This window comes from Podarcis erhardii, assembly GCF_964252035.2.
Source record: "Podarcis erhardii genome assembly, chromosome: 2".
Taxonomy (NCBI): domain Eukaryota; kingdom Metazoa; phylum Chordata; class Lepidosauria; order Squamata; family Lacertidae; genus Podarcis; species Podarcis erhardii.
In genome coordinates, this window is record NC_138498.1 from 84,825,752 (window position 1) to 84,897,840 (window position 72,089).

At 45.3% G+C, this 72,089-nt stretch overlaps 1 protein-coding gene across 1 annotated transcript; it reads left to right on the forward strand.

Annotated features, from left to right (window-relative positions):
• Positions 1 to 7,162: 7,162 nt before the first annotated feature.
• On the forward strand, positions 7,163 to 32,297 carry IP6K2 (inositol hexakisphosphate kinase 2). The gene is made up of 6 exons (XM_081851017.1): positions 7,163 to 7,317; positions 23,501 to 23,796; positions 25,886 to 26,108; positions 26,895 to 27,070; positions 29,182 to 29,357; positions 31,513 to 32,297. The coding sequence occupies exons 2-6, from the start codon at positions 23,595 to 23,597 to the stop codon at positions 32,008 to 32,010; spliced, it is 1,275 nt and encodes a 424-aa protein (XP_081707143.1). The 5' UTR covers positions 7,163 to 7,317; positions 23,501 to 23,594; the 3' UTR covers positions 32,011 to 32,297.
• Positions 32,298 to 72,089: the final 39,792 nt, after the last annotated feature.

The following is a 72,089-nucleotide window of genomic DNA, read 5'->3' on the forward strand; positions in this document are numbered from 1 at the left end:
GGGTGAGTGGCAGCGGCGGAATTCAGCTGATCTAAAACTCTGATGTAAAAAAGTCTGAAAAACTTTGACATTAAAAGCTTCAGCATAATGCATTATATAAATAGTTCAGACTAGAAAAAATGGAGTAGTGACTAAGACCATTGCTGTATTTAAACACTTTCATTTTTCTGGGGGGAAAGACTTTAAGATAACTTCCAGATTTGATCCTCCTTTGCTTGTACAGATTTTGTGGGGAGGTTATGTGATATTGACCATTTACTGAACATTCTTTCTGATTTGTTTGTGAGAAGGCTGCATCAAACAATTGTTATCCCACAATTTCCACTGCATATTCCTGTTGTTTACCTTATTAAAAAACAACCAATTTTGGGGGGGTGGGGAAGCAGGTTTGCTGCATAACAGCAAAGATATCTTTATTGTCATCGTAATCGTAATCGTAATCGTAATCACATACTGACAAATTCAGGTCATGCAATTAAAGTTGGCTTGATGCTGTTATTAAATCTCACAAAAAACAAAAAAAATAGTGACAGCCTGGAAGTGTCTCAACAAAAGGCAGAAGGGTCACCAGGAAAATACAGAATGACAATAGCTGGATGATGGTATTGTGTGGACGCTCCATAAAAAGTACGGTATCTGAAAGGGGGCAGAAGAATTCCACACTAATCACCCACATGGAAGCTCTTTGTGCTACTAATTCAAAGTCCTAGGTGTATGCACCTTTGAAATGCACAAGATGGATAAGAATAACGATTTTGATTTCAGCAGCTTTGGCCACTTAAAATGAACACTTTCCTTAAATAAGCAAACCCTTTAGGCAAAAGGCTAGATTTGCAGATGAGCTTATGCAAGCTGTATGAAGGTCAAGTGTAATGGGAAATTAATGATCAGTGTAATGAATTAAAGTACATGGTTATTCTTGTTACATAAGAATTAAGGAAGTTATTAGTAATTACCTCGAGTAATCACTGTCATTCTTAAACAAACTTTAACCCTTGCCCAACCTTTTAACAACTCAGTCATCAGTTGAACTAGGTAGGGGTGCTTAAAGGGGGTAAGGAGAGGGATGACATTTTGGGTCAAATCTAGCGTTGCTCTTCTGCAAGCAGAAATGCTTCTTCCATTTGTGGAAGGAAACACAATCCAGTGGAGACTCCAGATGGATAATTTTTCACCAGTTCCCTCCACGGACCCTGCACCATCTTCCCCCTGATTTTCAAGGGGCACAGGAGGCATCCACAAAACAAATGGCTTCTCTACCCCTTTCCTCCAGAGGGAACATCCCACAAGTGAGTGGAGTTTATAAGTGTGGTTATTTTTGTTGAGGCTAACTGTCAGGGCCAACCCAACCAGAAGCCAGACTGAGAGAGCTGCCTCAGGTGACAGAAACCAAGGAGCAGCTCTGTGGGCTGTTTTGCAAAATCTCACTGGAACCCCAAAAACCACAGCCTTGCAACCCCAGTGAAGCTTCAGGAGAGGCAGCAAGGGGTGTGTAGGTGGGTGGAACGCGTGCAGTGCAGCACCTTTACATTTTGCCTCAGGCGGCCAAACAAGACAGGCTGTTACTGTCTATGGTCACCATTTTTAAAAAACAAGAACTGCTTTTCTTACTGTGGAAACAATCTCTTTTGTTATATGGAAGATCCTTCTTGCTCAGTGTTATGTACTGAGTTGAATAGGATCCAAACTGCAGCAGTCTGATTGGTCCTAGAACAATAGGCTCCAAAAGGCAGCAGTCTGATTGGTCCTAGAACAATGCAGCAGTATGATTGGTTAGCAGGAACCACCCAATCATGCTCCAGATAGAAGTGAATCCACAACCTGATTGGCCTACAGTAGAATCCTGGAATTAGCCAATCATGTGCAGCCCATTGTGTAAATAATGTATATAAAGCAGATACTTTGAGGGGACATTCATTCATTCCTCCTCACCACTATGAGCTGAATAAAGAGCATGAAATCACTTTGCGACTCTGAGTATATTTCACTGGCGACGAGGATGGGATCCCGCTGAGCTGACTGCCACACACAGCACCGCAGCACCGCCACCTGCCGCACCGCTGCCTCGCACCGTGTATCCAGGCTTCAGCTCCGGGACACAAGGAACTCAGAATGGCAACTGACAGCAGCTTCTCGCCATTCAACCCAGCATCTGGAGACTGGGAAGCGTACGCCTCCCGTTTCACCTTCCTCCTAGAAGCCAAAGGGGTCACCGATGAAGAAGACGCCAAGAAGAGGGCAATATTCTTCAGCGTCTGCGGAGAGGAGACATTTGAAATCGCCCGGGCTCTCCTTGCGCCTGAAGACGTCGCTACTGTTCCATACAAAACAATAATGGAACAGCTGAAGGGGCACTTTTCGCCACAGCCCTCAGTGGTGGCTCGTCGAAATGCCTTCTACGCAAAGCGGCAAGCCCCTGGGGAAACCATAACTGGGTTTGTGACCTCTCTCCGCCAAGCTGCCCGGTTCTGCAACTTCTCAGAGCTGGAGAACATGCTTCGTGACCGCCTCGTCGGTGGCCTGAAGGATGAGAAGCTGCAACGACGCCTCTACGCTAAGAAGAACCTAACGTTCCAGGTCGCTCTGGAGGAGGCCCTGGCAACGGAAGCTGCTGAGAGGTCGACGCAAGAGGCACGGCTGAGCCAGCCGTCCCAACCGAGGGTCCACCACGAAGACCTCACCAACGACTCGGGATCCGACAGGGAGGAGGTGCACCGAGTACAGCAGCGCACTCAAGCAGCCCACATACCACAGCTGCCTCGACGAGAAGGAGGGAACTGCGCAAGCTGTGGAGAAAGTCACGAGAGGAGGACCTGCCGTTTCCGCAACGCAGAGTGCAGGCAGTGCAGAAAATTGGGACACATCGCCCGGGTGTGTCGGGCTCGGCCCACCCGAAGCCAGGCATCAGATGACCAATCCAAGAGCCCCAGGTCCCGGGGCCCAACGCACCAAGGCAACTCGACGGAGCTCACAGACTTCCAGGTATACCAGTTGCCCCACCCCAACGTAGAGAAAATTTATGTAGAGGTACAGATAGAGGGGGCCCCATGCCGCATGGAGCTTGACACGGGTTCAACTCTATCCATAATCTCGGCAAGGACCTTAAGGAAACTGTGTCCTACTGGGGGTCCCAAACTCAGGCCGGCCCCATTCACCCTCCGGGACTTCCAGAAACGTAAGGTCCCCACAATGGGGGTGGGGACCTTCAGGGTGCAATACCGAGGGCGGACGCGGCAACTGGACTTGCTTGTGGTCAAGGGCCCCTACATTAGCTTACTGGGGTTGGCATGGTTTGGACCACTGGGACTAGCCATCACCGGGGTGAACCACATGAGCTTACAAGTGGACGTGGACGCCATATGCAAGGAGTTTCCGGGGGTTTTCGATGGGAAATTGGGACAGTATACGGGCCCCCCCATTGCTCTACAGCTTGACCCCGCAGTACGACCAGTCAGGCTCAAGGCCCGCCGGGTCCCATTCGCCCTGAAACCCCGTATAGACGAGGAATTGGACCGACTCGTGGAGCAAGGAGTGCTGGAGCCGGTGCCTAATGCCCCCTGGGAAACCCCAATCGTCACACCCGTCAAGCCTAATGGTTCGGTCCGCATCTGCGCAGACTACAAATGTACCATAAACAAGGCCCTCATGGCCCATGCATACCCAGTGCCAGTGGTCAGCCATGTCCTTGCCACCCTGGCTGGGTCGAAAATTTTTGGCAAGCTGGACTTGGCCCAAGCATATCAACAGCTGCCAGTAGATGAGGCCACAGCAGAGGCACAGACGATTGTGACGCACAGAGGAGCGTTCAGGGTAAAGCGGCTGCAATTCGGGGTCAGCGTGGCACCAGGCATATTCCAGAATCTAATGGACTCTCTCCTTAAAGGGATTCCTGGTGTCACCCCCTTCTTTGATGATGTGTTGATTGCCGGGCCCACACCAGAGGAGTTTGAGGACCGCCTCCGCACTGTTCTGCACCATTTCCAGATGGCGGGTCTCAAGGTGAAGCGGGAAAAATGTCTACTAGGAGTGCCTCAAGTGGACTTTCTGGGATTTATGGTGGATGCAGAAGGGGTTCACCCGACTGGGGACAAGGTACGGGCCATTTGTGATGCCCCAGCGCCCAAGAACAAGACTGAACTTCAGGCCTTCTTGGGATTATTGAACTTTTACCATTCCTTCCTTCCCCACAAGGCGGCGGTAGCGGAGCCCCTACACAGACTCCTGGACAAGCGGGCCCCTTGGGTGTGGGGCCAGCGCCAGGAGGCCGCATTCCAGGCAGTCAAGGACTTGCTTGTCTCAAACTCGGTCTTGGCACACTTCGACGAGAGGCTGCCGGTGGTGCTAGCATGCGACGCCTCGCCCTATGGCATCGGCGCTGTCCTGGGACACCAACTCCCGGATGGAAGAGAGGTACCGGTAGCATACTTTTCCCAGACACTCAACGAAACCGAGCGGAACTACTCGCAAATCGACAAGGAGGGTCTGGCAATCGTGAAGGGAGTAAAAAAATTCCACGATTTCTTGTACGGGCGGCCCTTCACCGTGGTGACTGACCACAAGCCGTTGCTTGGCTTGTTTGCCCCCGAAAAGCAGACCCCCCAAGTGCTGTCTCCTCGCGTCCTCAGGTGGTCAATTTTCCTTGCCAGCTACCAGTATGCACTGATTCACCGCCCTGGAAAGGCGATGGGCCATGCAGACGCCCTCAGCAGGCTACCACTACCGGAAACAGGCCCCGACCCAGCACCTGCACAAGAGGTTATGAGCCTGGAGCTGCTTCCTGACCGCCCCATTCAGGCACAAGAAGTTGCACACCATTCCAAGAAAGATAGGGTCATCTCCCGGGTCCTGGACTGGGTGTGGAGGGGATGGCCCAGCCGCAGCCCCGGGCCAGAATTCGCCGGCTACACAACCCGCAAACATGAACTGTCAGCCCACAAGGGGTGCCTGTTATGGGGAAGCAGGGTCGTTGTTCCCCAGCCCCTCCGCAAAAGGGTCCTCACAGCCCTACACGAGACACACCCAGGGGTAGTAAGAATGAAGGCCCTTGCCAGGAGTTATGTGTGGTGGCCGGGGATCGACGGAGAGATAGAGGCCTGGGTCAAACACTGCCAGGCCTGCCAGGAATCCCGCCCAGATCCCCCAAGGGCCCCAGTCCAGTCCTGGGAGTCCGCCCGAGCACCATGGTCACGCCTGCATGTGGACTTCGCTGGCCCCTTTCAGGGGAAAACATTCTTCATAGTGGTGGACTCCTACACCAAATGGCTGGAAGTCGCACTGGTACCGTCCACTTCTACGTCCGCAGCCATCCGGGTACTACGCAGGCTGTTTGCAACCCACGGGCTCCCTGACACTCTCGTCTCAGACAACGGGACTGCATTTACATCAGGAGAATTTCAAACCTTCACAGTGCAGAACGCCATCCGCCACATCCGTTCGGCGCCATTCCACCCTGCCACCAATGGCCAAGCAGAACGCATGGTGCGGACCACCAAGGACACCCTTCGCCGCATGACGCAAGGGGATTGGGAGTACCGCCTTGCCACATTCCTTCTAGCACAGCACAGCACCCCCAGCTCAACGACTGGCCGGAGCCCCGCTGAACTACTAATGGGTCGGCGCCTTGCAATCAGATTGGACCGCCTTCACCCCGATAGAGCTCAGGATGAGGTAGTGGTGGGGGAAGGCAGGAACCCCCGGACCTTCGAGGCCCAGGACCCAGTGTACGCAAAGAATTTTGGGGCAGGCCCTGCATGGGTACCTGCCACAGTCACCAGGGTCACGGGCCCCGTGTCGTACGAGGTGCTAACAGATGGGGGGCAATGCTGGCGCCGCCACTGCGACCAGATACGGCGACGATTCCCGGGAGAAAACCAGGAGGAGGAGGACAGGTCAGAGGAGTCCCAAGGGAACAGTGGGGCAGTGAGGCCCATAGAGCAGCAGGGGCAAGCAGGAGAGGCAGAATCAGTAAATACAGAGAGGACCCGCGAGGCCGAAAGGACACCGGAACCAGAACCACGACTGAGCGAGCCGGTTGCGCCAGACCAAACAGCCCCATCCTTGGAACACGAGCCAGAACCTGAACCCCGGACCAGGGAACACCCCAGGCCGCAACGCACACGTAGGCCACCGGTGTACCTTGAGGACTATGAATGCGACCTTCCGGGCAGGACTGGAACTTAGAGGGGAGGGGTGTTATGTACTGAGTTGAATAGGATCCAAACTGCAGCAGTCTGATTGGTCCTAGAACAATAGGCTCCAAAAGGCAGCAGTCTGATTGGTCCTAGAACAATGCAGCAGTATGATTGGTTAGCAGGAACCACCCAATCATGCTCCAGATAGAAGTGAATCCACAACCTGATTGGCCTACAGTAGAATCCTGGAATTAGCCAATCATGTGCAGCCCATTGTGTAAATAATGTATATAAAGCAGATACTTTGAGGGGACATTCATTCATTCCTCCTCACCACTATGAGCTGAATAAAGAGCATGAAATCACTTTGCGACTCTGAGTATATTTCACTCAGGGACCCTCGGCCTTTACTTCTGTGTAAAGATACTGAGGTCTGTGCTGCACAGACGGTGTGATTTCTAACCAGCAACAAAGGCATGGGGGGGGGGGGACGGGACCAAAACCGGCCCAGGGGAGTCCATGATAGAGCAAGCGACCGCCACACAGAGTACGGTTTGCTGCTGCTCCTCCCGTGTTACTGAGGGAAGACTAAAGACCCACCACAAGCTTGGTGTGGAGAAAGTCCTTTAACGCACGACAACCAGGACGACCGTCGCCCAAAGCTGGGCAGGTTGCCGGATGAAAACCGCGCGGGCGAAAGGCGCGTGCTAAGTTCTGTGACGCCTTGATGTTCTGGAGCGGCTCGGGAAGCGCTCAAGGGACCCAAGCAAAGCTGGCACATAAGCTGAGCTTAACCGCCTATTTATAAGGAAGAGCTCCCCGCCACCCGCTGCCTTTTAGTGGTCTCTGCCCACATTTGGCTCCCCGCTCGCTGCCCAGTCCGTGCTCTTCCTCCCTCCCCATCCTTGTCCCCATCCTAACTGCTCCTCGCCCCCCCTCCCCACTAGTCCCCATCGTCACGCGGCGCACGATGCCTTGCCGCCCGCCTCGGCTCCCCTAGCAACAGAGCCTGGCTCCCTTAACTCCCCCAATCAGCGGAGGCTTGCTCCGTCAGAGCCAATGGAGATGCACGGGGCGGAGCCTACCCTCTGCCAGCGGGGGAAGGGCCGCCCCGCTCGGCGCCGCCATTTTGGCCTCTGAGAAACAAAAGAGTCGAAGCCGCTGCTGGCGAGGAGCTCTTTGGCAGGTAACCGCATCTCTCGGTTTTTTATTACTGTATTATTATTATTATTATCATCATCATCACCACCAACATTACCGTTCCCACCCTTGGGTGTCTCAAGGTGTGAGGAGGAACCGAGGAGTCTCATCCCGTCTCGGGATAGGAGCCCAAAGGTCCCTTCCATGCCGGCTTGAGCAGAGCCGGTGGCAGGGCCACCATCTTCCGCCCCTTCTCCCTGCGGGTGGAGCCGGTTGCCACATCCGCACCCCGGCACCACGTTGCTTTCTCCCGTCGTCCTCAGGCAGCCCGCCTGAGGTATTCGGCTCCCTCGGCTCCTGTAGCCGTTGAAACCCCAAAAGCGCCGCCGTGGCAGCGTCATTGGAGGCAGCAGACTTAGAGGGAGGCTTGCTGTTTCCAAGGGATGCTTCTAGGAGAGGGGTAGGATGAGGAAACGAAGCCTTTAATGTGCCCCCTACCTCCCCCCCCCCAACCCCACACGTCCCAGTACCAGCCAGGTATCAGTGAATATGGTGTGGGTCTCCCCCCCCCCTCGTTTGTCTCTCTGCAATCCCCCTCCCCACTTTCTACCAGGCAGGAATTGGTTTGCCGCTCGGTATATCTGAGCCCCGCTCTCTCGCGCTCTGTGTTGCGTTTGGCTTGTGATGTGGGCCCGCATCACCGGGCATCCAAACTGAAAATGGTCGGGCGGGGGTGGGGAGGAGGAGAAAATTGCTGCGAACATTTCATCCCCCCCCCTTTATTGCGTTTTTATTATACATGCACTTTTATGTTGGGTTTGTTTTAACACTTGAATCGTCATCCTTCTCTCCTTGGGTGAGATTTCGCTTTCCTTTATCTTTCCCTTATCGGAAGGTGTACGCAGGGTTAGAAAACCTTTCGCGTAGGGCCAGGAGGTCATAAAATGGTGAGGTACTTTGAACTTCTGGGTGGGTGTGGTTTAAAGCTTTTATTGTGATGGGAAATGCATGACTCATTGTTACTCTGCAATTTTGAAATAAGCTGGATGACTAACCAGGTACTTGTATATGCCCTCCTGATTTTTTTCTTTCTCCACATGTTACACCTGCCTGGCGTATTTGTATGAGATTTGTATCATGAATTTGGAACATCTTGAACTTACATTGTAGTAACCTATTACTGTAGTTATTTAACTGAATGTCTAATTGACTTCTTCCCAGGCAGTACACGTGTGTGTTGAAAGACCTTTTATTGCCCTGAAAAAATATTAGCATCAGCCCTGAGGTACTGTGGTTGTTTTGACATGCACATGACACCATCATGGTGTTCTGTATTTCTGATGTAATTTTTTTGTGTTTGGGCCTGATTTTATAGCACACCATGCCCTACAGACTTGCTGTGGTTGGCATATTATTAACATGGCAAAAAATAAGTCAGTATCTACCCAGATAACTTCCTCTTAACAGCTCTTAACATTTTATTAGAATGCTTTTTCAGAGCAAATTGCTCAAAAGTGTGCAGAAATGTAGGTAAAAGAAAACAAGCACATGGAAGAAGTTCAGTGATTACTAGCAGTCATGTTGAAAGTTAGTTGAAATGTTATGTGAACAAAGTTGTAACCAGAAGGCAACCAGTGAAGTAGCTTGCCAGGAGACTGCAGGAAGCTTTGGAGATTCCGGAATGTTGATAGAAATGCATATGGTGGTCCATGGCCTCTTGAGGGGATGTGGATTATTATCTGTACCACATCAACCTTAATAGCTTTCAAATGCATCCCAGTTTACAGTTTACAGCCTGGTACAGAATTATCCAAATTATACAGAATACATGAAGATGGCTACCATATCTTAATCATTGACAAAAGATGTCAGCCTTCTCACCAGATGGTTATAGTGAAAACAGCTTAAGTCACCAGTGAGTACTTCAAGGCTCCATTGTGCAGTGAGCAGGAGTGGTTATTTCCCATCAGTTATGAGTGATCCTTCAGTTTCTAGAAAACAGACTGTCAACCATCATTACATTGGCCGTGTCACCATATTTTCCACATTCTTCTGATATGTGATAAGGTATGATATAGAAGACAAGCTGGACATAAATTGGCTTATTTAGGATAGGGGTATTTAACCTGTAGCCTTCCAGATGTTGTACTACAACTCCTGCCATCCCTTACCATTGACTGTGCGGCCTGGGGCTGATGGAAGCTGAAGTTCCAACATCTGGAGGACCACAGGTTCTCAGTCCCTGATTTAGGATTTATAAATGAAATTAACGGAGATATATTGCACGTAGTCAGTTTATAATAAATGCTTTTGACATCTTAGTTAACTGGATTGTTTTGGTTGTTTACACCCCCTTTGCCAGTAAGGGGCAGTACTCTGTTGCTTGAGGTGAAGTATTTGCATAATCCAAATTTACTTATGTGAGTTCCCCACAGTCATTGGGGATGTTTGGCATGTGAGAGCCAAGATTTTATAGCTGTCTGCCAGTCACTTCACAGCCACCAGTGATCCTTCCCTTGCATGTTTAAGGGAGTAAAGGTGGAGACCTTGTTGATGGATGGGGTGAAACTACAAGACGTCCCACCATCTTCTAACCGTTGACTTCAATAGGAAGCAAAAAGTAGTAGTTTCTACAAATAGGGATATTATTAAAAATGGGATTTGGGCAGTGTTAGGAAACTCAGATATATAAGCTAATCGCTAAATGGTGCCTTAAACCTAGGTTACTGTTGTCAAAATGGAATGTCTAGATGTCTTTTTCCTCAATGTGGTTTTTTATTACAATTTTTATTCATTTCATTTCTATACTGCTTTATATTTTAAAGAGAAAATCTCAAAATGGTTAACAACACATTAAAACATCAAATAATACAATCCAGAACAAAACAAATTCAAGCTTCAATGAAAATATTTCAGACTGTTTCCCCCATATTTATTTACCTACTTAATTTATATAGCTTCCCCATAGTAGAAGTACTCTAGGAAGCCAGTGTGGTGTAGTGGTTAGAGTGTAGGACTAGGGCTTGGGAGATCAGGGTTCAAATCCCCACTCAGTCATAAAGCTTCCTGGATGATCTTGGGCCAGTCATAGCCTCCTAACCTATCTCACAAAGTGTTTGTGGGTATTAACTGAGGAGGGAGTAAACTACGTACACCTTGGAGGAAAAGGTGGGATATAAATGCAACAAATAAGCTTTTCTGCTTACCTTCTTAAGAAAGCTGGAGGGGCCAGCCAGATGGAGATGCCAGTTGTGAGCCTGGTATCCAGAGATTTATATGTAGTTGCAACTGGACCTACATCTGTCACAAAACGCACCTGGCTGATTTTGAACACTGATGGCCAATGAAGGGATCCCTCATCCCCCTCACACAGCATAGAGCCCATTGGAGATGGTGGTGATGACACAGATGGCTGTATGACCCCCTTGCATTTTCATAATCCATTTAGCTGAATTACTTGGATTGGAGAGACTAATGCCTCTGCTATCCATTGCAACAAGCTTGCTAAATACTTTATAAATAAAATGATGCATATCTGTTTTGACTAGGATGCCATATTTCAAGTATAGATAACTTTAGCACCCCTTTACAGTTGTACCTCGGAAGTCGAACGGAATCTGTTCCGGAAGTCTGTTCAACTTCCAAAATGTTCGGAAACCAAAGCATGGCTTCTGATTGGCTGCAGGAAGCTCCTGCAGCCAATCGGAAGCTGTGGAAGCCCCGTCAGATGTTTGGCTTCCAAAAGAGGGTTTGAAAATTGGAACACTCACAAGGTACTACTACATTTATTTGGAATGGGCAAGGTAGTAGTATATATGTCTGTATAAAAAGTTTTACAGAATCTAAAGTGAGATGAAGTAGAGCCTGTCCAATCTCCCCAGGAGGGTATTTTGGAACTGGCACCATCAGTGAGAAGGCCCTGCACCTGATACCCACCAGCCATATTTCCAATGAAGATGAACTGGAGAGTAGAGCCCCTGAAACCATTCTTAAGGAATGAGCGCATTCATGTAGATGGAAGTGGTCCAATTCCACTGAGGGTTTTAAAGACTAAAAGCAACACTTTAATTTGAGGCCAGAAAAAAATGTAGTTGATATCAATGTGTTATGTCCTACACACTAACTAACATTCTGGCAAATACACTTTGTACCAATTGCACTTTTAAAACTTTGAAAGCAGCCACACATAGACAACATTGCACCAGCTCAGATGATTACTGTGATTTATGGATGTGACTAGTGCATGAGTAACGAGTCAAATCCATGCTTTCGAAGTAAGACCACAACTAGACAAAACTGATAAAAGGCACTCTTGCCTGCTTACATAGTCTGATTAGTTCCAGGAGTACTCCAAGACTGCATACTTAGTCCTTCAGATGGAGTTCTGTCATTGCCTGGATTAAGGATCATTTTGTTTGCTCCCATCCATGCCAAGACTGACTCCAGATACCAAGTTGGAGTTTTCACAACTTCTCTCTGGTTAGAGGATGGAACGAGAGATAGAGCTGCGTGTCATCAGCATACCAATTGTACTACATTTCAGAATTCCAGATTATGTCTTCCAGTGGTGCCATTTGTAGAATAAACAATGCTGAATCAGAAAGCACTGAAGTTGTTACTGTAGTGGACCTGCTGAAGTAGGATGTATGTAGCATGATGGATGGAATTATACATGCTGTGAAAGGTGAGGTACATAGCCTAGGATCCTGGGAGCAGCCCAACTTCTGGATGCCCAACTGATATTTATTAGTTAATATTCAGCATGCCATCTCCCATCCCTTTTGGAAACCAAAGGCATTTTGATCAGTGTAAGTGCTTTGGTAATAGGAACGTTAAGCTGGGTCAGACAATTTATCAGTTGAGGCCAGTATTGCCTACTACTTTGACTGGCAGTGGTGCCCTACTTGCTACTTGATTTGTTTTTACACTAATGATATCAGTTTGAATATGGCACCCTTTTCATCAAAAGTATGTGCCCTGAGCTACAGTTACTCCCTCGATAAGGATTGTTTACTATATGAGACTGTCCTTGAATGGGCATTTATATCATGGCTACTACACTCTACATTTGTATTCATCTTAAAACACACCATATATATTATTTCAGTAATCCTAACAACTACAGCTCTCTTACGATTGATCAGTATTATTAGTTCCATATTTCACATGTACAATGGAGGCTTGTCTAAGGCATCCAAGTGACTTTCTAGTTGCATGATTTGAATGTAAAACTAACTTTTAATAGCACTGCCTACTTTGGCCTCTGACCCTACCCCACTAGTTTGTCCAGAAGGGAATGTGGCTCTCAGACTGAAAAGAGTTCCCCACACTTGCAATGATCAATTTTTCCATGTTTGTGTTTAGTAAAGAAAGCTAAAAACTTTGAAATGAAACTGCCAAGTTTGCATTAAATTGTATTTTCAGTTGGCATCCATTAATTCTTATTAATGAACTTTTTTCTGTGGAAAAATAAAGCATTGGTGCCCCACATAACTTCTAAGTACTCCTTGTTCTACAGCCCCATCCCAAGAAGTAGGAAATTCAAGAGCTTGTATTTGATGTTGGTAGGAAGACCTGGCAGTTCTATGGCTGGTCACAAATTACAGCAGTAGCAACTTTTTGAGATACGAGACCTTGAGCTTATGTGTTACGCCCATTCAAAAGCATCCAGAGTAGTTTTAAAAGATGATGCACACACATTCCATTCCAGCAGGCTGCAACAGTGAGAGATAATGGGAAGCAGGGCCAGTCCATCAGTTATGCCTGAAAAACCCAGCTCCACCAGACCTACCGTACTCTCCTTTAACTGGCAGCAGCCATTCCAACAGCAAGAGAAAAGACGCTGTGCCTTTCTGCCAGCTCTGCTGAAAGGACCAGCTTCATCAAGCTTCTCCTGTCCCTAAACTCTTTTTCCAGCTAGTCAATATAAGAACTACATACCACGGAGAATTGTGGCTTTGGTTCCAGACCACCACAATAAAGTAAATATCACAATAAAGCAAGACACACAATGCTTTTTGTTTCCCAGCGCATAAAAAAAGTTATGCTTACATTATACAGTGGTACCTCGGGTTACATATGATTCAGGTTACATATGCTTCAGGTTACAGACTCCACTAACCCAGAAATATAACCTCGGGTTAAGAACTTTACCTCAGGATGAGAACAGAAATCGCGTGGCGGCAGCAGGAGGCCCCATTAGCTAAAGTGGTGCTTCAGGTTAAGAACAGTTTCAGGTTAAGAACGGACCTCTGGAATGAATTAAGTACTTAACCTGAGGTACCACTGTACTGTAGTCTATTAAGCCAGGCCCCCCTGGCTGCAGGGCGGGAGGGGGAAAACCTACACACATAGGATCTCCTCTACAGATGTTCCCCCTCAGTATGCATATGGCAAAGGGTGGGTGGCATGATGGCAGAGGTAATAAGTTTCTCACATGTCAAATTCATGAGGGAATCACCCAACTAGGGCTGTGAAGATAGGCTGGAGCACAAAATAAAGTTATATTAGAGTCCTTTGCTGTTCTCTTTATAAGGGGGTCTGACTGTGTCATTATTTTTTTCAGGCAAATTAGAACTTTTTTCTTAAGCAGATGGCTCTCTTTCCATTAGTTGCAAATCTCTATACAGTAGGCCTGCCACTTACATGAGGGTTTGGTTCCAGGGGTCCATATGCAAAGGCAAAATCACATAAAGCCAGCAACCCCTAGAACTACCCTCCTGTGTGACCATCCCTGCCTGTCTGGATCGGACCTTGCCCTCTGCCTTGCTAACCGGGCACTGGGATGCTTCAGGAGCCTTCCTGCCACCTTCCTAGAGACTGGAGGGCTCAAAAAGCTATTTTCATAACTGGTTTCTCCTGCTCCCCATTTACGGTATTTTTCTGTGTATAAGACAACTTTTTTTGCTGATTTTTTTCCAGTCAAGAATTGGCGGTCATCTTATACACAGAATGTGAATGTGGGGCAGGGCTGGAAAGCTTGACTGCTTTCAGGCTACACTGTGGGGAAAGGGGCTTTGCTCATGCTCAGAGGCACTATTTCCCCCTCAGCCAGGAGTGAGCCTGGTGCATGGAGTTCAAGCTTCACGTATTCTGTACACGCCTCGTCGCCCTGTCTGGAAGACTCTACTCTGCCTGCCTTCCTAATCTTTCAGCTGACCTTCCAAAGTTCCAAAGTTTGGTGATTTAAGCTGTGCGGCTGCCAATCCGCACTGAAGGTGTTATTCTGGGGAGGGAGGGGGTGGCTTCTCTGGCTCCAGTGCCCACCTGCTTCACCTTGCCCTGTCCACGGAGATGCAGTTGGCTGTGAGCACTCCTGGATTGCTCCCAGCTCTGGTGGCTCAGAATCCAGGACCTGGATGCTGCTGCTTTGTCTTCACGCAGAGTAGGATCAGGCAGGTTGCAGCTTAGGCTGCAAAGCGCGGGAGGGCAACAGAGGGGCCCCCTCTCTTGCCCACCTGTTTTGATCCTGGGCGCTTTCTGCCTGGGCTTGAAGGCAATCTCCCAAAAAAAGCTCTCCCTGGCACTCTAAATGAAAAAAAAACTTGCCCGTTTTTTTGTTTTAAATACTGATTTCTTAATTTTGGGTTAAAAAAATAGAGATCTTCTTACACATAGGGGCATCTTATACATGGAAAAATACAGTACGGTCAAACCTCGGTTTCCGAACGTCTCGGCTGCCGAACGTCTCAGAAGCCAAACGCCGAAAACCCGGAAGTGAATGCTTCTGTTTTCAAACGCATCTCGGTAGTCGGATCGCTTCTGAGGCACTTTTTTCAATTTTCCCCATTGAACTTGCTGACAGCCCTTTGATCCTTGGTTTTCGAATGTTTTGGAAGTTGAACGGACTTTCAGAATGGATTACGTTCAAAAACTGAGGTTCCGCTGTATTTATTTTTCGGTTGCGTGCCTCAGGTCCCAATCACGTATGTATATTATGTGTTGTTTGCGGTCCCATTGTATAGTATTTAAATCAGTAGCAAACTGCTGTGACTAGTAGAAGCAATCACTAGAAGTTAACAGGAAATGAGTCACAGTAGGCCTGTAAATGAGTAAAACTGTAAGGTGCCATATATTGGAACAATTTCAAGAGGTGTAAGTAAGAATAAGGGTGTGGTCCTACCATTGAAAAAATATATTATAAAATCACACAGAATAGCTATATTCTGGTGAAATGCCTGGCTTTCTAACGTCATTCTAACAAGGGTATTGAAAACAATAGCTACCTTAATCATTACCTTGTTTTTTCAGATTTGCCAGTTCTGTCCGATTACTTTTTGTACCAGTCTTGATTTTTAATAAAAAAATTAGTTTACTTGTGACAACTGTTTAATATGTATCTACAAGTATCTATTCAGGATGGATTTAACTATGCCTACCTAGACTTGTCCATACTTCTTTCATGCTTTCTTTTCCCCTTCCCCTAGGTGTACATGGGAGTTATTTTCTCCTTGCTAAGCATGACCTGGGATGTAGTAGAAATAGGCTGGGCAACAGCACATGTATTTCTATCCCCACTCCCCTGTGGCTGTTTGCCACTTTGGACCTTGCCCCTGTTAGATGGATAAAACAGAAGATTAATTTCAATATGTATTGATTGCAACAGGGATGATGGGCCATCAGTTAGATTCACAAACAATACAGTGGTAAGTGGTACCTCGGGTTACATATGCTTCAGGTAACATATGCTTCAGGTTACAGACTCCACTAACCCAGAATTAGTACCTCGGGTTAAGAACTTTGCTTCAGGATGAGAACAGAAATCGTGCAGCGGCAGCATAGCGGAAGCAGGAGGCCCCATTAGCTAAAGTGCTTCAGGTTAAGAACAGTTTCAGGTTAAGAACAGACCTCCAGAATGAATTAAATACTTAACCCAAGGTACCACTGTAATGCTAACTGAATGCATTCTGTTGTTGTTATCACATATACAGTGGTACCTTGGTTCTTGAACTTAATCCGTCCCAGGAGTCCGTTCGACTCCCAAAACAGTTCAGAAACCAAGGCATGGCTTCCAATTGGCTGCAGGAGCTTCTTGCACTCAAGCGGAAGCTGTGTCGGACATTTGGCTTCCAAAAAACTTTCGCAAATCGGAACACTTCTGGGTTTGCTGCGTTCGGGAGCCGATTTGTTTGACAACTAAGCTGTTCAGGAACCAAGGTACCACTGTATTACATTCTTCCTAATGCAAGTAGATGTACACTCATTATGGAAACTCATAATAGAACGAATCTGGACATTGCAGACAGAACCAACCAACACACACCAAGCAAGCATCTTTCCAAAACCTTAAGGCTACATTTTGTTCGAATGATTTTTTTTTTTTTTGGGGGGTGTCCAATAGGGTGAGTGTTTGTTGGGTTGGGGGATCCTCATATTTCAAAAGAGTGTCCAAGCTGTGTTATTTACCGGTAATCAAATTACAGACAATTTTAACCAAGTCATTTTGTGTCTTGGTATTTTGTATAGTTTGTGATAGAAGAGGAAAGCAAATTTTTGAAGAAATATTTTGCTAGATAAATTGAAATTGATTAGATGCTACTAAATAAAGCCTAGTATGGTATGTTTTAAAATGTATAATTTATTAAGTGACAAACTAATGACAATCAGTTCAAATACGGAGTCCACACCCTACTCCTGCATTGTTTCAAAATCCAATAACCTTTAAAGAGGAGAAGTGAAAGAGAACATGGGAACAGTGGAAAAAAACTTACCCTGCAATGGAAAATTTTAATCTTTCATGCAAGATGCAGAGATGCTAAACTGGATCTTCTACAGATTATTATTATTTTTTGTCAGCTACACAATGTACATTGGCTTGCAATGCAATTAAGAAATCAGCTATATCATAGAGGAGCTTTTACTTTATTTTACCCTGATCTTGTACAACAGGTGCATGGGAAATCTGCAGCCCTTCAAATAGTTGTTGGACTATAACTCCCATCAACCCTGACAATTAGCCATGCTGACTGAAGGTTGTAATCCAACAATATCTGGAAGGCCAGAGCTCCCCCCTCCCCCGCTGTATCGTTGTTCATTTAACGGCTCTGTGCATACATGGATTCGTTAAAGCTGCATCATAACCCTAACCAATGTCACAGAATTGTGACATTACCTGTGTATGTCAGAAATGTGAAATACTATTTATCTGTTCTCACATTTTCACAAAATTCATCTGAGATTGTCTTGTCAGAATTCACGTTTCTTGGCATTTACCAAAAATGGTCAGTTCTTGTAATATGTACATGTAAGGTTTATAAATTAGATAGTTGAGGAGGCAGTGCCCTCTTGCCTTTAATGTGATCTTGCAGTTTTCTAGACTGATACACTGCACTTTAAAGGTTTCACCTTGCATTTACTTAACTATGTTGTTTGCATGTCCTTTGCTGACTGCAGGTGTCCTGTGAGAGTACAATGGAAATAAAAGCTGAGCAGTGTAATCATGATATGGTCATAGATCTCCTGAAATTACTTTTAAAAGTTTTAACAAGGAAAATATTTGACTGCTTTTGTCGGTGTTATTTTTAATAATTCATCTTTCTTTATATAAGAGGGGGTTGTTTTGTAATTAAAATGATAGTGTATTAAAGCTTATGTGCCATATGGTTGTTGAAGAAGTTAAGGAGCTGATTTCTCCCCCTCCCTTGCCCCAATTATGATTCCAGCAATCAGCATGACGAAGTCCTTCCTCTTTTTGCCCCTCTCCATTTGTACAGCTAATGATTCGTGAAGCCTAATTATTATTAACCCCAGTGTAGGTTTTAGTTCTACCATACTTTCAGAGGCAATCATCTCTATCTACTGTGACTTTTATTTTGATTAATATTATGCAAAAAATAGACTTACATTTCTGCTGATCTTGTTCTTTTGAATTGCAAGCCACCAAACAGCATTCATCCGTACTGTGACATTTTATTTCAGATGTATGTGTTCTAGACTGATAATAAAACTTTCACCATTTTCCATGGTTAAGATGTGATGCTTAATTTTAGATTTAACTTCCATCAAGGAGATTTAAGGATCACATGCTTTTAAATAGTTGAAATAGTCTCTACACGTCCTGCTTCAAAAATAAGCTTTTTTGGCAAATATGTAATAAACAGTTCTATTTTCTCTTGACCTCTTTTTGTTCTTTGCACTGTTCCATCATTGTGTTCTTGCTTTACTTGTTTGTATTTTCTCTCTTTAGAGAAACTTTGCTTCCATCCCTGCTGCTGATGCTGATTTCTTATGGAGTTCTGCTTTATTAACCTCTTGAAAAATTTCCGTTCATACATAATGCTGCTGGTACTGACGTAATGAATGCAGTAATAGGACTTGAAGTAGGATTTCCATCCAGTTATGAAAGCCAGTGTTGGAAGTCTGTTGGTATTTAGCATAGATTTTGATCTCTAAAACTAGAAAAACTAAACTTTCTGAAACAAAATATATCTAGATAATGTGGGCTCCCTGTTAAGTCAGTACTTACTTTTTGATCCTTGTGAAGCTAGGAATGGGGACATTGAAATGTTCTTCTGTTCTTGGTATCCCGTGAAGGTGACTAGAGATGTCTTCTGGGGACTGGGGCGGCTGTGAGGCTATTCACTTCTACTGCCCTGATCCTTTGGACAAAAGGATAGATAAAAGTATTATGGATGGATTTCTCGCCTCTCCCAAAGCAGGTTTATGTGTGGAATGGTAATTCTAGCAATTGTGAGTGTAAAGCCGGAGGATTATTCCTGGTTCATATGAAATGAAAGGGAATGATTTGGGAATAAACTGCATTCTCAGCTTCTCAGGAGGAACTTCCATTTGTAGAGAAAAACCAGAACATATTAGTCTAGTAGGGCAAGAAAATCATTGTAAGAAGTAGCTGGAAAATATTTATTGTAGGTGTCCCAAGTACCAGGGAACTTTCTGATCCTCAACATCCAGTCTCTTCCTTGATGAGTAGGTAGTCTGTTCATTTAAGCAAAATAATTGAGTGAGGGAGGGGAGATAGGCAATTTGGTATTGTGAAGAGTCTGCCAACAAAGAGAGGGATGGAAGGAGACTGATGTGAAGGAGTTTCACTCACGTGGCTTGCTCATTGGGAAAGCAAGAGTTTTGCAAATTTTAAACTTTAAAAATTTCCACCTCAATTCAGATTCCCTTTACTCTTTTTAAAGTAGTGACTATTAATGGCTCCATTCATATCAACACCCAATGTTTATTCTAGGTTTTGTATTTCAAGGATGCATTTAGTTAAATGCTGAATGCTCGAGACTGTGCATAGCCAGTATTTTGGATAATTTTTTAGATAGTTTAATACATACTTGAATTTTTTTTCATTAAGGGCATAACTTGTAGTTAGGCAGAAATGAGAGAGCAGTAATAATGAAAATGAAGTAGAGTTAGCCATTTTGAAAAAAAGAAGACTTTTAGAAAGGCTATTGCCAAAACAAAAGTATTTGTTGTATTTCAGTAATTGAACTCCATGTTCCCAGGCACATGGGTCATTTTCTACATCTCAATATTTAAGTAGGATATTATGTTCTTGGGGAAGATTGTTAATAATTAAAATACTTTATGTTTTATACTCAGAAGATTTAGCAGGAGTTAAAACGCTTTTCCTTTAGAGTTATATAAATGGTATTATGAGGGAAAAGATATAAAATCCTGTTTGGGGTGGAAGTGTGAAGAATAAAGATGCCGTTGTTACCTTGATCTAAAGCAGGAATGGATCATTGGAAAGCTGTACATAACAAAACTTTGCCTAGGGACATCTAATAGCTTAGGATTGCCTTGAACTGCATTCAGACAGGTTTTTTAAATGTCAAGTTTGCTGCAAGCCCCACAGGGACTGTTTTTAATCCCTCTTAGCTTACACATGGACTTCTGACCAGCAAGATCAGTATAGGTAACACAGTGTCTAGATTGAAAATGTGCAGTAAATAAAACCATGAACCATGAAAACTTAGTGAAGTGGTTAAACACACAAGTTATGCATTGTGAAGCCTGTGATTTAGATCTCTGCTTCACCATATGCTCACTATGAGGTATCATGCTCTGGTATGGGAACAATAATGTAATCACAAGTAAAATTCCAGGGAAGGGAGGCAAAGACTACTTCAGGGCCTGCTCCAGCTGCTTTTCCCCTCTCCCTCTCAGATGTGTGTGATCTACTGTCATCTACCCAATGGGAAGGATTCAAGGAAGAGAGGTGATGTTGATGGTGATGTCTGCTCTCCCAGAGAAGACTATTCCAAAGAGTAGATGCCAGAGAGGGCCAGCTCCACTTCTAGATCTTTACAGCATGTGAAAAGGTGTAGAGCCCATGCCAGATATTATGTGAGGAAGTATGTATGAGAAGATGCTCTGTGGTGTGGTATGCAAGACACAGGCTGTTTAGGACTTCAAAGTTAAATTTAAAAAAGCAGCACCTATGAGTTGTGCTTTGAAGTAGAAAGACAACCAGTGAAGTCAGAAATACTTTAATGCACATCAGTCAATAAGGGACTGCAACATCTGGACTAATTGTGATGCTTTTCAAATCCATTTTCAAGGGCATGTTAATAGGAAATGTTTTTCTGTAGTGTAAGCAGGAGGTTACCAATGCATGAAGAACAAAAGCAAGATTCTGTTGCATAATACTGGAATATTATGCATGCCCCTGTATGAGAGACAGCTTTTATGCTCATGTTTGAAGGTGGGGCCTGTTGAATCATGTCCTGGGTGATACCCAAGAGAATGCAGTTTTGTAAATACACACAGTTCAGCATCCTCTGTGGACTGCTCTGAACATATACGAAAGAAAACAAGTTGTGAAAGCTCTTGAAAAATTAATGAGCTCGCTGGGGAAGAGTGGAGAGTGGCATACGTTTGCGTATCAGGTGAAATCTGTAGCAAATACATTTTTCTGTGAGGATCAGAGGTTGTAGAGATTATTTTGACAAAGTCTTTATGTGTTTGCGCACATGCATGCATTTTCTGTTACGATGACAGAGCAAAATTTCTTGAATGTATTGCCATGATTTCAATAGCTTGTTTATTTGGAAGTAAGCTAGGGTTGCCATATTTTAAAAATAGACTCAGTGTCTATTCTGAGTAGGAATACAACCCAATGCATCTTACTCCGAGTAGGTGATCATTGGATGCATCTTTATCTGAGGGTATTGCTATCGTAGAGTAATTCATTGGAACTGGAAAAATAGTGCCATCTTCTGGATAGAAGTGTGTTGCAGAAATGGACTGGATGCAATAGTAGTTAGGTAGTCAGAATGTGCTTCATACCAGTAAGCTATTAAGAGTTAACATTAGGTATACTCATTGCTTGTCTTCTGTGGTATAACAGGTATGAAGTTATTGAGCTCAAAATATTTTGTTAAGTGTGGATTACATTGTATTTTCACCCGGTAGTGTTCCTGATGATAATATTGTTATGGTCCAGCAAGCATTTGTTAAATTTCTGTTCACTCTACCGAGGGCAGCAAACAACAAAACAATGCACAAAATTTGAAAACGATCTAAAATGTTTCTTAAAAAGAATTAAGTATCCTCAGTGCTAATAAGTTCAAAATTATCGGTATCACATACACATCTATTGTTTAAAATCCTTCTGTGTGTCTTGTGTATGTTTGTGCATGTGCACACATACATTTCTAGAAAGTGATCAATTTTTATAAAAAAAGAGTTGTTTGTTTCTGCAATCCATTGCCATTTAATTTTTAAGATAAATTTTGTGCACACCTACTTGGAAGCAAGCATCTTTGAATTCTGGGATTTATTCCTAAGATGACACGCTTTGCACAGCTTTGCACTGTGATCCTATACTTGGGTCTATCTAAAAATAAGTCTGCGACCTAGAACACTTTGTGGTCTCTCAGAATTAGCTGCATGATTGTTCATGTAACACTCTTTATGGGAGAACCAGTGGTCACATTATTTTTAGCTACAAATCTTAAAGATTAAACTATATTAGACCTTTGCTATATTTGCTAATAGGATTTAGCTCATCTCTGCTTTTCTTTCTCAAGATGATCAAAACAGACCATTGAGCTTCTAAATGTGTGATCCTCAGTCTTGAAGACCACTATAATTCTGTACAATATAATGTTTGTCATCTTATAAGGAGAAAAACATGTAGATACAGAGTAAACTTTTAAGATTATCCTCCTGTTTAAGTTGGAGATGAGGTTGCTAAGAATAAAACAAGCAATGCAGAACATACTACTTTTATAGAAATATGCACAATAGGTATTGATGTGTTTTAAAAATGAGGGGGATTGTGAATTTCTGTCTATTTGTGTGATCTATGTATGCACAATTTTCTGAACATGAATTCTTTTTAGTTCTCTTTTTGGAAGCTGCTCTCAGAAGTCTAAAGCTTTTCTTTAAACTCTTGAGTTCAAAAAGCTAATTTGACATTCTGATTCATTTTATATTTGCTGTTTATATGTTTTTAAATGGATTTGTATATTTTAATATATTGTTAAGTACCATCCTGAGAACCTTTGAGTTAAAGTGCAAAATACAAACTCACTAAATAATAATTAAATGGAAAATGCTTGTGTTTATTCTTCTGGGACCCCTCTTTTAAAAGCTCAAAAAGCTAAATTGCAAACTCCTTTATTACCTGGGGAGTTCAAAGTGGTGTTGAGGAACTCTTTTCAAAGGCTAGTTTAGGTTGTGGGAAGGCTCTTTCTTTTTAAAATGAATAGTAATAAATAGCGTGTGTATGTATGCCTGCAGACTAAAAGAAAGGAAGCATCAAATGGAAACACTGGTTTACAGTGTTATTTGCATGTTCTATCTACGACAGGCTTTAGAAGGCTAGATGGGTATCCATAATATGATATAGAGAAAAGAGTGGAAATGCGTCATTTATCTACAGTTTTGCCCTGTGGACTATTGTGCTGATAATAAAATGCTGCAAGGGTTAGCAGATTTGAACAGCCAAGAGAAACAGTGTGGGTGCTTCTCCCCCTTCCACTTTCTGCATTGACATTCTCCCTGCTCCTTCGTAATAGGCACGCCTAGTAGCTGTGTGCTAATCCCAATTGGCTAAAATTGTGAGAGGCGTGGTATGCAGATTATGGTATGACCTCACTCCTGTTTGTCTCAGTGCTTAGAGCTTGTTGGCTCTTTTCAGTTTCTGCTTCAGAGCGGAGAGTTTCACTTCTCTTTCTCTCGCTCTCGGTTGCGAAAGAATCTGTTATTTGTGCTCTTTCAGACAACGTTGCTAAACGAAAAGGGATTTTCTTCTGTTTCCATAGACTTTCTAGCGGGAATAAACATATACTGGAGAAGCGATCTCTGTGTGAGCTGCCTTCACAACTGCCACATTGGTGTGTCTAATGTGCTACAAGGATGAGCCCGGCATTTGGAGCTATGGAAGTGGAGCACTATTCCAAAGGCGTCCTGCTAGAGCCTTTTGTTCATCAGGTTGGAGGTCACTCCTGTGTCCTCCGGTTTAATGACAAGACCATCTGTAAGCCCCTTATCCAGCGAGAACATCTGTTCTATGAGACCCTTCCTACAGAAATGCGTAAATTCACTCCTCAGTATGAAGGTATGTTACCAACCTTAGAAGGGGGTTGGGCTTTTTTATTCCTTTTGTAAATCCAAATGTGCTGTTTTGTCTCTAAAGTCTCTTATGCTGAAGAGATTTTAGGGAGTTTCTTTTCATGCATTTTGATATTGTCTGAGCCAGGCTGTGGAGATACAGGGTGGAGATGCTTGCCAGTGGGTCTTTGGGCTGAATAACAGCATTAGAGTAGAACAACTCTGCTGATGATAGCCTGTAGATCGGCCTTAGGCACAGGTAGGTAAGTATATTGATAATAGCTTGTAAATGTTTTCAGTAATAATGTGCTGCTGCTTTCTGATTTGTATGTGTGTGTGCACTTTTTAAAACAAAACAAAAAATAAACTGGATAAGATTTGCTTGTCTTACAGAAGTTTATTGTGGCTCTTTGGATTCTTTTCTACCTCTAACAATTTGGTCAGCACAGCAGGGAGTTTAAAATTTACTGTTAAAACATATTCAGCTTGTTTTTGCCCTTAAGGAGATGGGGGGAAAATGCGGTCATTAGGTAGGCAAAAGGTGAAATACCGTTGAAGAGACTGTCTCAGATGGTATGTGAGAGTAGATATTCCAGTTCTTAGCATTGCATTAGTTGACCAAAACTTTTAACCTTGAATGAGGTACTACTGGAATTTAATTAAAGATACCCGAATTTTAAAAATCTTATTATCTTTTTACATTGTATTATATTTATTCACTGAATAAAGCAACCACTATTTCACCAATTAAAAGACTAAGAGATGTCTCTTAGTTGTATTGCTATATGATGTGCACGCTTACTGAAACATTTGAAAACTTCTTATTACAAGCTTTTGGAATGAATAGATGAAAATGTACTTCATAAATGTTTGATAGAATGTAATAAATTGTACTAGCATATGTGGTTTTTCTCTTTTGGAGATGTGTGGGAGGGATTCAGGGGTAAGGGGGGGCCTCATTTGGTCCATCTCTGTTGTTTTTTCCAGGATAAAGTCAAAGGCCATTTTCTAGCTGGCTTCCCCCCCTTTCCTGTAGCTCTTTCCTGTGTGGGCAGCAGGACTGTCAGTCAGAGCTTCCACACTCCCTACCCTTGCTACTGTAGGTCCCAGAGCTGCCTGCCCTGCTCAGAAGTGCCAGTCTCTCGCCAAGAACTCTAGTGATGAGCGGCAAGAATGTACAGATTGATTGATTTCAGGATAAAGAGAGAGGACTGAGGAAAAAAAGCCCCATTCAGCCAGTTGTTACAACTTCTGCCATAGCATTCCTATATGGCACTGTCAGAACTTTCCTCTAAGACTCTCAAAACATAAGACAATGCTCTAGAGACTCTGAGATGAGGAAGCAAAAATGCTTTCAAAGTTCACCATGTTTTGATGTATCTCAGTCAAATTTGTTTTGTACTTCATTTTGTTATTTCCTTTGCAAGACTGCTACATAACTGAAATCAATAAAATATATTCCCCCAAGGAAAATAAAAATTGTAAAATTAAACGTGGTGATTCTAAGTGGAACCCTTTGAATTAGTTGTCTGTTGTAATGTGTGATGTTGTTCTTGTTTTGCTCTGCTCTTGCAAGCCTTTCCTTTTCCCTGGAATCTATTAACCCTCCTGAAAGCCATTTGTTTGGATAAGTGCTTTTAGCTTTGCTGTTAAGCAAAACTTAAAGCTTTTGGTGTTTCTGTGCAGGGTACATTTCACTGCAAGATGTAAATATACAATGTTTTACATCTCTTCTAGGGACAGATAAGTCAGATTTTTTAAAAAAGAAAATAATAAAAATTTTCAATAATTGAAAACGTCTCCTGTTATTATTTGATTCCTATGTGATTCTGCTCACGAGAAGAATCTCCTGTATCATTAATGTGTTGTCTTCATGATAAATTGTCTTCTCTGTGAGGTGTCACTTTGTCTAGATGTTTTGATATTTGTTAGGTTGACAGATGAGTTTTGGCCTGTGGCAAGATAAAAAACTAAGGACTGGGGTAAGAGAAAAACCAAAGTTGCTATATTCTTAGTGCAAAATTATGTTGTGTTGTAAGCTGTATATGCTTCTCATTTCTTTAATTTTAACTGTATATCTTATTTTTCCTCTGAAGGTGTGGTATCGGTAAGCTTTGAAGAGGATGAAGACGGAAACCTGTGTCTAATAGCATATCCATTAAATGGGGACCATGATAACTTGGAAAGCCTAGATAATTCTGAATGTGAACCTAAAAATAAATTGTTACGGTGGACTAATAAAAAGACTGTATTGCTAGAAAATGAAAAGTTAACTAAGGAGTGGGTTCGACAGCACCGAAAAGAAGAGAAAATGAAAAGGTAACTAAAAAAAGAGTAAGCAAAGCAAAAGCTAATAACATGATTCTTCTGTGTACACTCAAATCTCATGAATTACAAAAATAATAATAATAAAAATGCAGTGCAATCCTAAGCATTTTTACTTGGAAGCAGTTCCCATTGTATTTAATGGGTTTCCTTATAGATAACTGTATAAAACTACAGACTTAGTGTGGTAAAACTGGATAGGGTTGTATACTGTACATTTTTGTGCCTAGAAAGTCATTTTTCAAATTTAAGTAAGGAGCTCTGAAATTCTAGTTTTTCAGGCCTACAATATATTTAATTTGATTGATTTCAGGATTAGATTGAGGCATTTTCAGTAGGAGAAGAATATCTGGAACATGGTGTCATTTGAATCTTGAAAGTTACAAACTGTGGCAACTGTTAAATAATGCTCTTCAAATATATATATAAGAGGCCATGTTAGGCTGATGCTTCAAAAGCAATCAAAAATATTGTGGCACCTTACAAACAAGGCACTTATTTATTTAGCTTTTGTGGACTAGAATCAGTGCTCATCGGATGCCAGTACTCTTTTAAAAACATGGGTGAAGGCTTGACTGAGAAACCATGGGACAAATTACTTTTTAATATAAGAAAGATAGTGGATACCACTTTTCAGTTTAAAAATCATTGTGAAATAGGCTAGTTGTAAGCAATGCACGAGTGAAGGCTAGCAGAGCACAAATATTTTCAAATGATTTTTGAAAGGCTAGGATATGTCCACTTGACCACTAATACTAAGGTTTGGTTCTTATTTTTCAGCCATAAGTTAGAGGAAGAATTTGAATTGCTGAAGAAATCTGAAGTGCTGTATTACAGTGTGGAGAAAAAAGGAAATGTCAGTTCTCAGTTTAAACACCATAATCCTTGGAGTATGAAATGTCATCAGCAGCAGTTAAAGCGAATGAAGGAAAATGCAAAACATCGGAATCAATATAGTATCCTTTGTGCAAATAAATGTATGACAACTGAACAAGAACCACATTATCGTAGGAACTGAATAGTTAAATATCAAATGTGACAAGTCACTCAAACGGGAACTTTTAGACCAAATTTGTGTCTCTCAGCATTGGCTGATGGAAGTGACTACAATGTACTATTTTCTGCTGTTGGAATTAGGCTCTCACATAGTTCTTAGGCTGATGCTACATAAATCTGCAGACCATTTACCTTTACAGTAGCCCACAATTGATGTGTAATCTCTGCAGTTGGTGGAGGATATTGATGGTAGTGCTATTGTCTGCATTATGTAAGGAACCATGTTGGTCATGCTGCAGTCCAAGCCAATCTACCTCTAAGCCAGTACAGTTTGTTGAGGAGTGATCTGTGCTAACAGTGGTATGAGTACAGATGTGCCTTTAAATCAAGATATACCTTAGTGCACATCTAATTTTTATAAATGGAACCTTGTGCTTTAATTAGTGGATAGACCCAGTGAAGTAAAGTTCTGCTGTTTCTTTATGTTGGAACCACCAGCATTCCTTCCTCAAATGGCACCAGAGGGCTTAATCTCTACCTCTCATGATCACACGTTCAAATGTATCTTGGTTTGCTTTTTTAATCAGCCCAAAGAAGTATGTATGGTTTTTTTGTTCAGTTGTATGGAGAAAAATAATGCTATCTTAAGTGACAGAGCCAGCAGCTTACTGTCTCTTCTTCTCTACTTTGTATTTCCAGTAGAATATCTGATAGAGGGAGATCATGTTTAACACATATTCTTTGTGTATATAAAGAGCTCATGTGCTACATGTAAACCCACTTTCCTAAATCATATAGATACAGTCTAGAGGGAGTGGCTCGTAGACACCTTGACATTCTGTGATTGCCATTGGAGGCAAATAGATAAAGGGGTCTGTGTGCTGAAAATAATAAATGTGCTGCTGGTTCTCTGGTGTGGCACAAAGATGATGTTTGGCTGTATTTTGCCTTGTAAGTAGCCTATTTAATGAATGTATGCTTCTGGAAATGAATGTACAATGGTACCTAAAGTTAAGAACTTAATTCAATCTGGAGGTCCGTTCTTAACCTGAAACTGTTCTTAACCTGGGGTACCACTTTAGCTAATGGGGCCTCCTGTTGCCGCCATGTGATTTCTGTTCTCATCCTGAAGGAAAGTTCTTAATGTGAGGTACTATTTCTGGGTTAGCGGAGTCTGTAACCTGAAGCATCTGTAACCCGAGGTACCACTGTATAAGAACTGCTAATGGATTTTTTTCAGGGGGACATTAAACGCTTAGAACACTGAAAAATGTTCAGTGAAAATATGCAGGTTCTCTGCATAAGCCTTGTAGAGAAATTTTCTGATGGAGTTGTCTGAAATATTGATAACTTATCAATATCTGATTGGGATAGTTTATAATATTTTTATACAGTTGAGAAGAGCAGCTGAATAGTTTATCCAAGGTTATACCTGAGTTATGTGTCAGAGCAAAAGCTTGCCAAAGCCAAACTGATTGTTTCATCCGTTCTGTCCTAAATCTCCATCATCTCAGAGAACAATGCTTTTCTTTGGTTTGTGGAAAACAAGGCATTTTATGATACAGACCTGCCTGACTGTTAAAATCAGCAGGGGAGGCCTTGCTGGGGGAGCACTGCTATTTGAGGCCCGAGAGGTGGTGGTATTGTGGGGACCTTCTGTGTAGTTACCCCCCCCATATGCCCAGTTATGGTACTCCTTCCCCATGGCAAAGGGGCCATCACTCTACCTGGCACCACCATCAGACTCTTTACATTGGTCATTGGGAGCAGATGAGTAATTTTAGATTGGGTTGTTCCCCCTCCTTTGCACTATAGTAATCTCTGTGTTCCAAGTAAGGTATTTAATATGTTTTATTGAATGTTCGTATCCTGCCCCAAGACCCCGTAGTGAAAGGTGGATAACAATAAGTTTAAAATGCCAGTCATTAATAGTGAAGTTAAGTTGTATAAGTTCTAATAATAGGGGCAACATTGAGAATTTTAATTATTGGTAGGAACATTTCTTTATTTCGGCTTCAAGTATAAGAGTAATTTTGGCCACAGTTCTTCTGAGCTTTCCTTAACTAAACAGAATTTATCTTACTGGAAAACCTAACCTCGCGTTATGAGGTGCCTTGTGTGTTAGATCTCAAGATGGGAACCCGGCAGCATGGAGATGATGCATCTGAAGAAAAGAAGGCGAATCAGATCCGGAAGTGTCAGCAGAGCACTTCAGCAGTTATAGGAGTCCGAGTTTGTGGTATGCAGGTGAGTTTCAGAAAGAGCAGGAATGAATAGTTTCTGCTTATTAGACTGAGTGAAACCAATTTCTATTTGCGTTCTCTTCAAGTGGAAAAATTCTGGCTTTCCTTAGGCAAGCATTGCACTGTTCTGAATTTTGTGAGCTACTGATTACAGTTGTCATCAAATAGTAGAATTAAGTGCAGTGGCGCTGTACATTTTTCATTATATATTTCAGGCAATTTAAGAATGATCTCCTTATTTTCTCTAATTCAAAAAAATTCAGTGGTGTTACTCATTTTAGGCAATTTTGTAACCTTCCCACTTCCTACTTTTCTAGCTGAGAAATTTTACATTTTATTCACCATCTTGCTGAAGAAAGCTCCAGAACGTGGCAGTATCACTGTAATCAGGCGGATGGGCCACTTGAGAGCAATGCTCTTCCTTATCAAGAGCGGAGAAAGTGAGCCACTGTGCCTTTCTCTCACCATGCATGGAATTTGCTATTTAACCATCAGGCTGTCCTTGATTAAGAAATCCAATATGGGAGATGATCACAGAGAGTTCGTTTCCACATGCATGTGCATGGAGTGAAGCATGCACTCAAAAAATCCTCTCTAGCAATGCATTCTCTTCCCTCCCAATACTAGCAGATTGATTTATTTTAAATGCAGATTCTCTCCTGGAGTCCTGAAAGACTAAATTTGAATGCAGATAAACTGCAAATTATTCACGATACTAATAGGCTGCACCCTTGCTTTTTTTAAAAAAATAGTTTTTATTAAGGATTTTTTGTCTTGGTCTGCACTAAGTCTTTGTAGTGTGCACACTTCATAAAAACAGCCAAAGGAAGGCTCCTTCCACAAATAATATGATTGTAACTGTAAGGCAAGCCGTTACTATTTATTTGGGTGTTTGTTTGTTTGTTTGTTTCACCTTTCATTCTGGAAAGATTTCTAAGACACCTTGCAATTTAAAAGTAAATAAATAAAATTACATTGAAGCTGCTTCTTTTCCCTTTGGATCATTGTGGCTGTTGACATTGACTTTGATCGCAACATATTGCTCAAAAGGACTGACAGCTGGGTGGAAGTTGCCTAGCCGTGTGCACTTTATTCCCTTCACTGCAGGCATTTTCACTGTCCAGAGGTAGAGTAGGTGATAGCAGTTAGCTGTTCTGCTGCCTGGCTGTTTAGTTATTCCCTGTAAGTGAAAGATGCAAGTGAATGGGGCAGTATGGACAATAAAAATAGTTAGGGCTCCTTGCTTCTCTGCTGGCTCTTTGCATACTTTCATGCAAGCTTGGTTTGAATGGAATGACTACTATGAGAGAGGAACTTTTCACCTTCCTGTACAACTAGAAGAGGTCATCTATCCCACTTTTCCTTTGTTACTTTTAGTGGTAAACATCTCTGTGCTTTCCCTTTAACAGCAGCATCTCCTTTGCAAATGATGCTTGGAAGGTATAAACATGGTATTCATAGTCACTTTCCTTATTTCAGGCTGCAGGATATTGCTCCAGTAGTTTCTTAGTTCATTCTTTCTGCTTTTAGAGATCCTAGTTTTAGTCACCATGCTTAATTTTTATCCATTTGAGGGCCAGCTTGTACCGTCATTTCAGTTTAGTCTTCAAGGACTGACTCATTAATCTTTGCTACCATTTTAGCAGATACTAATATGATTTGTTATGGTGTGTTAAAATATATTTTCATTGTCTCAATTATATGCTTCAAGCTATTGATTTCTTCAATAATTTTATTTAAAGGGCCATTTTCCTCTTCATGAGATTGCCACCAGTAGCTTTTCAAAATGAATTAATAAGCATAGGCATGATACTGCTGTTATTGGGCTGAGTTACCAAATGCCATTATGCATGTTGTAACTTGACTTTTGAAATAGTGGCCAAGTAAATTTCTAATCCTACTTAAATTCCATGGTCTTATTTCATCAGTGGAAAAACAATAATATACACCTTAAGAATCTGTTTTGGAATTAAAACGTGTTATATATGAATGATTTGGCAGTTAGAATATTCCACCTCTGACTTCCTTCAGCTATATCAGAAGACTTTTGAAAAGTTTTCCTTCTCTTCTGAAGCATATAATTTTTTGAGGGTTTTAATTCAAAGTTACTGTTTCATTCAGTGCTAACAAGTCCTTTTCTTGCCTTATATTTTCTACAGGTTTATCAGCCAGGTTCTGGCCAGTTAATGTTTATGAATAAATACCATGGAAGGAAGCTTTCGGTCCAAGGATTTAAAGAAGCACTTTACCAGTTCTTTCATAATGGGAAATACCTGCGAAGAGAACTCTTTGAACCTGTTCTAAAGAAACTGACTGAATTAAAATCAGTCTTGGAGAAACAGGAATCTTACCGCTTTTACTCCAGTTCTTTGCTCATCATTTATGATGGAAAGGAATTACAAGAGGTAGCTGTGGACTCTGATCCAGAAGACCTTGAAGGCCTTTCAGAGGAGTCTTCAGATGAATCGGCAGGTGCATATGCCTATAAGCCTACTGCTAGCTCAGTTGATGTTCGAATGATAGACTTTGCCCATACAACTTGCAGGTATTACGGAGAAGATAGCGTGGTGCATGAGGGCCAAGACACGGGTTATGTTTTTGGACTTCAAAACTTAATAGTTATTATTAAAGAAATAAGGGATGAAAGCAGTGAATAAACATTTAGAATGCAAAGCAGTAGAAAGCACTATAGTGACTCTTTGTATTCCAGAAATATTGACCACTTTCTGGTGGTAGCAACCTGTACAGACTCTGTTGGGATGGCCCCATCGGAGTCAAAACTGTTCGGGCATTTCCTTTTAGTGGTGCTAGAGTTAGCACTGACACATCTGGGTATCTTTATTATTTATTTTAACTCTCGTGAACATTCCATATTTGATTATTCAAATACCTCTGTTATTCCTGTGTGTATATATACCAATAAAATTCTTTTTGTTCATTGTAAGTGACAATGTTCTCTTTCCAAGGACCTGGGATGTTTTTGGTCATTTTGTTAAAACAAGCAGATTATTATCCCTTGGTTAAGGTGGACAGATCTTCCCTTCACATCCTTTTCATAAAGTGAAATATTTATTTTTAAGAGACTATCCTAATGTATTCCTAGTATTAGACTCGCCCACAAATAGTAGAACCAGAACAAGTTGGAACAACCTACAAGTAGGATTTCCTTGGTGGAGAGTATGTGTTGGAGGAACACATCAGGAAGCCCATGTTGCTGGAGTCTGCACTATTCCCTCCAAAAGCGATTGGTGACCTTTTTAGTTTTGCCTTCAAATGGGTGAAGCCTTTTGCGGAGGCTTAATAAACTAATTAAAAGCACCCAGTTGATCCCAACAGTCAACAGATATATGAGATGTATCACACCTGCTTTAAGATACCAAACACACAGGCCTTGGCAGCTATGGTTATTCCCAGCTCTTACCTATCCTCATTTCTTGGTCTTTCTAAATCATGTTGTGGAGCAGGGCATTTGTTGTTTTTCCTCTTTGACTATTGCGTTATCTTCTTCTTGCCCCCCCCCCCCCGGAGCCAAGCTTGGGGGGTCGACTCTTAAATGTAAGCATTTTAACTCTTCCCCTTGGAGCTGTACGGTATAGCTTTTAAGTTGTGCCTGCTGAGAATTCACATAAATTGTCCTGTGTGAGGTCTCTTGCTTGTGTCCTGGGGATGTGTTCGGCTTCAGTGTTTATTTTTCACCATGTTAGCAGAATATGCAATTTCATTTTAAGTCCTGAGCCAAGTCACACACAGTTTTCCAAGGCAAGAAATAAAATGTTTTTATTTTATTTCAACTAAGAATAATAATTTTATTATTTCCAGCCCACCTATCTGACCAGGTTTCAAAGGGCTTAATCCTAAAGAAAGACATTTATGACCAACACAATCTGTTTATAAGCAGTACAAACCTAGGACATTTATACATCTTTTCACAATAACTGAAACCAGGAAATACCAAAGAATTCCTGCAAATGAAACAGTGGATTCTGCAATACTCAACAAGCCCATCTCCCCCATATGATTATGCTCTGCTAATCAATGTTAGTCTCGTATTAGTGAGGTCTGCTATATGATACACTGGTGCTGTTAATGAAACTGCACCTTCACATAGCTATAAAGCACGGCCTTTCCCCACATTTTCCTTAGTTCTCTTTGATGCTTGTCTTTGCCCATGTATGTCAACTTTCTCTAGCTTTTCTGTGTGCCATTTGCCCTTTCACTGCTGGGTCACCAGTTAGTGTGAGCTGGGATGAAACTATAGAGCAGGGGTCAGCAACCTTTTTCAGCCGAGGGCCAGTCAACTGTCCCTCAGACCATGTGATGGACTGGACTATATTTTTTTGGGGGGGGGGAATGAACAAATTCCTATGCCCTACAAATACCCAGAGATGCATTTTAAATAAAAACACACATTATACTCAAGTAAAAACACCAAGCAGGCACCACAAATAACCCAGAGATGCATTTTAAATAAAAGGCCACATTCTACTCATGTAAAAACACGCTGATTCCTGGACTGTACGTGGGCCGGATTGAGAAGGCGATTGGGCCCCATCTGGCCCAAGGGCCTTAGGTTGCCTACCCCTGCTAAAGAGTGCCAGAGAGTGATTGCCCTTCGTCAAAATGTTTGTGTTGGAACTGAGACAATTGGAAGAGTGCCCAGCATGAAATGTTGGAGTAAAAATTAACAACATACTGTTGAGCATTAGGTGAATACCTTTAAAAAGTCATGGATGAATTCCACACAAATACCAGTCTTCATTGTAGGTCTGCTCCCTACCCTGTTATTCCTAGCCCTGTCTTAACAAACCAGTGACTGCTAGCATAACACTCAACCACACACACACACACATGTTCACTCTTGCTCGATCGCTCCTGCACATGCTCACCATGTGCTCACACAGCTTCACTGGTCCTGAGCTGGCCCTCTCTGGAGGAATGAACTTGTAGCTGCCCTTACCACCTCCAGTGCTAGCTTCAGATGTCCAGCTACGTAGGTCAAGCTTGCCTTAGTTCTCTCTTGGCTGCTTTTTAATGGATGCAGCTGCTGAAAAGAGGTGGATGCTTAGAAATGTGTCTTCTTCTGTATATCTGAACATGTGGACTACGGGGCTGCTGGATGACTACATCTTTGCTGCTTCAGGACTCAGTAAAATACACTATAATAGTAGCAAGATCTGCAAACGTTGGCTTTCCAGAGGTGAGAGAAGTGGGGTGAAAGGTGAGCCCCCCCCATGACCTAAAAAAAGTAAGCAATAACTTTACCAAGCTGTACTGTGGTCCTATTCAAACAGTGCATCATTGAGCTGTCTCTGATGCCTTCAGGTATCCTCTTTGCTCATCCACATCATCTCTGCCCTTCAAACGGTTTTAAAATTATTAATATGTATTTCGGAAACCTGTTCCTAGCATAGTACTCCAAGCATATAATAATTGAAAAGCTATCAAACATTCAAATTGTGAAAGCTCAGTTTTTAAAAATAAATTAAGTAGCAAACAATTCATAAATATGGTTTTTTGGAAACTGGTAGAGATGTTGAAAATAGCAAAGGAGAGAAGTCCCTTTCAGTTAACACAGAAGGATTTGATTCTTTGTAATTGCCAATTGATTATGCCAAAATCTGCCTTCCTCTTGCACCATTTTGTAGTTGGCTCTGTCCCTAACATTCCCACTTTGTGACTAGTGGGCCCACATACAGTTTGGCCCTGGTAGTAGATAGTTTGAGAATCCCTGGTTTAAAGTTTTATATGTAAGCATCAGTACTTTGAATTGGGCCTGGTAATTTTACTTTCTTGGGCTCCATGATCACTGCAGATGGTGACAGCAGTCACGAAATTAAAAGATGCCTGCTTCTTGGGAGAAAAGCAATGACAAACCTACATAGCATCTTAAAAAGCAGAGACACCACCTTGCCGACAAAGGACCGTATAGTTAAAGCTATGGTTTTCCTAGTAGTGATATATGGAAGTGAGAGCTGGACCATAAAGAAGGCTGATCGCCGAAGAATGGATGCTTTTGAATTATGGTGCTGGAGGAGACACTTGAGAGTCCCATGGACTGCAAGAAGATCAAACCTATCCATTCTGAAGGAAATCAGCCCTGAGTGCTCACTGGAAGGACAGATTGTGAAGCTGAGGCTTCAATACTTTGGCTACCTCATGAGAAGAGAAGACTCCCTGGAAAAGACCCTGATGTTGGGAAAGATGGAGGGCACAAAGAGAAGGGGACGACAGAGGACGAGATGGTTGGACAGTGTGCTCGAAACTACTAACATGAGTTTGACCAAACTGCGTGAAGCAGTGGAAGACAGGAGTTCCTGGCGTGCTCTGGTCCATGGGGTCACAAAGAGTCAGACACGACTAAATGACTAAACAAAATCAACAACAACAAGCCATAAACCAGGGCAATTGATATAAGGCAAGCATAATATGGCCTGGAAAATATACAAGAGAAAGTAATCCTGCTGCCGCATTATGCATTGCTCTATGATAGTTTCTTTTGTGGATGGAACTTCCTCCAGCATTTAGAATGAATCACAGTGTTTCTAAAGGTCTTGTAGTTGAACTGCAGGAACTCCCCTGGTACAGCATCCCAAAAAAAGATGTCTATAGCCTCTCCTTACAAGCTTCTAACCAAGGAGAGGCTGCCACCTTCTGAGACAGTCTCCTCCTTCAACTGCTTCTGATAGAATCTGGTTGTGGTTTATTACCAGCCGTAAACAAATTTAAGATTACTTTGCATACAGGTGGGCTGCCAAAGTAAATCCAGGTGCACATAAATACTTCCAAAATGACCTATGTGGGACCTTGAAAATTCCAGGAAACAGCACCTAAATTTCTAAATGGGATACCTCTTGTTCTTTCCTTGTACATTACAGTAAACATGACTCAGTGAAAACAGTATTAATGGTGGGAACCATGCAGATAAGCGATACACAGACCATTTCACACATTCATCTCTATCATTTGATCCATCTTCACTCATAGAATCATAGTATGCAAAAAAAGAGGTGCCAGGGTTGCTGTAGGAAAAGAATATGTCACGCTTTCCTGTGAAATACTCATAGTGCTGCTTCCTTATTTTGAGCAACATATTCGGATAACAGCACAGCTGAAAGGAAAGGGCAGGTTTCCTGCATATCCAGATTTGATGCAAGCCCAGTTTTGTTTTAAACATGCCAAATTAAGATGTAACTTAACAATGTGATTCATATCTGAAGCTGAGAATTGCTGCTTAATGTCAGAACATCCTCACTCTGGAGTCTAAAATAGAAAGAAAAGGGGGAAAAGCCATCTCCACCCAAAACTTGGAGAGAGTTGAATGACGTTAATGGAGTGGCTATTGTGAGAGCAAGACTTGTTTTCCTTCCTTGCTCCTTGTCCCCGAATTCTTTCAAGCGGCTCCTATGTTTGCAGAATGCCAGTTACATAACTGCTTCTTCTGAGTTTGCCAGCGCTGAGCACCATTAGTCTGTGGGTGGAAGTACAGTGTGTGATTGTTTAAACAAAGTCTGGCTTTTATTGCACAAGTATCCAGGTGGCAGAGATTGTCTCTAGGGCCGGCACTAGCTTTTGGAAAGCCTTGGTAGGAGGGATGGAGGTTAGCCTGAACCGTGGAAGCCAGTTCCCTTCCTACCACCTCAAGAATCTGGGTTCAGAGCAGACAGCGTGAGCGCCCTGCAGTTCTGGGAAACGGCACAGTGGTTTTAAAAAGAGCTTAAAAAGAGAGCCTCATTTGAGAGCCTCTCAAAGGTTTTCCATTGGAAGAATGCCAAGGAGCGGGTCCAATTTGCTTTACATTATTTTAATCCGAATTGCTGTGTAGGATCAAAATTAGTACTTGGTTTGCAGGTGGCAGGAGCAGATTTTGTTTCTGCTTCACTCTCTCTTGCTGCCTCTCATCCATATTCAAGCACAGAGGCTGCAGCGGTGATGCTTCTCCTGCAGATGCGCCAGTCACGTTTTGTGCCAAAGATGCACCATCATCTTCTGAGAGCATCGGGAAATGCGATTGTAGCAGCAGCAACAACAGCCTGAGTTGTGTGCCAGGACAGAAAGCCAGGCTGGAAAAGGGAACATTGGAGGAATGCATAAGAGAAAGAGACGTCCTATTTTAGTCCTTGGTGTCCTTCGGCTGACAAGCACCCCCATCCGATTTGCATCTCCATCCTCCGTATGTCATCGTCAAATGCAGGTTTAAAATTACTGTCCTTCATTGGATAATTCATGAGACACTTGAGCCTGCAGTGAGTGAGGATCAGCTGTCAGCACGTGGGTGGCTACCATGGGAAATTCCACCACAGGGAGCAGCAACTCACATCGAAGCATGACTGTGAACAAAGGAAGTCATGAGACGCAGCCGTAGCCCACAAGAGGGTCAAACAGCTCCCCCCAACCGGCTGTCTTCTGGGTACTTTGGAATCCAATTTAAGGATGGGGAGAACATAGATTCAGTTCACATTTAAATAGCGAACTAAATGATGGGCACTTTGTGAAACAATGCACAGGCCAAAACACAGCCATCCTTTAGCTTTCACAGTTGTGTTGCAGTTCTCTGGCACAGATAAGGGTACAAAAATGCACATGCTGGGGTAAAGTGACCCTAAAAATGCATGTATTTGTGGAAATGGCATACAAAAATTCATTATGTTAGAGGAAATTGCCTTGCAAAAATGTGTATCTTAGGCAAATTTGCATACACAGATGTGCATATCAGAAGATATTCACACAAAAATGTTGATCAATTTTCATTAGGACTTTTTAAAAATGCAAACTGATGTGGAAAACTGAAGACTGCAAAAGTGAGAACCCAAGAGAAACTGAAATCGACGTACTCACTCCAGTTCCATCAGCCGCAACCAACAATGGTCTACAGTCAGGGATAATGAGCTACAGTCCAACCACATATTGGGGTGGGGGGACAAACAGATTGAGAAAAGTTGGGTTAGTGTTCCTGTTTGCTTAACTGATAGATTGGGACGGAGTGGGGAGTAGAATTAAGAATATTTCCCTCCTGGCAGGAGCGCTGGATTTAGGGTGATTGACAGGAATGAGCCAGCAATAAATTATACCAAGGAAGTTGGAGTTAACTCTTTATTAGCAAAAACAGGATCTGCACAGGAGTATCTGGCCTAATGAGCACAGCAACTCATCTCTGGCAGGTCTTGCCCCCATGAGGTAGTTGTGGAGGCTGAAGACCCCTGCCTTCCCACAGCTCTCAGAGTCCTCTCTCTCAGAGGACAAGCAATCTGAGTGTGCTGGTCCCAGGGGGGATGAGGTACTATTACCGTAGGCCAAGATCAACAGGGAGCCGGGCGGGGTAGCAGGAACGATGGTAGGGCAGAAGCAGGAAGCCAGGCGAGGAACCGGAACACTGGTAGGGTAGAAGCAGGAGTCCAGGCGGGGAACAGGAACACTGGTAAGGCAGAAGCAGGAGTCCAGGCGGGGAACAGGAACACTGGTAAGGCAGAAGCAGGAGTCCAGGCGGGGAACAGGAACACTGGTAAGGCAGAAGCAGGAGTCCAGGCGGGGAACAGGAACACTGGTAAGGCAGAAGCAGGAAGCCGGGCGAGGAACAGGCACACTGGGAGTGCCGAACAAGGACTGGGTAAAGCAGATACTTCACAACGACGTTGCTCCCGCAACCTGGGACCGGGCTGCCTGACCTTTATCTTCTTCTAAGGCCGGGGGCGGTCCCGGCCCCCAGAAGCCCCGCCTCTCTTGGCCTTAAGGCGAGCACTCCTCCTGGGAGACACCAGTTCCCTTCGCCTCTCTGCCCTAAGCCTCTGCAGATCAGGAGAGGCCGAAGGGTTACTGGGCCCCGGGGGAGGCTCACCTGTAGCCACTGAGTCTTCCAGCACCTCTGGGGCCTGAATGATTTCACCTGGTGCCTGCTCTTGAGTTTCCTCAGCAACTAGGCCTTGCCCCAGTTCAGCCGGCCCTGGAGGCGGGGACTCCTGCGCCGGCTGGGATTCCTCCGGATCACTCTCAGACTCGGAATCCCAGGCCATCACACCATCCCCCCTCCCAGGCCCCCCCCTCACTTGAGGGCCCGGACCCGGCTTGCTGGGATACGCTGCATGAAACTCCCGGATGCAGGCAGGTGCGTGGACGTTGACCGCTGGTTCCCAGGAACGGTCCTCTGGCCCATACCCCTTCCAGTCAATGAGATACTGCAGCCTTCCCCTGCGGTATCGGGAGTCCAGAATGCGTTCCACCTCGTACTCAGGCTCTCCCTGCACCAAGACTGGCTGCGGTCGGGGACGGTCCGGGTGGAACTCGTCGGGTGGGGCCACCGGACTCAGAAGGGACCTGTGGAATACCGGGTGAACCTTCAGGTTTGCTGGCAACCGGAGACGGAATGCCACAGGCGAGACCTGGTCCACGATAGGGAACGGGCCGGTGAACCGGGCGTCCAGCTTCCGCGAAGGTCGAGAAGGGTGGAGGTGGCGAGTGGAAAGCCATACCAAGTCACCGACGTGAAGTTCTGGCCCCACCTGGCGGTGGCGGTCGGCCTGGACCTTGTACGCCTCCTTGGCCTGGTGCAGCTGCTCCATCAACAGCTGTTGCTGGGACTGGAGCTCCTGAAGCCACTCTGTCACCGCAGGGACCGTAGATGCCGGCAGCACATCCGGAAACAACCGTGGATGAAGGCCATAACTGGCTTGGAACGGGGTCTGCTGGGTGGACGCATTCACCGCGTTGTTATAAGCGAACTCCGCCAATGCTAGGTGGTCGACCCAGTTGTCCTGCTGGTAGCTGCAGTAACACCGGAGGTACTGTTCCAGTACCGCGTTCGCCCGTTCCGTCTGGCCATCAGTCTGTGGGTGGTAAGCAGATGAGAGACAGACCTCTGTTCCGAGGGCCTGGTGCAAAGCACGCCAAAACCGGGACGTGAACTGAACGCCGCGGTCGGATACTACACGCTCAGGTAGGCCATGCAGGCGGAAGACATGCTGAAGGTACAGCTGCGCGGTTTCCTTAGCTGAGGGTATGGATGGGCAGGGGGCACAGTGCACCATCTTCGTGAAGTGGTCGGAGAAAACTAGAAGGCAGGTGCAGCCACGAGACGGGGGTAACTCCACTACAAAGTCTAGAGAAACTGTGTGCCAAGGACGTGGTGGAACCGGCAACGGCTGAAGGAGGCCGGGGGGTCGCCCGGTAGGCCCCTTGGCCCGCCTGCAGACGTCACAACCAGCGACGTAGCGAGCCACGTCAGCCTTTAAACGGGGCCACCAAAACTCACGGCTTACCAGATGGGTGGTCCGATACCGCCCAAAGTGCCCCGCCGCTGGAGCGTCATGGGTCATCCGGAGAACCTCAGCCCGCAGCGGCCCTGGTGGGATGTACAGGCGCCCGTAGTGCAGCAGAAGACCCTGATGCGAGACCAGCCCTGGATACTGAGGGCATGATCCTTCGGCCAGTTCCCGGAGTCGTTCCTGGGCCCAAGCGTCGACCCGCTGCTGTTCCCGCACCCGAGCCTGCAGTGGCTCGACCTCCTGGGTGGCCAGGAACGCAGCTGGTGGTAGGATCGTGGTGGGTGCTGCTTGCTGAACCGTGTCTGCGTTGTCTTCAGGTTTCTGGGACAGGGCATCCGCCTTCTGGTTTTGGGAGCTAGGGATGTAGCGGATCCGGAACTGGAACCGGGAAAAGAACAACGCCCACCGGATCTGCCTTTGGTTCAGCTTGCGGGTGGTCTGGAGGTATTCCAGGTTCCGGTGGTCGGTTCTCACCTCCACCGGGTGTCTTGCTCCTTCAAGATGGTGGCGCCAAACCTCAAAGGCCACCTTGATGGCCAGCAGTTCCCGCTCCCACACGGTATAGTTACGCTCCGCTGGAAGGAGCTGGCGGGAATAGAAGGCGCAGGGTAAGAGTGGCGCTTCCGGTCCGTGCTGCTGAGACAAGACGGCACCGAGAGCCGTACTGGAGGCGTCAGTCTCTACCACAAAGGGTCGAGAAGGATCCGGATGTTGCAAGATTGGCGCTCTCTGGAAACAGGCCTTCAACCCTTGAAATGCCTCCTCCGCCTCCTTGTCCCAGGAAAACGGCGTCTTGGGGCGCAGAAGCCGGGTCAACGGGGTGGTGCGGTGAGCATAATCCGCAATGAAGGTCCGGTAATAGTTGGCGAACCCCAGGAAACGCTGTAGGTCCTTGCGGTTCCGAGGTGCCGCCCATTCTCGAACCGCTGCCACCTTCCCAGGATCCATTTGCACCCCACCTGGTGAGAGTCGATGACCCAGGAAGTCCACTGACTGCTGATGGAACTCGCACTTGCTGAGCTTTGCATACAGACGATGCTCGCGCAAGCGCTGCAGCACGGTCCGGACATGGCCCTCGTGGCACGCCGGGTCACGGGAGTAAACCAGAATGTCATCCAAGTACACCACCACGTACTTGCCTAGCAAGTCCTGGAACACGTGGTTGATGTACCGTTGGAACACAGCAGGCGCGTTGCACAAACCAAAGGGCATAACCATGTATTCAAACTGTCCGTACCGGGTCCCGAATGCTGTCTTCCACTCATCCCCGGCGCGGATCCGAATCAAATTGTAGGCTCCCCGGAGGTCTAGCTTGGTGAACACCTGCGCCCCTTGCACCCGCTCCAGTAACTCCGAAATAAGGGGCAAGGGGTACCGGTCCGGGATGGTAATTTTGTTCAGGGCCCGGTAATCATGGCAAAGGCGGAGCTCCCCACATTTCTTTTTAACAAAGAGCACTGGTGCAGCAGTGGGCGAGGTAGAGGGTCTAATGAACCCACGCTCCAGGTTCTTGCGCAAGAAGTCCTGCAAAGCCTCGCGCTCTGGCTCTGTTAACGAGTATAAGCGACTCACCGGTAGAGGCGCTCCGGGCTGGAGGTCTATGCCGCAGTCAAAGGACCGATGCGGCGGCAGCTGGTCTGCCCCCCGTTCCTCGAACACGTCGTGATAGTCCCGGTACTCAGCGGGGAGCGTCGCAGCCGCCTCCTCAGTGGGCGCAGCTGCTAGCATCTCAGTCTCAGCAGGAGAATTGGGGTCTGGGAAGTGTACAGTCCGTTTGACCCAGTCAATCTGCACATTGTGAGCCTCTAGCCAGTCCATCCCAAGCACCAGGGGGAACCGGGGCATGGAAGCAATATCCAGAGTTCGCATCTCACGGTGCTGCTGGAGGCACAGGACCAGGGGCTGGGTCTCTTGAGTGACGGCGCCCGAACGCAGTGGCCGTCCGTCAATTGCCTCCACCTGTACCGGTTCCGGCTTGTTCCGAAGTGGCACCCGATGCTGGGCAGCAAAAGCAGCGTCCATATAAGAGCGGGTTGCCCCTGAATCCACCAGAGCATGGGTAAGAATCCATGGCCCTCCTGGAGGGTATAGATGTACCGGAACCATAAGGTGTTGTAATTCAATTGGTGCGGCCCCATTCTGTGCTGTTTGGGACCCCCGGTAGCTAGGGCCATCAGCTACTGGGGTTGGCGGTTTCCCTGCGGCTGGCGTTTCTCTGGACAAGACCGAGCGAAGTGTCCACTTCCGCCACAGTAAAGACAGAGATTTCCCTCCCGACGCCGCGCCTTCTCTGCAGGGGAAAGGCGTGGCCGCACTGCCCCGAGCTGCATAGGCTCCTCCGTTAAATCAGTTGTGACCGTGGGGCTGCTGGAAAAAGCTGGTGCCGTGAACTGGAAGTGTCGGCGACCCCGGGCCTGACGACGATCCTCCAACCGATCGTCTATTTGTAGACACCGTTGAATGAGAGTGTCTAGCGTGGTGGGGCGTTCCATTGTGGCCAACTGGTCCAGTACCTCGTCTGAAAGCCCCTCGAGATACTGGTCCCGCAGTGCCGAATCATTCCAGGTCAAGTCCTGTGCCAGCAGCCGAAACTCCGTGGTATATGCGGCCACCGTGGACTTGCCCTGTTTCAAACGCCGAATCGCCCGGTTGGCTTGACTCCCTTTCTGGGGATTGCCGAACGCGGCCTCCAAATGATTGCAAAACCCCGTATAGTCTGCCAGCAAGGGGGAGTCTTGCCTGAGTAGCGGCAACGCCCACTTGGCCGCCTGGTCCTTTAACAAACTAATCAAAAAGTGCACCTTGGTGCGGTCGTCAGGAAAGTTCCGGGCTCGCCCCTGAATATACAGCTTGGCCTGGGCCAGGAACATGGGAAAGCTGGCCGGGGCTCCATCAAATTTCTCAGGCAAAGCCACTGGGTACTTGCCAGGAGCCGGGGCGTCGGCCCCAGGAGCCGGTAGCGCTTCCAAGCGTTGCTGAAGTGCCACAACCGCGTCACTGAGCTGCTGCACGGTGTGAGTCAAGGTCTGGTTCCTCTGGGCCAAATCCACCAGTGCAGCCGCCTGGTCAGCCATGGCCTCTGGCTCTTCCCGAACGCACCCCTACGAAGGGGGAGTGCGGGTATGGCGGGAGCAAACTGTGCTGGTCCCAGGGGGGGATGAGGTACTATTACCGTAGGCCAAGATCAACAGGGAGCCGGGCGGGGTAGCAGGAACGATGGTAGGGCAGAAGCAGGAAGCCAGGCGAGGAACCGGAACACTGGTAGGGTAGAAGCAGGAGTCCAGGCGGGGAACAGGAACACTGGTAAGGCAGAAGCAGGAGTCCAGGCGGGGAACAGGAACACTGGTAAGGCAGAAGCAGGAAGCCGGGCGAGGAACAGGCACACTGGGAGTGCCGAACAAGGACTGGGTAAAGCAGATACTTCACAACGACGTTGCTCCCGCAACCTGGGACCGGGCTGCCTGACCTTTATCTTCTTCTAAGGCCGGGGGCGGTCCCGGCCCCCAGAAGCCCCGCCTCTCTTGGCCTTAAGGCGAGCACTCCTCCTGGGAGACACCAGTTCCCTTCGCCTCTCTGCCCTAAGCCTCTGCAGATCAGGAGAGGCCGAAGGGTTACTGGGCCCCGGGGGAGGCTCACCTGTAGCCACTGAGTCTTCCAGCACCTCTGGGGCCTGAATGATTTCACCTGGTGCCTGCTCTTGAGTTTCCTCAGCAACTAGGCCTTGCCCCAGTTCAGCCGGCCCTGGAGGCGGGGACTCCTGCGCCGGCTGGGATTCCTCCGGATCACTCTCAGACTCGGAATCCCAGGCCATCACACTGAGATTGCCCCTGCATGAAGCCAACCTCTCCTCTGCCCTTTTCATGCATCTCCTGGTTGTGGGAGACCAGCGGGGAAGGGAGCTTGTTGCAGCAGGAGGGGGAGACACCTGTGCCTCTTCACTAGCCAGATCCACCTCTGCCTCTTAGCTTCCCTCCTCTCCTGCTTCAGCTTCTGTCTCTGATCCTGGACTGCTGTCAGACACAGACTCTCCCAGCTCACACAGCCCTGTTCCCTCTTCAGCTTCCGACACCTCCTCTTCCTAGTCTTCTCTCTCTGACCACTCATTGTTGTCCCACCACCACTTCCTGGGCTCTGAGCCTTCTTCCCTTGCAGTTCCCCGGCTGGTTCCTCCCACCATTCCTCTGCGACCAACCAGTCCATGACAGTGGTGCAGGAAGTTCCATTGCACAGGGTGCCAAGTTGAGGGGACAGAAAATAATAATAATAATAATAATATGATGATGATGATGATGATGATGGCGCCTATATTTATACAGTGACCTACTGAGAAGATCTATAAAAAGCAACTGTACCAAAAGGAATTATTGGGAAAATAAGAAATATTTAAAGCAGGGGGTGCCAAATTTTGTCCTTGCTTAGGACTCCATATTAACCAAGTCTGCCCCTGCCTGCAGTTTTGCAATCCTCACATTTCTGACATCCATGCAGAGTTTTTTTCCCTCTTTCTGAGAGGTCAGTTGTACTGTGAGAAAGAGCCTAAAACTGCTGTGTAAGGCGCATATCAGTTGCAAAAGAAAGAAAGAAGAAACGCTGCAAAAAGAGGCTCATTATCTGGGTAGAGGTGAAGTCAGGCAACTGCCTGGACAACAACAGGCAGAAGTGCCCATCGATAAGGCTGTCTGGGAGACGGAAAGTTTGCACGGGGACTTTGAAATGCTGAGCACACGGCTGGGCGGCGTCTGCAAGGATTTTTCCGAGGTGGTGTTGGTGGCAAAGTAAATACTTAAGGCAAATAAATAAACATCCAGAACCCCCTGCTACCCCTTCTAGGTAATGTCAACACCTCATCCTAGGAAACTCTTCTTTGACAGGGACAGATATCCCAAGGTGTTTTTTCCCATTATTCTGGACCTTAGAAGAGATCATTTTGAGAAGATTTGGATCCCAGGGGAAGCTACCATGTGAATGTCATGCTCCTTGTAGGGGTGATCTATGTGTGGATGAAGTTAGCTAGCCTGTCAAGAACAACTCCTGTCAGTGGTCTGGGTCATATGAGCCCTGTCATGTTGGGGCAGCAGTGGCGCAGTGGCAAATTCACTTCACGACAATCCCAACCAGCAAGCTCCTTCAAAAATCTGTCTGTCTCAGGAGACAAGGGAGGAGTGCACCTTTGGGGCTGAAGTCAAATTGTTGGAAGGTAACATCATCTGCTGTGGCTGCAGGGACCAATGGAGGAGAGACATGTTTTGTTGCAGGTGGGGCAGATGAAGGCGTCTGGTTGTGCTACTGCAGTTGCACCATGGAGTTTCATCTCTCTGCACTCCTCCCAGTGGTCATTCCTCCTCCGGTCACAGCTATGGATGCACGACCTGTCTGTCTGTCTCCAGGCTCTGTGGTCATCTGCAAGGGATTCCCACCCAGCAGGGTTGATGTTGCCAACCTTCATGTCACATTTCCAGACATCTTTGTAACACAGGGTTGGTCTGCCAACAGGCCTGGTACCTGAAGCCAGCTCCCCAAAGCTTAGAAACAACTGCTGATGGTTCAGCATCTCTTGTAGATGGAGTGCTTCGAAATCATCCTGCCCCCGACTCCTGCTTTCTTTGACAAGGATGTGATTAGCATGCTCTCCCTCCCTGCTGTGTTGGACTCCCTGCTATCTGCCTTGTTTGGCTTTGTGCATGGTCAGCTTAAACTTCTGTGCTTGGCTTTGTTTCCTTGGTCCCTTCATTGAGCGAACTAGAACAGCCAAAAATGCTTGAGTTCCTGGGCACAGGGTGGAGTTAGGTGGAGATGGCCTTTCTAACTTGGCCACAACAAAAGCCCTTTCAGGTGACTCCAGAAGTGCTAATCGCAAGGTAATGCTAACACTTGCAAATTGGACTGGTTCTTGCATCCTGCAGTCGCTGCTGACATTGGAAGCTTGTATGCGTATATGTGAGACTTGTCCTTGCTCCTCTTAAGTCTTGGTCACACTATAAACTCTGAAGTCCTACATTTTGCTCAGCTGCTAAGCAGGTCTAAAATGCCTTTTAAAAATGCAGACTGTCCAAGAACAGGTGAATTCATGAACAAATCTGGTTGAAATGCTCTCTTGTCTCTCTCTCCTTGTGTTGGGGTTACGTCCTCATTTTCCTGCCTGCCAGGGAGCAGACAACTGCAAATGCAAATGACAAGACAACTGCAAATGAGATTCGGCTCTGAGGACACTTTGAGTCTCCTCGAAGGGGTTATGTACACAAATATACTCGTCGTTGCAACATTTGTGCTCCTCATTTTCATAGGAGAGAGAATGACATGAAAGACAAAGCTGACACAGGTCTCTCTGTGTGTGTTGCGCTCCAGCTTTTCAAAAGACAAATCTTTTAGGGATGCAAACGGGCCCATGAAAAGAGCTTAGTGCAGAATAGGTGGAGCAGAGCTTACAGGACTGCCTGTGATTATGCTGGGAATCACAAAAAATAATCAGGATCTCTCTAAACTTGGCTTCCAGTCACTGTGTGCAGAGCAAGAGGCACTGGCTCCTTTTTCAGTGCATATAACAGAGGACAAGGTTTCCAAGAGTGCCTGGTGATGCTTTGAGGCCGGGCCAACTCTCCTGTTAGGCAGAGAGAGGCAGCAGTCTCAGGCAGCTGCAGGGCACAGAGTGTTGCAGGACAGATCTCCATGTGCTACGCTGGTCCCAGGTAACTGATTAGTGCAGTGTTTCCCAACCTTGTGCCTCCAGCTGTTTTTAGACTACAATTCCCATCATCCCTTGCCACTGGTCTTGCTAGTCAGGGATGATGGGAGTTGTAGTTCAAAAACAGCTGGAGGCACAAGGTTGGGAAACACTGGATTAGTGGCTCTTCCACTAAGTGTGCAGTGGAGGAGGATGTTGACCCATGAAAGAGATACCAGGCAGCTCGTATCAGGATTTTGTACCACGTCAGCTGCATCAGCCATGCTGACCCTACAAGTCTGTTTGGAGCAGCTGTGAGCAGCATGGAGACTGCTCCCATTCCTGTGTATAGACGAGACATACCAATATGGCACACCCAGGAAACGTCCCCTGTTGAGTTTCTTAAGAGTTGCTTACTGAATTGCAAGACAAGGAAGCTTGGTCCCAGAAGTCAACCTAGGCAAGGGGTGGCTCTCTAAAGGTTACTGGACCCCAATTCCCACCAGCCTCAGCCAGAATGATTAATGGTCAAGTATGATGGGGAATGTAGTCTGGCAACATCTGGAGGGACACAGGGTCCCTAGGCATTTGTGGAAAATTGGCTCATGAGAAAGTAATCAAAATGGGTTGCTTACTCACTACCTGTGTATTGTACCCTTCTTCTTCCATGAAACATCATATGACAGCAAACGTGAAGAGTTTTTAATTTTATTCTTGCACCCATCCTGTGATGTAGAGTCCTTTGAGCGAGAGTTGTTTTCCCAAGAGCAAAGCCCAGCCAATAAGTTTCATGGCTTGAGCAGGCATTTGAGCTGAGATCATTCTGTTCCCCCTCCCCGGACCATGACCCATATCCCCACTGAGTCACACTAGACTAGATAAGCAGGCTGTGGATCAGGGCAAGTACGTGCACATCAACAGGGTGAGCAGTGATCTGTTAAAGGCATGATGTAAATCAGAAGAAACAGGATAATATAAAATGGCCTGTTAATACAAAGCCTCATTTACAGGTGAAAAGGAAGCAGAAGTGGATAAACTTTAAATAGAATCCCATGGATAGAATCCTGTCTTGGCTAGCTGGTCTGCGAAACCAAGATCTGGTCCCTTTTGTTAGCCTGAGATCCTTTCGCTATACAAAGAGTCATCCCAGGGGGTCAATAAAGCTTTATTAAAGGGAAAGGGAAAGGGAAAGGGAAAGGGAAAGGGAAAGGGAAAGGGAAAGGGAAAGGGAAAGGGAAAGGGACCCCTGACCATTAGGTCCAGTCGTGGCCGACTCTGGGGTTGTGGCACTCATCTCGCTTTATTGGCTGAGGTCAGCTTCCAGCTTTATTGGCCTGATATAGCTTCCAGGTCATGTGGCCAGCATGACTAAGCCGCTTCTGGTGAACCAGAACAGCGCACGGAAACGCCGTTTACCTTCCCGCCGGAGTGGTACCTATTTATCTACTTGCACTTTGACGTGCTTTTGAACTGCTAGGTTGCCAGGAGCAGGGACTGAGCAACGGGAGCTCACCCCGTCGCGGGGATTCAAACCGCTGACCTTCTGATCAACAAGTCCTAGGCTCTGTGGTTTAACCCACAGCACCACCTGCGTCCCTAAAGCTTTATTACCAACTTCCAAATGAATCATAGAGCTGGGTGTGTACGTGTTGTAAGCAACATAGTCCAACCTCTTGCTCAGTGCAGACAATCTAGGGCTACAGCATCCCCAAACGCTGCTTGTGGAGCTCCAGTGCACAAGAGCCCATCCCCCAGAGGGTAGTTGTACATTGTCAAACTGCTTTCACCATCACAAGCTCTCTCCCAATGTTCAACTGAAATCCACCCTCCTGTAACTTAAGCCCTTTGCACTCTGGGGCAGCAGAGAACAAAACATTGCCCTAGTCTGTGTCATAGATATTCAGGTATTTGAAGAGTACTATCCTGTCAACGTCCCCCACCCTAGCCTTCCCTTCTCCAGACTAGACATCTCACTCTACTCCGTGCCTCAAAACTTAGATAACTTTGGAATAGTTTTTACTCATTTTTTGTGTGGGGCTATTTCTGTCTTGACCAACCTGGTGCCCATTTGAGGTTTCAGCCTACAACTGCCACCATCCCCAGCTGGCATGGCTGATGGGAGTTGTCCACCCAAACTGACCATGGCTGGGGTATTCTGTTGAATCCACTGAAATTGTTCCTTTAAAATTCTGACTCAGTTGGTCCAGACCAGGTTGAAATGTGGGCTTGTATATGGTCTTGCCTTAACAAGAGCTGGCCCTTAAAACAGTGTGTGATTGAGCAGAGGGAGGAAGCATGTTAATAAATTATCTGCAAGCTGCTATGCCGAGAGAGCTAATATGAGTTTCTGCTTGGCAACTGCTGCTAGTGCTAAGATCCTGGGAATGGCTAGGTCTGGCTAGGCGCCCCAGTCTCCCAGCCCTTCTTGGTATTTAACCTTATGAGCAGACAGGAGGAGTGGAAAGTTCCTCTTGGCTTCCAATCCACCTTTTCTCAGTCATTTACAGCTGGCAAGCTTTCCTTTCTGGTGCAGCTTTGTCTCACCTGACCTTGCTAAAGCCAGCGCCTGCAAGTCTAGTCTCAGCTGGCCATGGTTTCCCATAAGAAATGGCTGGATTCCCAGGGAGAGAGAGGGAGGCTGAGATGGTCCCTTGCAGCAGGACTAGGCAAGAGGGTAGATTAGGGTCTACAGGCAGATCAATGGGTGATTTACAATAGATCAGCAAGGGTTGCATGCTCCCAACTGTCTTACAATAGCATGAGTGAAAAAGCTTCACTGCTCACACACCTAAATTAGACTGCTGGAATGAAGAAAGCTAACCAGGAGTGGTGTTTTTTGTTTTGTTTTGTTTTTGAGTGAAAGGACTCTTGAGCTCAACACAGTTCAGTTTTAGTTATTTTATTTTGCAAGATTTACATGCCAATTAAGGCAGGGTATGCGGCTTGTCTCCAGTGTTAGTCCTGCTCAGAGTAGATCTCTTGAAAAGCATGGATGTGACTCACTTCAGTCCTTTAATTTCAGTGGGTCTTTTCTAAGTATAATTTAGTCAGCTACAACCCTATGGATGAGATTAGACAAATAATATTATTAGTGTACTTTATTACATTTGTTAGCTATTTTATCTTGCCCAGGTCAACTCAAAGTAACCTACAAACAAACAAACAAACAACCCCCCACATAGATACATTAAAATCAAGGAGGGAAAACAATACATTAAAAACATCCCACCCACCTCTTAAAGGCTACAGATAGTTAAAGGCCAAATGCATGGTTATGGAGGAAATCTTTTGCCTGGAATCTAAAGATACATAATGATGGCACCAGGCGAACTTCCTTGGGGAGACCATTCTACAAATGGGGGAGCCACCACAGAACAAATCCTGCCAATGGAACTCTTACACAAGGACTTCTGCCTTGTGCAATGTAGCTCTTCCCACACATCCCAAAATTGGCCCAGGAGAAAAGAGGAGGGACTGTTCCATCTGATAGGCTGAGATGCACAACATCAGAATTCCTCTCTATAGCTCTAAGCAGTTTACATAGAATACCATGAAGTATAAATTAAAAATAGCAATGAAAGCGGACATAATAAAATAGCCTCCAGACATAATAATATGATTTGAATATAGGTGAAACAAACATTTCATGTCCAGGTAGGCTTGCCTAAGCAAGAAACGTTTTCAGCAGGCTTCCCAAATAGTACAATGAAGGCATCTATCTGCCTGATATCAATAGGCAGTGAGTTTCACACAGTAGACGCTGGTACTGTAAACAAATCCATCAGCTCAGAAACACATTGTTTTTTGGTTCTAATTGTGTGTCTTTTGCACCTGGCTCTGATAGGCAGCTCCTGGGGTTCAGGTCAAAAACTACATCTGAGAAGCCTGACGTCTATCCAACTCTGCCTTGTAGTGGCCACACAGCCATCTGACAGCAACAAGAAACCAAGTCTTTCGCATCAGCCCAGTCCTGTGGAACACTCTGCCAACAGAAATCCAGCAGGCACCTTCTGTTTCAACCTTTAGACACCTGCTGAAAACTTTCCTGTGCCACCAGGCTTAAGCAGGCAATTAAGAAAATACCTTGTTGTAATAGTTAGTTGATGACCTCTGGTTTTAAACATTTATGTTTTTTAAAACATAGATAGATGATAGATTAGATAGATGATAGATGATAGATAGATGATAGATAGATAGATAGATAGATAGATAGATAGATAGATAGATAGATATAGATATTGCTTTAATATTCTTAGGATATAGTGATTGATACACACACACACACACACACACACACACACACAACAAATAAAAATAAAAATAGCTGGCTACTGTGGCTGTAGAAGATAGAAAATAGCTGGCTACTGTAGCTGTAGAAATTTAGCAGGGATGCTTATGCATTTAGCTTTTCAGATGACAATAACAATTTATTCCCATGTTAACTTTAAAAAAGAATGTATGTGTTTTCCTTATCCCGCATCCCCCACCCCGGTCTTCTTCCAGGGGTTTTGATCAGCTTATGTGTGCTTTCCCACCCAGGCAGACTCCTGGGCTAAATGTGCTTAGCTTTAACCATACTTCATGTGCCCCACTCCACCCCCAAAGCCAACAAGCAAGTACTTGCCTTTTGTAATTGTTTGCACGGCCTCTTCAGGGAGGGTTGGTTTAATTTAGTTCCCATGTTGCAAAAAAGTAGGAACCAGAATGGCCATCTCATATTTCTGTGAATCTGAAGGAGGCAGTCATGACCCCAGAGTCCAACAGCAATCGAGGTTAAAGGTGCAGTGCTCCAGGGTCGAAGACCTGTCGTTATTTCTGCAGCAGGGCCCCTGTCTCCAGCATCCTAGAGCTGCCCAATCAGCATGAAAGGAGAGCTTTTTAGACACTGAAAATCTTTCTCAGCCTTTGCGCTGATTGGGGCAAATCAGAGTGAAAGGAGGTGAGTCAGCTACTGAGGATTGGCTCCTAGGGTCACCCTAGAGAAAGGATGTGGGACTTGTTCTGTGTGTTTCAAAGGTGAGTGCTTGGCAAAAGTGAAAACACAAGGTGCTTCTGTTTCAAGAGAATGGCGTGCAAGCTCTCATACATGCAATGGAACTTGAATGGAAAACATAACTTAAGCCACTCCAAAAGGAGATATTGGAGCACTCCAAATCATTTGCCCATGTACATGCAGAGAAAATGGTGAATCTAGTTGAAAGGCAGCACATAATGATCTCCATTGATTGTTGCAGTGCATCCCAAATTATTATTGTTGTCTAACTGCAAGATTATTGTGTACGGGTGTATAAGTTCAGAAGGGGGTGTGGTTGTGACTATTATGAAGAGACCCCGGACTTCTGAATTTACCACTACACTACTGATCTAGACTCAGAGTCCAATCAGGTATAGGGCTCTTTGAGCCTTCTGCTAGAGATCAGGAAACAACTGAGGCAGAGGAGAATGAGCCCCCAGAAGAACCTCCTGTACCTGCAGGGCCAGAGCCTGGACTCTCCAGGACACCTTTCCCTGATACCGAGGAACTAAATGCATCCCCAAGGTTGTCGCCAACGGAGCAAAGAATGCACCAGATTGGAAACCAGGCAATGGAGGAGGAGTGCCTGTCTTCAGGCCAAAGGACAGAAGTCTATAGTTGCAAGTGGGTGGAGTCTGAGAGTGGGACCTTAAAAAGGTGCAGCTTGCCTTCATCTTTTGTAGAAGCAAGTTGCTCACTTGGACCTATCTGTAGCCCTGCAACTTCTGATCAGCTGTGCCTTTTTCTCTGTGGGATGTGGTAAGAGAGGCAGCTTTTGGGAAGCGCACTCTATCCAACTTGCTTTCTTTTCTTTTTTTGCCCAGGATAATAAAAGTAGTTATACTCTGCTCTCAACTTAGCTTACTGTCTCTAGCAAGCCCCACAAGAAGACCTGAAACCGCAGCTGGGCAAATGTGCCTCATGCAGTGATAAGGAGGGAAACTCCTATCTGTAGCTCTAGCAGTAGCCCCCTGAACTAATCCAACATGCTGTCAAATTTGGCCCAGACTGACCAACATGGTTCCCTTCAGATGTTGCTGGATTGCAGCTCCTGTCACTACGGACCATCGGCATTGCTGGCTGGGGCTGATGGAAGTTGGAGTCCAACCACATCTGATTGATTGATTCTATTTCTATTTCTATGCCGCTTTTTATTCAAATAAATCCCAAAGTGGCTTACAAACAAAAGATGAAAATAACATAAAGGAACATCAAGAATACACCATAAATTGTATGGAATACTTAACAAGTCATCACTAAAACAATCACAAATCACAAACAAAACAATTACCATGTATGTAACACTATTAACAAAACAACTTAAAAAATAAGGTAAACATTGCAGGTACACCAAAAATCATATTATAAGGATTCACAAAGTACTATAGCATTCATATCTATAAAACAATCTTAACAACATTAACAAAATAGCAGCAAAACAAACAAGGCCCTGTTGAATTTGTACACATGGTCTCCCCACTGCCATGACTCATAAACTTTCATTCTATTCAATGCACATACACCTGCACATAATGCTCCGGGTCTAACCAGAGCCCTATTCAGGCCTTCAGTTGGTGAGTAGTGAGCATGGAATGTGAGCAGCTAGAACAATGTGGACCAGCCCTGCCCTTGGAGGCCGACGTACCCATTGATCATATTTTAATATTTTGCATCAGTCTGAAGGGCAGCTGTGCTGAATGCAGATATGGGCACACCGCACTTCCTCCAGAGTGACAGCAATATTGGTTGAGTCCATACATACTCAAATAGGTTTCCTTCAGAAGGATGGAGGGGGATGTGCTCTTGTGCTCAGGTCCTGCTTGTGGGTTTCCCACAGGCGTCTGGATGCTGGGCTAGATGGACCACTGGCCTATTCCAGCAGGCTCATCTTCTGTTCTTAGGCTGAACATGTGGCAGCAGGACTCTTGGCTAGCATGAACATTATAGCACCCAGGGCAGGGCTAGTTCAGGTGTTCTTGCTACCTGCTTCACACATTTGGTACCCATGAGTATCACACACCTGAATAGGGCTTAGATGCTACAGTTGGTGAGTGGCTGCTACATGCATTAACGTCATGGATTCTGCCAGAGATACCGCAGGGGAATCTGCACACAAAGGAGTCCTCCCCCTCTCCCCTTGGTATCGCAGATGAGGTTTTGTGGGTGAGTCATAATTTAATTTGAACAGTCCAGGCTCAGCTGTAGGAAGGACATTTGGTAAGGAACATACATTCCCCCTGGGAGAAGAGTTCAGGCAGAGCTAACACGAACAGGAAGGAGAGAGCGAGAGAGAGAGCGCAAAGTGCTAACAGAGGTCAGGGCTGGCTGCAAGCACAGCCACACATCGCAGCCCAGCAATTCCCCAGTGCGATCCTCTGAGGCTGTGCAAGACCCAGGAAGTAGCTGCTTCATTTCAGTTTGGACAGCTGAAAAGTGGAAAATAAAATAAAATAAAGAAAAACCTGCTTTTGCCTGGAATTCAACAGCCATCACAATGAGTCACACGTGTACAGCCTGGTGGCTCTTGAAAAGGTTTGTTGCATCCACTTTGAAATAATTTTTATTTGATTTTACAAGTGTATAGTTACAACAATACAAAATACATATCCATATTTAGACGTTTCTCTGAATCTCCAACTTCCCACCATCCCCTCCATGGGTCCTATTGTTGACCTTTTTAACTGCATATTATTTCATAATCCATATTTTATATCTTTCTATATTAACCCTAATATTTGCTACATTACAAGTGTTGTTAAAATCCTGCCAATGTTTTCATCTGCTTACAGTGGCCTCCTAAATAAATTATAATTTTTTTCCATTCTTTATTGAAGTTTTTGTCTTCTTGGTTCCTGAGCCTTCCAGTCAATTTTGCCATTTTGGCATATTCCAACAGTTTGGTTTGCCATTCCTTTGTGGTAGGGACTTTATCCTCTTTCCATCTCTGGGCTAGTAACATCTGTGTGGCTGTTGTTGCATGCATAAAAAGTCTTTTCTGCTCACTTGGGATATCATATCTATAATTCCTAATTAAAAAGCTACTGTTTTTTTAAAAAAAATAAAGGTTATTTTAAACATTTTTTTCCAGTTCATTATATATCATTTCCCAGAATGCTTTAGTTTGTTGTGTCCAAAGCCTCCAAACTTTATGAGCTTTCTATGCATTTTGACCAAATAAAAAATAATAATAATAAGGATGCTGCTTTATACATCGTTCAGCCCAGTGCTGCTGTGCCTAATGAAGCCTCTCCAAGACCTCAGGCAGAGGTAATTCCAGACTCTTGAAGTCTTTCAACTAACTGAAGTTGAGGTAGAACGCTGTATCTGCTATTCCCACCACACACATTTTAAAAACTTTTTGGTCATTCATATCCTGCCATTCTAAGGCATGAATGACCATGACAAGCTCTGGTTTCATAAGAAGAATCCTGGTGGATCAGGCCAGGGGCCCATTGAGTGCCATTCTCACAGCAGCCAGCCTGATGCCTATGGGAAGCCTGCAAGCAAGACTGAAGGAAACAGGACTCTCCCCATCAATGGATTCTAGCAATGGATAGTCAGAAGCGTACTGCCTCCAACAGAAAAGCAGATTTATTTATTTTTTAAGGCACACCTTGTAAACCAGATAGGGCCACATCTCCAAAACAACTCAATCTTATGCCCTCAAATATTCTGCAGATGACGATATAAGCGTGTTTCCAATATCCCTGTTCTCATAGTAAGGATCACTTCCTGAACGGCACTCCCTTTGTTGTTACGCATTGTTGACATCTCTTCACTGCCTGCTATAGTCATTTACTCTGTGATAGCACCTGTTTCCCCAGTGATTTCAAAGTGAGGTCACGATGGCTGGCCCATGCCCTGCCTGTCCTTGCAGAAGGGCCTTAGCTCACCGGGAGAGGATCTGTTTTGCTTTGCAGAAGTCCCCAGTTCAATTAAGCACTTTTCTGAACAAAACATACTGTCAAAGACTTGTCTGGCAGTGATATGGGGAATCTTCTGCATCCTAGAATATGTCTCCTTTGGAATGAACCTGCAAGGGCAACACATCATATTAACCAGGCTGCGATTTCCCAGTTCCTAGAATGAGACCCTGAAGGCCATGGATGCCCCTGCAACCTACTAGCTTAGAGGCTCTTAAACAGGTGGTGGCAATGCTACCTAAGGTTGCAAGCTTGATGTCTGCAGCAGATGGCTCCTCATTGTGGAGCTTTATGCTGCTGGTTTCCTGCTATTGCCAACAGGGCACCTATGTCTTCCACCTTTAATTTTTGGGGATGCTCTCCTACACTCAGTTACTCATTCTGAGCCTCAGAGAAGTCAGTCTGATAAAGGACAACTGGAAGAAGGTCTTGTTTGTGTTGGTCAATATAACGTGGGCTGTTTGATTTTGCCAGTAGCATTTAGAACCTGCAGCTTTGCTAACGTGAACAAAATGGCGAGATTTGGAAAACATGCAGTATGTGTGTGTATGACAGAGGTGCCAAACTGCACCCAACATTGGAAGGTGGGGCATCGCACATGCGTGACATTGCATGCACAACACGTGAAGCATGTGCATGATGTCACGCATGTCCTGACATCGTGCGACTGTCACAGATTTCCTAAGTATCTGTGCGGTGTCTCCCGATGCTGGGTGGGCTGGGACAACTTCCTACCAGGCTACACCAGTCACACAGCCCAGGGTGCCCTCCAGCCAGGCCGCGCCAGGCTGTGCGGCATCTCCCAAGATTGCAAGGTGGGGTGACTGCCAACCAGGACATACCAGGCTGCGTGGCATCTCCCAAGGCAGTGGAGGGCAGTGGAGGAAGGTAGGAGAGAGGAGGGAGGGAGAGGACTAGTGGGCAAGGAAGGGCTCGGCCTCCTTTGCCCCCTCAATTTTGTGGGGGCTCAGCCTCATCTCAACAGATGGGGGTGTGTGAAGATGCTTTAGCTCTATAGTGCCTATGGTGTATGAGAGACAGAACAAAAGAGAGTAAGACTGACATCTGACTGGCACCTGAAAGCAGAACTGTGATCTCTAGATTTTGAAGAGTTTGTGTTTTGTTTTTAAAGACAGCAGCATAGCCTGTGGGAATTGTGGTTGAGACTCTCGTCACAGAATGTTCTCTTATGAGGAAGTCTCTCACTATCGTGCTATCAAATTTGAGCCTGGAAGCAAATACAAACAGTGCCATAAACACAAAAGTACTTTGGCTTAATCTGCAAAAAAACAAGCCACATGTCGGATCAAGTATGTATAAGACAGTCATGCCACCGTACAGTGTGAGTGATAAAATTAACTGCCGGTTGCTGCGAACTGTTAGGAACTCTGACGAGGCACAGTAATAAAAATGTAGCCAATAAGACTGCAGATGGGAAAGAAAAGACAGATGGGCTTAAAGGGGGATTAGTCTGGTGGTTATAAGTGGAACAAGACAGGAAAAGCAACACTATAAGATTTTCTGAAGCAGAGGAGGACTCCCCCTAAACCGAAGACTCCTGGAATGCCAGTTGTTCACCCTTTGAACAATGCTCAGCGCCATGGTAGAGGGCAAGAAAAGCCCCTAAAGAGGTTCATATCCAATTGGAAAGATACTTTTGCTGGTTTTTTCCCTTTCCAAACAGCAAAATCTGGATTGTTTTAGCAAAGTCTGGAGTGGCAAGGACAGGAAAGAAGCCTGGAGGGCAGAGGATCATCAGGAATAAGGGCCACTGACCCAGATCCCACCCAGGACCCAGATCCCACCCAGGCTGGATTCTCAAACCTCAGTGGCCACACCACTCATGATTTTTTGAATAAAATCAATGGGACGAGAACTTCAATTTCAAAAACGAAAACAGATTCTTAACAAACCAAATGTTGTGTCAGATTTAACAATGTACAAAATACATAGGGCAGTGTTCCTTGGTCTTCTGCAGAATACTGCCAGGGAGTTTCCATCAACACGGGGATAACATCTTGCCCACAACTGTTCTTTACAGAGTGGATTGGGGTGACATAAATGGAAGCAACCAGGTTCCTACAATCAAAAGGAGACAGCATGAGGAAAACTCCCCCTTTAAAGCCCTTGTGTCAGATAGCCAGCAATGGAGAACCTGTGGTACTTCAAATGTTGTTGCACTCCAACTCCTATCAGGCCTAGTCAGCGTGGTCAGTAGGCGGGAATGATGGGAGATGGAGTCCAGCAACATTCTAGAGCAGCCTTTCTCAGCCTGTGGGTCCCCAGATCTTGTTGAACTACAACTCCCATCACTCCTAGCTAGCAAGGCCAGAGCTCAGGGATGATGGGAGTTGTAGTCCAATAACATCTGGGGGCCCACAGGTTGAGAACCACAGTTCTAGAGGGTCCCAGGGTCCCTTTCCCCTGTTTTGAGCATTGCCTCAAGGAGCCTTCTCCAGGCAGGAAGAATTTATGTCGTTTAATAACTGGTCCCTTCTGTGAAGGGAGGGGGTTTCCAGCTAGAAGCAGGGGAGAAATTCAAATCAGTTCCCATTGAAAGGAGAGCCTTCCTAATCTGCACTTTCAGAAACAGAAAGATTTCTTAAAATTTGCACTTGTCTGAATTTTGCACGGCAGTGCTCCAGCCAACTAATGCAGACAAAATTCAGATACTAGGGTAAAGCATGCATAAAAATAGTGAAAATAAGATACCAAGATGCATTATATCAGGGGAAATTGCTTACCAAAAAAAGTGTTTATTAGGAGAAATTTGCACTAAAATGCTGGTGGGTTTTCATTAGTACTTTTTTTTTAAAAGAAAGATTCAAACTAATATGGAAAAAAATGAATTTCAAATTGGCAAAATCAGAAACTAAAATTGACAGAGCCGCCCATCCCCAGCTAAGGCACACAGACAAAAGTAACAATAAAGGTAATTTTGGAAGTGTCTCGACTTCTTTTCAGTGTCTGACTTGGAGCTGGGAAGTATCTCCTGCTGTGAGAGCTGAAAACAGCAACAGCCTTAACTGCCTGCTTCTGCAGCAGCAGCAGACAATCTAAATCTATCGGCTTCCTTTCAGAAATCAGCCTGCAACCCTGGCGTGCCAGAGGCCTGAAGGATTTGCTGACTGCCATGGGGAATGCCTTCCAGTCTACATCTCCTTCACTTGCACGTGGCTGGAAGAGAGGAAGCAGACAGAAACGGGAGCCGGTCTGGGTTGCCTATAATCCAGCAGAATGTGTTTAGGGCTGTATTGAATGTAGCTACTGGGCTGTTGGCTGGAGTTGGCCTCTTGGAGTGTGTGCTGGTTTTTACTACGTTGGCTCTTTCCCACTTGGTCTCCTGACCCAATTCAGAGTGCTGGCACTGGGCCTTTAAAGCCCTAAACTAGCCTTCCCCATATTTGGACTACAATTCCCATCACCCTTGACTGCTGGCCATGCTGGTTGGAGGTGAGGGAGGCTGTTGTCCAAAACACGTGAGGATGTGAGTTTGGAGAAGGCTGACCTAAAGGACTGGTGAAGACCTACTCTCTCCCATGCAAACCTACCAGTATATTAAGATCTTCTTGCATTTTAAGCCATGGGCTAAGGCAGTATTATATTGTTCCAATGGGTTTGGGGAGGCTGCATAATTGCTCTGATCCAGAGTTTATCTAATTGTGGCTGTTACACTTTATGGGTTTTTGATTAGCCAATCTTTAGTTTGTGCTGTTGATTGCCGTTTTAGTATTTTGTCTTGAACTTAGCTGACTTGTGGGTTCTTGAAAGCTGGGATATTATAAATATGCATGCCTATTATTGACACAGGCATTTCAGCTTCCCAGGTGGAATGATCCCCCCTCTCTTTCCCCTACCTCCTCCCCCCGCACTCACTCCCTGCAGAGACAATTTTAGGGGGATACAGGGGGGAAACTACATTGCTCAAGCAGAAGTCCTTGCGCAAGGTCTTATGAGGAACGGCTAAGGGAGCTGGACATGTTTAGCCTGGAGAAGAGGAGGTTAAGGGGTGATATGATAGCCATGTTCAAATATATAAAAGGATGTCACATAGAGGAGGGAGAAAGGTTGTTTTCTGCTGCTCCAGAGAAGCGGACACGGAGCAATGGTTCCAAACTACAAGAAAAAAGATTCCACCTAAACATTAGGAAGAACTTCCTGACAGTAAGAGCTGTTCGACAGTGGAATTTGCTGCCAAGGAGTGTGGTGGAGTCTCCTTCTTTGGAGGTCTTTAAGCAGAGGCTTGACAACCATATGTCAGGAGTGCTCTGATGGTGTTTCCTGCTTGGCAGGGGGTTGGACTCGATGGCCCTTGTGGTCTCTTCCAACTCTATGATTCTATGATTCTATGATTCTATAAGGCTTTGACTGATGGGATTTATTAGCTGAATCCTACTCATGGAGTCGCATCCAACAAAATTATACCCAGAGCAGACCCACTGAAATGAAAGGATCTAACTTAGTCATGCCCATTCTTTTCAATGGGTCTACTCTAAGCAGGACTAACATTGGAGAAAAGCCATTTCCCCCCTTAAGTGGTATGTAAATCTTCCAAAATAAAATAAATGAATAAAACCGAACTGCGCAAACAGAAAGGGTGCTCATCCCATGTTAATGAGGCTGTGGTAATATTTGTAACTATATTGATTGCAAAATCTCTGTATATTTAACAGCTGTGCCTTATAGTTTGTTCCCAAATGCATACCCAAAAGATTCCCAGCTTTTCTGTGCCCTCCTTTTGAACTCAGCTTGAGCTGCCCTGTCACAAACTGCTGAGTAAGTCATCACACCAACACAGTAATTCTGTAATTATGTTAGCAAAATCCTTAAAACGAGGTTCCTGGAACAGCCTGATGTGCGTTTGGAAAGACTTTGGAAATAATTACATTCCACAATATACTGTGATTTCATGTTACCTTCAAAGGAATTATCCCCTTGATAATAATACATTAATATCTGAATAAGGTGAACTTGACTCACCAATTAGATATCCCCTGCTTGATTGTCTCTGCCTAACAATTTCTCTCTCTCTACATAACTCATTGACTCACCAACCTTTAAAGTAGGAACCCTGATTCCCATCAATCAGCCCACAGAGTATAAACACAGCATCAGGTTTCTTCTGAAATGTCAGAAATGGTGAAACTTTCCTGAATTAGATCTTGTTTATGTGCCCCTGGATTGTTCAAAGTGTTTGCCACCCACAAAGCTTTTGTTATAGAAAAATACTGGAGATATGCATACGGTTCAGGCAATACAGAGGAAAGAGGGGTGTCAAATGAAAGGCAATCTGCATATATTATCCATAGTGATGTCGCAAAAGTTCATAATATCACAGTTTGGAATTCAGATTTGTCCTAATGCTCAGCTATATTAGGAACCAAGCATTGATTCCCATAAGAGTTCTTCTCCGGCTCAGGATGCAAAATGAGATTCTTCACATGTGTAGTCTGTACTCAGTAAACAAGGCATGCAAAGGCCACCTGCTTTGTAGGTGATTTCTCCTGAAGCTTTTTTCCATTTCTACAGCTTAATTTGCAGGGAGGTTGCTGGGAGTTGTAAGTCCTTGGTAAAGTTCTGCAAATCACCCAGGTGCACTTTTGTCCACATTTATTTGGCTTGAGAACTGCATTGCCGAATTTGGAGAGGTCTGGATTTGGAGAGGTGGCTGTGTTTTGGCTTGCTTGTTGTTTTGGAAAATGACAACCTGGTAGGTTCCTCTCAAAATGAGAACTGAATTGAATAATCCCTACCCACCCTACTTGTGCATAACTTGAATTGGAGTGACCTTTCAGTGTTTTTCTTCTGATGACGCCACTGAACTGGATCTCCCTGTTGCTACAGCATCTAATGCTGGTTGCTGTATTTACAGTGTTAACAAACCAGGGGGAAATGCTATCTTTCTGGTGGAGCCTTTTGCACAGTAGCTGAATATCCCTCGTTTCTTTTATAGGTTACCCTGCCCTAAGAATGCAGGCTATGCCTCACCATTTCCACTTCCTTGTGATGCATCAGAGGGCTGCGTCACATCACTTGGTTTTATACAGTGCTTGCCATTAAAAACCTTTACAGGGGCTGAAGGCAAGTTGTCAAGGTTACCGACAGGGCTTGTGGAGTTTCCCATGTTTATTTTAATTTTCTTCGGCCTCTGGGCATGACAGCAATCAAAACCTCTTTAATCCACCCACCCCTACCCCCGAAAAACCCTGTGCAGAAGCTTACATGTCACTTACTCTGTGCCCCAAAGAGATGATAATGTTACCAAACTAATGCTACAGGTGCCTGTCTGGTGTTTGCTCTCTGATGTTTGGCCTGTGGAAACTGCTGGATTCAGCAGGAACTGGTAGACCGTATTGTTTTAGAATTAAAGGCCTTCTCTCATTACTCCATGCAAGAGTGAAATATTAACCTGTTTGTCTGGCACAAGGCCCTTCTCCTACCTTTGTAGGAAGAAAACATGTTCGTTTGAAAGTCCAAGCAGCTCCTCCAAGGGAACCTTAAGGGAACTGATGGCTTGCACATACAAAACACAATGAGCCTTCTGATCAGAAAACAAAATGTGCCTTGCTCACCAGCATGCGTTCAATTTCCCGATTTTGGGGGGCCTTGGGCAAGGTGGTCTTACTGTCCATATAACACTACCCCTCTCACCTGGTGCCTGCCATTCCTTGAGCCCCTGGCTTCCCCTCCCCTAAGCAATGAGTAACCAGACAGGTGGGTTTACCTGGTGGCAGCACTGTAACAGGCTGGAAGAAGGTCTAATCCCAATGAATAATCACTCTGGGATAATTACAAAATTGTAACAAAGCATTCCTGAATAACCAAAGCAGTGGCACTCTTAGATGACGATGTGTGGCAGTAGCCATCATAGAGTTAGAAGGGACCACAAGGATCATCTAGGAAGATTTTGCCCAAAGTGGGGCTCAAACCCATGACCCCGAGATGAAAAGTCTCATGCTCTACTGACTGAGCCATCCCTTCAGTCAATGTCACTTTCGATGTTACTTTGGAACTAATATTGCTTCCTGCCTGTGCACATGCATGCTTTCTTTCCATTGACTCAACCTTTATACATGTAATGAGCTAGTGTTGCAGAAATGCCACAAACAAATGGAGTTCCCCTCCCCGGAAGCACAGGAAACAGATTTCTCTTGCTTTGGGGGTGGAGGCAACCTCCCCTACCCATATGGCTGAAGTTCTAATTAACATCACACCCCTCCACACATATGATTAAGATTTAAGAACTGCAACGTAATTGGGAATTGGGCTGCTATGCTCTCATTGGGACCTCCTGAAACTCAAGGAAATATGGAGTGTGACACATGAGACAAAGCTTTGGATGTGCATGCACCCACCACAGTTAAAAATAGATCACACACTGTATTGTTTTGCTTCTGCAAATGTAGGAACAAGCACCATGACGTACTGAAACATGCTTGGAGGCCTGTGCATGTTGCAGTTAGCATGGGGTAAAATGAAAGTAGTCAAGACTTATCTCTGAACCGAGAGCTGTGGCTAAACACAGGGGAGGTGGTGAAAAGAGTCATCACTTCCGGGTGCATTTGTATTCATTTATTTTGTCGCACTGTTGTTTCTTGTCAAAAGACACCTCCAAGCTTTTGAAACATAATATAAGCCAGCAACGCCTTATGAGTGGGGATCTGAAGGGCCCATGATATGCACACATAAAGGCTGCAGACTGAAGTGCAGCCTTCTGCATGCAATGCATGTGCCCTACCACTGAGCTGTGGCCCCATAACACTGAGCTAAGGGAGAGCTATGCACAAAGAACCTCTTGAAACCTGTCACCTCATTTATGGGCAGAGAAATTGGGAGACCATCTTGTCAAATTTCTTCAGCGGGAGGAGAAACTCACCATTAATTAGCAGCTGCAGTAGTAGCATAGTTTTATTTGCTTCCATTGCACGCAACAAGAGCAGCCATTGTATTGGCATCTTAGCTGCTATTTTGCATCTCACCCAATGCATATCAGCCAACATTCTTACCTATGGGACACCAAAATGCTGTGGGTGGAAGTGACGAGGAGTGGCGGCGGCAGTGCCACATCTCTCCTCCACTGGTCTATGGCACACCAGGGAGCTGTGGAGGTCACTTCCTCGGCAACAGCCCAGTGCCACCAGGCCGCAGCTCCAGTCAGACCTGACCCAGGAGCAGAAGCAGCAGATAGGAGGAGAGAAGGAGTGGCGGTAGCATAGTCCTCTGCTGGGTTCCAGGACACAAGTGAAGCAAGGACAGCCCCTGCAGGGAGATCATCTTCACAGTGCCAGCCACACCAGCAGCTCCTGCAGCAGATGAGCTGGAGCTGCTGGTTCCAGCACATCACTGGGGGCTGGGCTTCAGCAGTGGCAGCCTCTCCTCTTCTGCCCTCTCTCCAGCAGCTGCTACAAGCTGCCAAAGTGAGGAGGCCGTCAGTGGTGGCCATGGAGAGGCTCAGCTAGCCCTTCCTCCTCTTGGAGCTTGGTGGCAGTGGTTCTGTAGGGGGAAAGCGGGACATTCCTGGATCCAAACGGAAGCTGGGAATGTTTCTGTGAACCTGGGATGTCCCGGGAAAACAAGGCAGTTGGAAGGTATGCACAATGCTCTGGACCCAGCATCATTCCAGGTCATAGCAGGATGGTGTGGGGTGGGGGGGGGAAATGGTGCCCGCTGCAAAATAAGGAGGCCAATAAATAATACAAAATGTCCTTCTTTCTTTTTCTCACCCTCTGTCCTAATAATAATAATAATAATAATAATAATAATAATAATAATAGCATTGTAGAGTTGGAAGGGACCCTGAGAATCATCTAGTCCAGGGGTTCTCAACCTGTGGGTCCCCAGATGTTGTTGGACTACAACTCCCATCATCCCTGAGCTCTGGCCTTGCTAGCTAGGGGTGATGGGAGTTGTAGTTCAACAACATCTGGGGACCCACAGGTTGAGAAAGGCTGATCTAGTCCATCTTGGCTTAGCTCTGATTTAAGGCAAGTGACAAGACTCCATAAGGAATGGGGTATGTGGCTGACTGGCATAAATGGCAGGTGCTGAGTAGAGATGGTAAAAGCATGTAGGCATTATTGGCCAAAAGGGTATGTTGCTCAAACTGACCCAGAGGCTTGTTTGCCTCAAGAGCCAGAACCATGAAGAGCAGTTAATTATTTTTAATACACTTCTCTTGTGAAGTTTTGTCAGCTGGTGGCAAGCCAAGGTGGTGAGAACAAGACCCAGGGACTTAGTCAGGCATGGCAGAAGAGATCTCGGAGGAATCTGAAGAAGGGGGCCAGCCAAGCAAAGCAGATTCTTTCATGCTGTGGACCATACCGAGGCCTCAGGGAAGGGCAAAGAGACAAAGAGGCTGCAGCCCGGTGGTAGAACATCTGCTCAGCATGCAGAGGTTCATTCCCCAGTATCTCCAGGTAAAGCTGGCAGAGACACCACTCTGAAATTCTGGACAGCCACTGCTGGTCTGTGTACATAGCACTTATCTAGAAGGGCCAATGGTCTGGCTCAGAATAAGCCCGCTTTCTATGTAACTTGATCTGTGAATGTATCCCTTTGTGCAATATTGGGTGGAGCATCACAGAGTACAGGTGTTCCCTGTACTGTGAAGCTGCTTGGGTTCATATTGCTTACAGGACTGTTTGCCTTTAGCCACCTGCCTCCAATATCAATTTAAACTCCTGTGAAGAAACATATAGCTGCATGGGTCTTTCACACTGAAATAATGTGGTTGTGGCAAGTGCCCCAAACAGTGGCAAACACACATAATGTGCCATTTTAAAAAATAGCTAGTTAAGTGGAAAGGAGGCTCACTTAGACAAACTGATCACCTTTTGCATATGGGGCAGGCAGCAGGCTGTTCTGTGTGTTCAATTTCCTGTGTAAGAAACCTGCCCCACGCAAGAGGCAGACAAACCAAACCTACTTCCTCCACATCTGCATGAGTTTTCCAAACCACAGAGATAAGAAATGTCAGTATTTTAGTGCTTATTTCTCACGATATACACATTTTGGATGCAGTGTTGCCAAACATACCACTTAATATAATGTATTTTTATGTCAGTTTCAGCAATATACACATTTCTGCACACTCCTACATCTAGCATATGTTTTCTTGTGTTATTTGCTTGGGAAACTGCATCGCAAAATTCAGAGAAGTGCAAATTTCAAAGGATGGCTGGGTTTCGTTTTGCATACTGTTTTGGAAAGTGCAAATCAGGTACACTTGACTTTAAGTGTGAACTGGATCAAATTTCTCCTCCATCTTTATAGCTAGAGGCAATTAGGCTCAAACTAAACCCTGAGGCGCAGGGTTCTGTTATTCACTCCTCCTTTGTTTTAAACACTAAGCAACCTGAGTCAGGCTATGCCTAAGGCGGGCATGAGGAATCTGTAGCCCTCCAGAGACATTGTGAACTCAAGCTCCCATCAGCCCCAGTCACCACCACCAATGGTTAGGGATGATGAACACCTGCAGCCTAGCAACATCTAGAGGGCCATAGGTTGCCCACCTCTGCAGTAAGCAAGAGAAGAGCATGTAAAGTGGGGGTGCTTTGCCTGCTGGTTCTGTTTGAGTGACTGGGGAAACCCAGCCAGATGGGCGGGGTATAAATAAATAAATGAATAAATTTATTATTATTATTATTATTATTATTATTATTATTATTATTGCTTAGAATGCCCTTCTGCAAGCTGCTTTGTCACCCATGCAAGAAAAGAGAAGAATTCACTGTACCTTCTCTTTTTCTACACAGGGGTGAGGGGTGGGGTTGGTGAAAAAACAGTTTAAGGATTGTGATTCTGAGCTGGAAAACAATATGCTGCCATGACATGGTTTGAACACCAGCATGTAGCATGGACTGGCTGGATGCAGAGGCACCAGCTGGGGAACCCCCAAGAGAACCCCCAGGGGGAGAAGGCTCAGAGCCAGGGGACTGGCTGTGGGACAATGATGAGTGGTCAGACGGAGAAGAGGAAGCAGACTGGGAGAGGAGATGGTGGAAGCTGAAGAGGCAACAGGGTTTAGTGAGCAGGAAGAGGCTGTGGCAGAGAGCAGTCCAGAATGAGAGGCAGAAGTGGAGGCTGGAGAGGAGTAGGGAAAGGAAACAGAGATGAGGCACGCTGTTGAAGAATCCAGGGAGTCTCACCCTCCTGCTGCAACCAGCTCACCTTCCTCCCTGGTCTCCCAGAACATGAAGAGGAATGAAGAGGGCAAAACAACAAGAGACAAGGCAACAGAGCTTTCAGCTGCTGGGGAAGGAATCAAGAGAGGAACTTTAGAGAGTCATGGGAAGGCGGGGATCTTCAGTCCTCTCAGCTGCCTCATTGGGGCAAGACCTACTGCGAAGAGTTGCTGGGAGCACTAGGCCTGCACTGTTTTGGTTTCTTTGACTTCACTGACATTGTTGGTTTTATTGTTGACCTATTCCCCACAACTTCAGTTAAAGACAACGTGGAGAAAAATAGTTCTAACCTCTCCTTCTAACAGAAGAAACAGGGGGCAAAGTCACAACACAGAGACAGAAAGAAAAGGAGATCAGCTGCAGTCCAGGGCATCAAAAATCTGCCTAGCTCTCGCTTTTTATCTGTCTTGTTCAAACACTCAAGAGTGAATGGTATTCTCCCCCCTAGGAAGCAAGCAATTGTCTGAGCACGCCTTAGGAATGGCTTTTCGAGCCTTGATGTCAGCTGTGACTTCCCCTTATTTTTGTTCTCTCTTTCTTGGCGCCACCCCTGCCTCCATGGCTTTCTAGATTTGCTCTGAAGACAGAGCCACTGTGCAAGCAAAGGACCTTGTGCTTTGCTTGGGAACATGTGGAGATGCAGACTGGTCCTTATCCCTTGAGATTAGCAAAGGCTGTTGCAGATGGTAAGATACAGTGCTGTCCCCAAACCTTGCCTGCCCTTGTGCTGCTTGCAGCCCACACAATCAGCTTTACATCCTGCCGGGCTGCACACCATCTGACTCTAGCTGGTTCAAGAGCATTAGGGCACTTTAATTAATAATAAAAAAAGGATCAAGGTTTTTCCCCCAGTGAAAAGGTTTAATTAGCCTCCTCTGGTGACATGAAAGCACATAACGTGCCGTCGGTTAGAACAGCAGCAACTCAAGAAGCAGGCATGGAAAATTCCTCTTAGCTTTGCTATTCCCTCTCCTGCATTCACCACGGCAGGATATATACCCTCTCCAGTGACAACTGCAGTGTTGCGAGGGAAACGTACAATTTTATTTGTTTAATGGGGTCAACATCTGCTGCCATGGAGCATGCATGTTTTTTGAGTGGCCTGACACCCAGAATTGTTTGCCGTGCATAAAGAACAATGAGTGAGCCAGTGTGGTGCAGCTGTTAGGGTATCAGGCTAGGACTTGGGAGACTGGGGTTCGAATCCCCACTCAGCTATGAAGCTCTCCCCGGGTGACCTTGGGCCAGTCACTGCCTCTCAGCCTAACCTACCTCACAGGGTTGTTGTGGGGATTAAATGGGGAGGGGGGAGAAACATTAGCACCACCTTCAGCTCAGTGGATAAAAAGGTGGGATATAAATGAAGCAAATAAATAATAAAACTTCTTATTTTTAATAATATTTTGACTCCAGTGAGTCATTGGGCTGATCAGTAACCTTTTCAGTGCTACACAGAAACACAGATACAAGTGTGTGGGTGTGGGTGTACACACACAGAGAGAGAAAACATTTAAGTGGTGTGCAGCAAATAAAGTTCATAGCACATGAGAAATGTATAAAAGTGGAATATGTCATAACCCTCCCCCCTTTCATCTTCTGTCTCACACACATACTATCAAATGAGATATTCAGATAAGGAGGTGCTCTGCCAAGCTACACATAAATGCATAAAGAGGTGTTCTCATTGCACAGAACCCTTATACCCACACAGGAGTTTGGGTGCTGGAAAACCTTTACAGACAACCGTGGGCCATGTGCTATTGTTGAAGGAAGCTGGTGCGATGTCAAGAGCAGGGCTCAAAGGCCTGTCCCACTCCCTAGTGAACATCACATACTTGTCTCTATGCACAAGTAACGATGTTCACATACTAGTGAACATCACATACTTGTCTTTATGCACAAGTAACGATAGACTTCATGCGCACAAAAGTTCCTGCTTCAGTCGCAGAGATCAGCATACTGGGGAACATAGTGTAAGGTGGTAATTGCTGGGAGATGGGCTGGAAGCATAGATCTGTCAAAGCCGACAGGTTTACATAACCCAGACAATGTAGATTTAAGTGCATGCCGCCTAACTAGCCACCATTGCACACTCCATGAACAGGGACAGTGGAGACCAACGACCGCATCACAATCCTTGGCTGCCGAGAGATTCCCTGGCTCCTCTTCAGTCAGGGGACATAACAAATGAAGTCATAACAAAGGCAGTAATGAGCTCAGCTTTGGAAGCATTCAGAGACTGGCTGAATTAGTAGCAGAGACACAGGAAACATTTGTGCTCAGGGGAGGGAGAGTGGACACCAGAATCATTTAAGGTCTTGTGACGCTCCTTGCTGAGCATGGCCTAGACTATCTGCTTGTGAACTGTCTCACACAAACAGGCACAGCTTAATTCCTTGATATAAATCCAGAGATAGTGATGGACCCAGTGAATGGGCTAGAAGAGCTGTGTCCTCTGCCTCCTCCTTTCCTGCCTTGCTCTAGGAAGCAAATGAGGCCTTGTGGGCCAGGTAGAAAGGGACAGGGAGTCGCCAGACATGTCTCACCATTGCCTTTAGGCATTTAACATTATAAATATAAAAGGTGTCCCTGTATGACTGTGTGTGTGTGTGTGTGTGTGTGAGAGAGAGAGAGAGAGAGAGAGAGAAGTGAGGGTGGGGGGAAGAGAGGACAGTTCTTCAGGAGACAAGTGATGATGATGATGATGATGATAATAATAATAATAATAATAATAATAATAATAATAATAATAATATTAATAATTTATTATTTGTACCCCGCCCATCTGGCTGGGTTTCCCCAGCCACTCTGGGCGGCTTCCATAGAAACCAAAAATACACTAAAATATCATAGATTAAAAACTTCCCTGAACAGGGCTGCCTTAAGATGTCTTCTGAATGTCAGGTAGTTATTTATCGCTTTGACATCTGATGGGAGGGCGTTCCACAGGGCAGGCGCCACTACCAAGAAGGCCCTCTGCCTGGTTCCCTGTAGCTTTGCTTCTCGTAATGAGGGAACTGCCAGAAGGCCCTCGGCGCTGGACCTCAGCGTCCGGGCAGAACGATGGGGGTGGAGACGCTCCTTCAGGTATACTGGGCCGATGATGAGAGGTATAGATGAGAATAGCTTGGTATCATAAGATTGTTGTTGTTTAGTCGTGTCTGACTCTTCGTGACTCTAGGGACCAGAGCACGCCAGGCACTCCTGTCTTCCACTGCCTCCTGCAGTTTGGTCAAAGTCATGTTCGTAGCTTCGAGAACACTATCCAACCATCTCGTCCTCTGTCGTCCCCTTCTCCTTGTGCCCTCCATCTTTCCCATCATCAGGCTCTTTTCCAGGGAGTCTTCTCTTCTCATGAGGTGGCCAAAGTATTGGCGCCTCAGCTTCAGGATCTGTCCTTCCAGTGAGCACTCAGGGCTGATTTCCTTAAGAATGGATAGGTTTGATCTTCTTGTGGTTCATGGGACTCTCATAAGATTAGCAGTTGATAAATAACCTTTCTCTTGCTCTCAAACTGGATCATTGTAATGTCTGAAGAATAATCTACCTGATCAGTAGATGATAAATAACATTTCTCTTCTTCTCAAACTGGATTATATGGTCATCTCTGAGGAATAATCTACCTTGGATGCACTAGGCCACAAGAAAGAAACCTGTAGCAGTTGTTTTCTTTGTCAGCCTTTTCTCTGCTCTTGGCTGCTGATGTGAGGAACCATCGCTCTGGCTCTTGGCTTGCCAGCTTAGCTGCCTCTCTTGTCGCTCCTGTTTTACCATGTGCCAGATGTGCTGCCTTCTTCTCACTTGCTCACTTAAGCATGTAAATGGGTCAGTTCTCAGAAAAACTGGCACAGGAAGGGAGGCCCCTGTAAGTCACCACAGGTTGCCCTGCAGGAGCTGGCCAAGCATGAGACACATTCCTGGGAAGTTATTATGTTTTTTCCCATGAATTCAGCTCAGCTTTGATCACAAAATCACAGGCTGCTTGCCTGCAGACTCCTTGCAATACACCTCACAGTAAAAGTACAGGGAGCAGCGAGAGCTATTAAATCGATGGTTCTGATTCTCAGGGTGTCCGTGCTGGTCAATTGTCATGGCATGCATTCTGTTAATACACCACTAACAGCTTTCACGGTGTGTATTTATTACCATATTATGTTGCAATTCATGCTTTACCTTCGGGGTTCTTCACACAAAAGTGGTGCCTAAAAATAGATTGCAACCATACCCCATTGCCCCTTCGCCCTGGCAAAATTATCAGGGCAAAGGTTGCACAAGTCATCCCTTCTCAGCCTTGTCCCTGCTCCCCCGCTTATCAGGAGTTATAATGAGAACCGGTTCTGTGTCTTGCTTAATACAACTCAAAGCCGACCAGGAGGTTTGGTTGCTGTTCACAACTGCCGCTGCCAGATGGCCAGATATCTGTCATGGCTGCTTTAGTAGAGGTTCCTGCATTGCAGGGGCTTGGCCTAGGTGACCCTTGGATCCTGTCAACTCGACAATTCTATGAAATAGCATAGGAGGCGGCAAGCCAAGCAAGGGGGAAACAGGGAGAGAAAATCTTCCTAGCAGCTGCTCCCCTGATCTCCTTCAGCGGCTCTATCCAATTCCCTTTGTTCCACAGAGGCCTTCTTGCCCTTGGCTGTTTCTGCTCCCTATTATGTGTCTTACAAACCCCAGCATTGTAGCTCAGCTCAGCCTGC

Bases quoted from the DNA above. Each gene is read 5' to 3' on its own strand.
- IP6K2 (XM_081851017.1), top strand. From the start codon at position 23,595: ATGAGCCCGGCATTTGGAGCTATGGAAGTGGAGCACTATTCCAAAGGC. The intron at 23,797-25,885 runs GTATGTTACCAA...TTTCCTCTGAAG, and splicing joins ATTCACTCCTCAGTATGAAG to GTGTGGTATCGGTAAGCTTT. The intron at 29,358-31,512 runs GTGAGTTTCAGA...TATTTTCTACAG, and splicing joins TCCGAGTTTGTGGTATGCAG to GTTTATCAGCCAGGTTCTGG.